The sequence below is a fragment of the Dendropsophus ebraccatus genome, chromosome 14, assembly GCF_027789765.1.
Source record: "Dendropsophus ebraccatus isolate aDenEbr1 chromosome 14, aDenEbr1.pat, whole genome shotgun sequence".
NCBI lineage: Eukaryota > Metazoa > Chordata > Amphibia > Anura > Hylidae > Dendropsophus > Dendropsophus ebraccatus.
This window is the reverse complement of record NC_091467.1, coordinates 56,763,154-56,829,102: the sequence shown is the minus strand read 5'-3', so window position 1 is coordinate 56,829,102 and position 65,949 is coordinate 56,763,154. Positions and strand designations below refer to the sequence as shown.

Sequence of the window (65,949 nt, the reverse complement as noted above, 5' to 3'; positions counted from 1 at the left end):
TCCCTGCCTACTTGGACAAGCTGCCCTAAATGGCAGCCCCCAACTGGGCGATGTTTCCTAATCTCACTAGGTGTAGGACCCAACAGGGATAGCAATGATCAATCTGTGTCAAACCAAGAAAGCATGTCTAAGACAGAACTATTATTAAGTAATTCCAGACTACTATACAAACCATACTATAGAAACATTTCAAAATCATGTTACATGAATATGGTAAATGGCAGAATGGCACATAGGGATAGAGGACTCTGCCCACGAGGGCTTACAATCTACAAGGTAAGGGGAAGAAGACAGAAGATAAAGGGTAGCTACTCAAAGTGTGGTGCAGAATTATTATAGGTTGTAATCTTGTCTAAATAGGTGGGTTTTCAGGTTTCTTGTGAAGGTCTTCTTGGTGTATGAGAACTGGATGTGTCAGCGTAGTGACTTCCAGAGTATGGGGGAGGCTTGGGCAAAATCTTGGAGGCAGTTGAGTGAGGTGTGAACAAGAGGAGAGCCTAAAAGGAGGTTGTTGAAGGATCAGAGGTTGCATGAGGGGTGGTAGTGGGATATCAGGTCAGAGATGTATGGAGGGGAATCATTGTGGATGGCTTTGTACGTCATGGTCAACAGTTCAAAATGAATTTGTTAGGCAATGGGGAGCCAGTGAAGGGATTGGCAGAGGGGAGAGGCAGAGCGAGGGGAGAGGGGGATTAGTCTGGCGAGTTAAAGACAGAGTGGAGGGTAGCAAGGGTGTTAGATGGAAGGCCAGAGAGGAGGATGTTGCAGTAGTTCCAAGTAGGAGATAATGAGGGCATGTACCAGCAGGTTTGAGGAAAGAGCAGATTCTGGAAATGTTTTTGAGGTGGAAGCGGCAGGAGGTGGTCAGGGTCTGAATGTGTAATTTAAAAGATGGGGTAGAATTAAAAGTGGCCCCATTGACACACATCGAAGAGAATACTAAAATACAAGCCAAAATACAGGGGTCAAAAACCAGAAGGGAATGTCGAAAGCAGCCGGTGGTGCAGCCATAGCAACCACCTCCCACCTCTATTGCCGATCTTTTTAGAAACCCATAGTGGCACAGTTAGTTTGGCCCAAATCTGTCAACCCTCTTGGGTGCAACCTGACCCCCTAGCCGACTTGTGGAGCTGTATATGATACTATGGGCCCTGCTCTCCGGTATATAACGACTAAGTACGATATAAATCAACAAGTGAATAGTACCACTTAAAATTATAATAGTAATTATAAAGCTTCCATGCTTCCTAATAAAAAGGTTTAAGCATAAAGCTGTTGTTTCAGGTGACTTTTCAGGATAAGCTGTAGGCTGTAAGAGAAGCTCTGGGGTCATCATCTGCACCCTTCTCCCCCCCCCCCCCCCCTTCCCGACATGAATTACTAGAAGAACCTGCTGCAAATATCTAATGTCTATGGAAAGTTGATGTATCCTTTGCTTCTAAAAAGCCAACCTACTGGAAACAAGCTAAATCCCAGAGGTAATGTGTATGCAGGGAGAAACATAATATTACCTGGTGTCTGTTCAGTTAGGAGGCGCTCCCTCTTTGATATATAGAAAGTAGATGTCCAGATAAGCACAAGTATCCCTTATACAAAGCATGCTCCTTAAGAAATCAGACCACTTTATCCACTTGAGTATATTTACCAATGCTTGAAATATTTTTAAACCACGCCTTACTAAGGAACGCACTAACATATCTGTGTACATTCCAAGGATTTTCCCCACAATGAAATGTATATTGAGTTCTTCTGAGATAACACATACAAATTGCAGTTCTGAGGCCCAACAAGATATCTTGCAGCTGTTTAAACAATTTCTACGTCTTATAGTCAATATAATCCAACAACATGCCAAGCCTGACAACCATCCAACAGTCCACAGAACACAGGCGTTTTTTTTTTCGTTGCTGTTCATAGTGGCCAGTAGCAAAAAAAAACCTCCAATGTGCGCGCGTGCGTTTTGAGCTGGGGTTGGATACTGGGGTAGCTTCTGGCAATGTTGTGGCAGCTGGGTGGGTGTAGGGTCACTTGGGCACTTGTCACGGTAGCCTGGAGTGGCGTTGTTACCCACCCCCGGTACGACGTACACTGCGCCTGCAGGTTTAGATAGCCCAAGTATACACTGGTGTGTTTGTGCAAATGAATAGACAGAGTCCAATGACTTAACCAGAAATAACGTCAGTTTACTTAGATCTTTAATGCAATACACAAAAATAGGTTTCCACTTCAATAACAACTGGTGTAGAGAGGAGAGCGGAAAAGTGTTAGTCTTTGAATCAGAAGAGAGTGGAGTAGTGGAGCGTCTTGAGGGCCATGGCCAATGCAGTACTGTACTCTGCCAGGATATTGTAGCTTGGAGTAATAGAGAAAAAGAGAAGATACCCATACTCACGTTTACTGAACCACCTTATACCTTACAGTGTCGAGGTACCCGTCCTGTGAGGGTAGTACAAGGTCACAGGTCCCTGCGCTGTGTTGACCAGACTTCCCGAAGCTTTCCAGGATAGCCACGCGTTACGCAGTGGAATACATAGGCTAACTGCAGCTTTGTTCCATTGGGGTCAGTGCCTTACTGGATCCGGGTCACTGCCCTGCACTGTGTGGCTAGTATCCCTGGCGATGGCAAGGTGATCCTTAGAGGAGGGTCTAGCACTGCATGCTAGCGGTTACTTGCTTGGAGCACTAGTTAAACTCTCCCCACTGACTAGGAACTAAGACTGACCAAGACTTCCTTCCACAGGAACTAACCTCTTTTTTCTAGGGGCATACTAAGCTTCCCTGTGATTGGTGGAGTCTGTGTGTGTGTGAGCGACAAAGGATAGGATAGGTTAAAAAAAGGAGGGAAAACAAACTACATTTGTAACTGGACAGGAGAACAACATGTGACAATGACAGTTAACCCAATGCTTTCCTCAGCTGTGTATAGAATAAATCGCAGAGAAATACGGTAGTGACACCTAGTGGGGAAAACACAGAATACACTTACCCGTCTGTTGTGACCTTTTATTATAATTGTGGGTAAGAGTCTGTTGTGACCCTGTTAAAAATTGTGGATAAGAGCTTTTTATGAACCTAAATATTATTGTAAGAGCTGTTGTGACCCTTATTATAATTGTGGGCAAGATCCTGTTGTGAACAGGTTTACTAACTTTTGTTTGTGTGATGTGTGAAAAGTGTTTACAAATGAGAGTGTAGTGTCCCAGCACAGGTGTGCCACTAAGTTTCTATGCACCTGGGCAAAGTAACTTACTTGCACAAAGGGGATGAAGGAAAAGTGTATTTTGCGTTTTTCCCCACTAGGTGTCGATATTGTATTTCTTGTATGTATTGTATTCTGCACAGCTGAAGGAAGCGTTGGGTTAACTGTTATTGTCACATGTTTGTTCTTCTCCTATCACAGGTGCAGGCCTGTTTCCCTTACTTTTCTGTCACCTTTATTCTCTCTTTTACACACACACAACCCCACCAATCCCACATTAGCTAAGGTAACCCTATAAAAAAGAGCTAGTTCCTGGTGGGAGGACTTTAGTCATCTTTCTAGTTGAATCAGTAGACAAGACAGACAGAGAGCAGTTCCTGCTGCGGTGAAGCCAGGGCCTGGTTCCGGGACTTGTCAGGGGCCAAGAGAATAAAACATATTTCTTTATAAAGATAACTGTCGCTAGCATGCAGTGTTAGACCCCTCAGGTGGGAGGACGTCCTCCTTGTCCACACCAGGGAGTCTTGAAAAGTCCGCTCAACCCAGCGCAGGGACCTTGTACTACCCTAGCAGGATGGGTAACCCGACACTATAGGGCATAAGATGGTCAGATCACAGATATCTATATGTGAGTACAAGTATTTTCTTCTTCTCAACTACGCTATCCCGGCAGAGTACATTGCTACATTGCACAGGGCCCTCAAGACGCTCCTCTATTCCACTCGGATCCTGGTGTAGTGCACGGCAGCACTGATTGGCTGATGGGGAGCGAGGGGAGTCGGGAGCCTAACTCAGCCGCGGCGCCGAGCAGGGGGCCTGGTCACGTATCTGCAGCGGAATGAAAATTTCAATGCAAACTCGCATCGTGAAATCCGCTGCGGATCCGGTATGTGTGAAGCTACCCTAAAACAATCCACAGGATCGATGGTAGGTGTGTGATTGGCCTGACCACTGGGCCAATCATTGCAGCAGGGATGGATGAGTACTACTCAAAGCTGAGTATGCAGGTACCTTGTTCGGTAAACACACTGAAGACTTTGATTACACAGTACCTTGTACCTAAATAACATGCACTATGTTGGCGGCACAATTTATTAAATACCTGACTTTAACTATACAGAATTATGCAATCTAGATGATCTATAACCATCATTTACTCATTGCACATTCACAACCCTTGCATAGCGGACCAACAGTAACTATGTCCAAACCCAAACCTCACGACTCTGCAGATGATTGCTTTAGTCTGCATAAATAACTGAGCACCTCGATAGGACAGAGAAGAGTATATGTGAACGTGGAGAAACTAGTAACCTGAATGAATGATTCTTTCTCACATGATCAGAGGGATTCCAGTGAGCTGATGAGTCTTAAGCCGGCAACACGTAAAATAGCTATCTACCCTTATAGAGATTATATCTCAATTGGAAGAGGAAGATGAGCTGGCACATGAAAGGATCAGATATATTTAAATCCAATATGTGTAATCCTCGTCTGTTGTCAGGAGATAGTCAGAAGCTTCTGAACATGTTAGGTTGTTGGCAGATATCACCAATATTGGTGGGAACCACTGCAAGTAATCTAATGTATATGGAAGCAATAGATGTTTCTCTGATTGTGACAAACAGATCTAATTATGAAGACATTTTCCCTGCAACCATAGGGTCTATTCAAATCCATGGAGCTATAATTTCATCAGCAATAAAGGAAAACTGCATTAAATGTAAAGATAGACAGGTGTATACACAATTCTATATCAAAACAAGACACACACACAAAACGTATAATAAATTATCTAAAAAAAAGCTGCTGCTAACATTGACCATAGGCCCTTAAATTATGCACATTGCATAGATTATGCATACACTACTCTGTTCAAAAGCAAAAGGAATGCTGGAGGAATTAAACTCAACTGACAACAGATGGCGCTGTGTTAACTGTTAGGCTGGGTTCACACTACGTAAGCTTCCGGCCGTAGCGTGTTCCGTGAATAAGTGGCCGGAAACTTACGTAGTTTGCGTACAATGTAAAGTATACGATCTACGGCCGCACAGTTCACACTACGTACGAACTTACGCCCGGATCATATGCGGCGCCGTAAAAAATGAACCAGACCATTATTTTGGGACGGAAATGCCGTAACTTACACCCGTAGCGTAACATGCGGTCCCGTACGTAGTGGTGATTTCTTCATTTTTCCAGCTTTTTGTGCCGATCCAAAAGGTTCTGTGGGGTGTCCGGGGCTAGGCGAAGATTTCCATGTAAAAGACCGCTGTCAGATCGCTACGAAGAGCGCTCAGGAAGCGTAAGTACACTACGAGTGTAAGTTTGCGTTTCGTACATATCCGGCCGCAACTTGCGTAAATTCCCGGCCGGAGTTTCATACGTATATGTCCGGCCACGGAAAATATGCGGCCGGACATATACGTAGTGTGAACATAACACCTATAAAGAAACAACTGAACCTCCATAACTTATTACCATACAAAAAATACTTTATTACATAAAAAAACATACATAGAAAATCGTACTGTACAGTGAACTGCGACTGAGAAAATACATTAAAAACCAACAAAGAAAACATACAAAAGAGGGGTGCTACTGTCAGGCAATGTGTGGAGAGATGGTCAGGGATAAAATACAATTCATAGGTATACTACCATACACCCACCCTAAACCAACTCCATCATAAAAATAATCATACAAAATGTATTATCTTACCCAAATGGAGGTGATGTACCAGCCGGACAGTTGCCCCCACCCCAACGCACGTTTCGGTGAACAACCTTTATCAAGGGGTGAACATAGCCTTAATATGTATAATTGGGTACAGTGGTTCTGTGGTGACGCAGTACTCGGCCAGTGATGGTATTGTCGTGACGCCAGTGCTAGTCCAGCACAGAGGTGTGATGTTGGTACCTGTTTTATATACAGACAGCTTGTACTGTTCCCTAATGGTCGGAGACCTGCCGGGCTGTGATAGGTCCCTTGGGCTCGTCACAGTAGTCCAGAGTGGCAAATGACCCACCCACTGAAAGGGGAAAATGACTTAAGGTATGTAGCAGATGTGTATAGGTGTTGGTGCAGGTGCATTGATGACTGAGTCCCAGTAGAATAAATATAATGGCTTTACTGAACAGTTTTTTTGAAAATACAGAATACTTTGGTAGTAGATAGCTTATCTTGATACAGACTTGTGTTCACTGAATCTGTGCTGGGAGATACTTGTAAGTGCTGATATAAGAGGTAGATGTAACGGTACTTGCAGAGTTTAGCATTCAACAGTGAAAAGAAGAGGAGAGGACTTTGTTAAGGGGGTCCCAACCCAAGGTAATTATGTGCTCTGCCGGAACTTTTAGAGATAAAAATACTTGAAACTTGAAAGAAAGAGAGATACTTGTGCCTGTGTTTAGACTATGTCTAACCACCTTCTGCCCTACAGTGTCGGGGGACCCGTCCTTCTAGGGTGACACAGTCATGGTTACCTGGGTGAAGCTAAGTGTCCCAAGTTTTCCAGTGTCACCTGCGCTGCAAGATAGAATACGTAGACCTTTGTTACGGTTGCTTTTCTCTATCCGGGTCAGTTCCTCTGTACTAGGATACTGCCCTGCACTGCGTAAAGTGGTTCTTGGCGTGGGCTGGGATGATACCTGACTTGTCCTCCTTGTAGCATCTAGCACTGCATAGTGGATAAAGTTAGACAAGAAGAACTAAGTGTCTTTAGCTGCTTCATACACGTGAGTACTGGCTCTCCAACACAACTGAACTGTCCCGGACAGCGGTCCTGGCACATCCAGGCCCTGGCTTAACTACAGCAGGAATGCCTACTCTGTGTGTCTTCCTCCCACGAGAAACAGTGTAAGACTTCTCAACACTTCCTCCCAGTGTGACTACTTCCTACAGGGGGGTGTACAGAGCCCTGTGAGTGAGGGAGGAGAATGTGTACAATAAGAGAAGGAAAGCGATAGGTTAGATAGAAAGAGTATCTCTATTGGACAACAGAATACACAAAACAGAAAGGAGCAATAACTCTTTGTTCACTACAGCTGTGCAACAAGTAAAGAGCTCACATACAAAACACTGACATCTAGTGGTGAAGCCAATAAATACCTTCATCACCACCTGCCTTAGAGTAAAGGGCTTGTGACAGGTGTATTACAAGAAACACCCCTAGTGGGATACCACAGTCCCCCTTGTGTAATGTACTGTTCTCTCTGGTTATGAGCCCATTCTTCCACCTTGATGTGAAGCAACTGATGGTTTCTATATGTCTTAAGTAAACTGGTAAATGGTTATCAAGCGCTAAAAACTATGGCCACTTTCTTCCATAGACAGCACCACTCTTGTCTCCAGTTTGGGTGTAGGGTTTAAAACTGTTCCATTGCAGTGAATGGAGCTTAAAGGGGTAGTTCGGTGAAAAACATTTCCCCTCATTCCCTCCCCACATGCAAAGTTATATAACTTCATAATATACATTGGTAGCCAATTCCAGGTCCTTACCCCACTTTCCCTGGTCCCGCTGGTCACCGGAAGTGGCTTACTTCCGGGTTCGTCAGGACCATCTTACAGCCCCAGGAACCATCTGGGGGTCGACATGTAGGCCGGCACGTCATGATCTGGGGCGTTTCTTGGGCTCCCAGGCACACTCCCTGCTTGGCACACCTCTTCTACCTCCCCAAGCTCTGCGATTGGGTCCTGCTTCACTCTGCCTCTCTCTCTGTACAGCTGTCAGTACTATTAGAACTGCAAGTCCCAGCGCACCCAATGGTGATACACATATCAGGCCAGTGTGTATGACCATCGGGTCTGCTGGGACTTGCAGTTCTAACAGTACTGACAGCTGTACAGAGAGCGACAGGGTAAAGCAGGTCATACACATACAGTCAAGCCCAAGGAACGCCCCAGATCATGACGTGCCGGCCTTCGTGTCGACCCCCAGATGACGCCCGGGGCTGTAAGATGGTCCTGACGAACCCGGAAGTAAGCCACTTCCGGTGGCCAGCAGGACCAGGGAAAGTGGGGTAAGGACCTGGAATTGGCTACCAATGTATATTATGAAGTTATATAACTTTGCATGTGGGGAGGGAATGAGGGGAAATGCTTTTCACCGCACTACCCCTTTAATTGCAAGCCATTCCTGAACTGGAGACAAGAGTCGTGTTGTCCCTGAAAGTAGGGGGGGGGGGCCATGTTTTTGTAGCTCTTTAATTTTCCCACAATATATGAATGCTGGTGCTTTTGCTGTAAGCTGACACATTTGTAACACACGGGGTCCAAGGCTCTGACACAGTAATGGGCCCCAATAATCCAGTGGAAAACAAGGACCTTTGCAGTTGATTTTGGAGCTAGTCACTTTTCACTGGGGTGTGTTTCTTATGAGATGATTCAGAAATAACACATTGAACGTAATAAATCGTGTCCTGTTTGTACAACGACAATAACAAGGATTACATGCTAGTACAAGTGGACATGACATGTCATATAAAAATGGCGGGGCCCCTTGGGTTGATCTCTATTCTCCATGGGTGGTCCTCAGGAACATCAGCTAACAGCTGTCTCTCTCTCTCATATATATCTCATCTATTTGCATAAATGGAGGAAGCCAAATTGATGAATCCCGAGCTTGGCAATGTTCAGAAGCTTGAGCATACTTGCACACCTCGGAATTGCGAGGGAAAACCCATTGCGGATTCGACAGCTCACACCCGCTTGCGGACTCTGGTAGCCGCACGCGTCTCCGCTCGTGTATAGAATGGAGCCATAGACTCTATTCTATGCATAGGCGGATTCCGCCATCCGTTCCAAAGAATGAACAGGTTCATACTTTGGACAGACGGGGGAAACTGCCCGTCCATAGAATGGAGTCTTTGGTATGAGCAGAAATGCGTGTGGCCGCCAGAATCCGCGAGCAGGTGCGAGCTGCGGAAACCGCAATGGTTTTTCCATTGCGATTCCGTAGCGTGCACATACCCAAAGAAAAAATGAAAGGACTGCTGGCATTACACTCATTCCATATGGCAGCATACTAGTGATCGGTTGGTGTCCCATCAGTTGCACTCCCACCAATTTTTTTTATCCCCTATCTTGTGAATAAAAGGTAACCTTTAGAGATGAAGTTCCCCTTTAAGTTGATAAAGAGCTGCTGTATACCAACCAAACTACACTTTCAGGCTATGTTCACACTACATATATTTCAGTTAGTATTGCAACCAAAACCAGGAGTGGATTAAAAACACAGAAAGGCTATTATCACACAATGTTGAAATTGAGTGGATGGCCGCCATATAACAGTAAATAACTGCCATTATTTCAATATAACGGCCGTTGTTCTAAAATAACAGCAAATATTTGCCATTAAATGGCGGCCATCCACTCAATTTCAACATTGTGTGAATAGAGTCTTTCCGTGTTTTTAATCCACTCCTGGTTTTGGTTGCAATACTGACTGAAATATACGTAGTGTGAACGCAGCCTCAGTGTGTTTTGCATGTTGTGTTGCCTGGACTAAAATTCTGGTTTTCTTCTGGCTGGTTTTTACTGTTTTCTGTAGATATTTAAAGGGGTACTCCAGCGAAAATCTTTTTCTTCAAATTAACCTGTTTCAGAAAGTTATATAGATTTGTAATTTACTTCTATTTAAAAAGTCTTCCTATATTTATCAGCTGCTGTATGTCCTGGATGAAATGTTGTTTTCTTTTCAGTCTGACACAGTGCTCTCTGCTGCCACCTCTGTCTAAGTCAGGAACTGTCCACAGCAGCGGGAAATCCCCATAGAAAAGACAAAAAGTCATGGCACTGCCTGGCTCTCCACTAGATGGCACTCTATCTCAGGCTGGTTCCGGTATGTGATGGTGCTTAATCCAAAATAAACATGTTGTATGAACAATGAATAAAGGATGAAAGGAGGCACTCACCAGCAGTGTATTCAGACCATCCGGCTTTTATTGCTGTGCTCCTCCTGCGCACAGCAATAAAAGCCGGATGGTCTGATTATACTGCTGGTGAGTGCCTCCTTTCATCCTTTATTCATTGTTCCCCATAGAAAACCTCTCCTGCTCTGGACAGTTCCTGTCTCGGACAGAGGTGGCAGCAGAGAGCACTGTGTCAGACTGAAAAAAATACTCCGCTTCCTGCAGGACATACAGCAGCTGATAAGTACTGGAAGACCTGAGATTTTCAAATAAAAGGAAATTAAAAATCTATATAACTTTCTGAAACCAGTTGATTTTTCCGCTCGATTACCCCTTTAACAGCTTGGCAGCAATAAAAGACTTTGCCACTATAGAATATCAGCAGCTTTAGCGCCAAAAACATCAGACTCACCATGAATGCGGCTACCTGACATTAAGGTGACAGCCTTTACATATCCTGTGGTTTTCCATCGTTTGGCGTAACATAAGCTGTTATGGGTCTGGTTGAGGCTTCTTGAGCCACAGACAAGTTTTCCTGACTACTGTGGTATATTGGATTTGACTTACTATACACACAGTAATGTGTTCATAGCCAGCATATAATGTTTTGGCTAATTTAATTATTATATTTCATTCACTAGGATATGAAGAGAAGCTGGAGTATGTATATCTAGGACAGTGGAGGCTGTAATAAGCTGCTGCGCACGTCCCTTGCTTGCCTCCCAGGCAGGTACAGCCTCTGATCTGAGCCTCATCTCCCCCTCTTGAGATTGTGTCTCTGTGTCAACAGCGAGCTGAGAGGCCGGTAATTAATCCCTTGCTGGCAGAGCGGCGTCGTGCCAGTGTCACCTTCACGTCCCCTTCTCAAAGCATGATTAGAGGCAGGAAGAGGTACGCGGGGGGGGGGGGGGGGGGGGGGGGGGGAGTGACAGGGACACATCTTCAAGGGCAAAATAGAGCACCGATACATCTAAGATGACATCTCTACAGAGGCAATGACATAGATACGGACAAGAAGAGAAAATAGCGTTGCACCTCACACCTATGGCTGATACTAATGCTTCTCAGCTACATATAAAAACCAACTCCAGGATGTTGGTATATAATTTGATCTAACCATATTGCCCCATGTACCAGCGTGCAGGTCTCCTGGCTCACATGAGTCCCTACACTAACTCACCACCGTGTCAGTCAGCGACCGCCATCCCCGCAAGGCGTGCACAAACAGGGAAGGGAGGCGATAGAACGGCCCTGCAACACCACTGTCACAGGACCATAATGACATAGTGACAATGACATAGATACGTTATCATTAGAGATGCGCAAACCGGGTTCAGGTTCAAGTCGATCCGAACCCGAACGTTCAGTATTTGATTAGCTGGGTCTGCTGAACTTGGATAAAGCTCTAAGGTTGTCTGGAAAACATGGATACAGCCAATGACAATATCCATGATTTCCACATAGCCTTAGGGCTTTATCCAACTTCAGCAGCCACCGCTAATCAAATGCCGAACGATCGGGTTCGGATCCACTCGAGCATGCTCCAGGTTCGCTCATCTCTAGTTATCATATAGTATCCTGTGTAAATCTAGAATTATAATTAAAATTCTGATATAGTCACCCATTCACTTGCTATATTGTAGTGAATGGAATATTTCCCTGGAAAAAAAAAATTCTAATCCGCTTTTCTTTCACACCCAGATGCTCACTAATAGGTCACTTAGTTTCCTGTGAAATTTTTGCTATAATACTTGTAAGTGTTTATCTCCCGGGAAGGATAATAACATTGTGAGCCCAACTAGGGGGAACGTCTCGTGAGTGAATTCTCATTGCAAAGGAATCTTAGCAGGCAAAATACCCCGGCCATAATCATCCTATTTATATTCCCATGTCACACTTCTATTATCAGGATTGCAGGTTTACAGTTTGGAGTGTTTCGGTAATAGAATAGAGGAGCCACCGGGTAAAAGAAATTCCTTGTGGTTGTCAGATACGAACTGTTTTACGATAGCAGTTCCTACGTAACAGCTCTCGGCTCCGGAACATAGATAGGGGTGGTGATCTGTGGACACTCCTCTTTGATGGCTATATGTGCTGGAAGGGCAAATATGGGGAGGTAGCTATAGGGCAGGGATGGGGAACCTTTGGCCCTCTAGCTGTTGCAAAACTACAATTCCCATCATGCCTAGACATGCCTACAGCTGGAGGGTCGAAGGTTCCCCTTCCCTGCTATAGGGGGTGCAGAGGGTGCGGTTGCACCTGGACCCATATAGTCTTCTTCCCCATATGATGCAAGAGAGTGTCAGATCCTCGGAACTCACTGAAGACAATGTGAAAACTTTGACCACTCGCTGAGTGGCATGAAGTAACAGAGGTTCCATGGTTCATTCTCTCTTAAAAGCAATGTGCTTCACGGTACAGGCCCCTTTCTCAAGTCAGAACAGACTTGACTTGAGAAAAGAGCATGGACCCCGAAATTTTGTTTTTATGAGTCAATAAACCCTTTTCGATTTTATTTAGTCTTGCGACTTCTGATACTTTATGTCACTTATTGCCTGGTCAAAGTTTCTTCAGGGAAACAGATCGCTGATCTCAGGGAGACCAGCCAAACGCGGCCGGTTAAAGCGCTCAATGCATTGAAATCCTAGGTGCATTGCCCCCTGGGAAACATGAATATGCAGAAGAAGAGCTTGTAGAGCCTCATTTAAGAAAACACAGGACTAGCCTGATATCCCTCTGGGAAGGACCCAGCCAAGGGGTGGCTCCTGTAGGGAAACCACCAAAACCACCATATTAAGTGGATCTATAAGTCAATGTAATGACAAGGGAAAACCAAGGCCAGGTATCCCCAGACAGCTGTTTTAGGGTGTTACCCCCTGAGATAAGCGATCTTTTTCCCTTATGGCTTTACTAGGCATTGCTCCCGTCTAGACAGAATCCTGCTCCACACTGATGAGGGGCAACCCCCTGAAACAGCTGTCTGTGGATGGATACCTGGCCTTGGTTTTCCCTTGTCATTACATTGACTTATGGGCCACTTAATTTGGTGGTTTCCTTACAGGAGTCACCCCTCGGCTGGGTCCTTCCCTGAGGGATATCTGGCTAGTCCTGTGTTTCAAGACTCTTAAATGAGGCTCCATGGGCTCTTCTTCTGCATATTCATGTTTCCCAGGGAGCACTGCACCTAGGATTTCACTGCATTGAGAGCTTTAACCAGCAGCATTATGGTTTGGCTGGTCTCCCTGAGATCAGCGATCTGTTTCTCTTATGGCTTTACTAGGCATTGCTTTTACCTAGCCAGAATCCTGCTCCACACTGATGAGGGGAAACACCCGAAACAGCTGTCTGAGGATTAATACCTGGCCTTGGTTTTTCCCTTGTCATTACATTGACTTATAGGGCCACTTAATTTGGTGGTTTTGGTGGTTTTCCTACAGGAGCCACCCCTTGACTGGGTACTTCCCGGGGGATATCTGGCTAGTGCTGTGTTTCGAGACTCTTAAATAAGGCTCCATGAGCTCTTCTGATAATTAAAGTTTCTACATGTCTTTAGTAATTTCCGAAGTTCAGACACTGTTTTGCATTGCATCTTCCCAGGATCCACTGGCTCCAGGTCAAGGTAATGTTGGAAACTTCAGCTGCTCCAGCTCCATCTCTATCTCCCCTGATAGCGCTATGCAGTAGTGGATTATAACAGGTCCTTTTCAGGCGGTAGCCCGGGGCCCTGAGCTCCTGGGGGGCCCATGGTTGCCCAAACAGACCTATACTTTCAGTGGTGTATTGTCCCTGGCTACAGATCGGCCATGATTTGCAAAAAATTGCTTTTTTTACCGCAATTTTGCACAAATCAGGGCAGCATGACATTATCTATCCTGTACTACAAACACTACGCTAGTGCCGCCATAGTTACAGTGGGTTGGGAGTGCCCAGGCTTGGTGAACAGCCCTGGGCCTATGGTAAAGTTAATCCGCCCCTGGCGCTATGTGCTGTTGTGCTCTTAGTACACCATGAGGTGAGAGGATTCTTCGCTATTCTTTTAAAAGGTTTTTCCCTATGCACCTTTCACTTCTCTCTAGTCTTCCATATATGAGGAGGCTAGTACTATAAAATTACCCTATAAGAGGGTCCAGAAGAGAGAGGTGTGAAGATGAATTTAGGTGAGGGGAGCATTTACCAGCCTACAGCCTACTATCTTGGTGTGTGAGAATCACTATTGCATTTAAAAAAAACAAAAAAAAAAAACACCTGCAAGGGTTCAACTCCCTGACCCAGAAGTTAACTGAAATGCCCTCATCTCATTAATTTCCTGCGTGACATAACAGTGAAATGAGACCCAAATGAGAACCACTGTATAAATGAAGAAAAACAGGAAAAGCTCTGTAATTGAGGAAGTAATAAAATGGAGGTAAAACTTTGTGAGCCGTATCTCCTGGAAGCAAAGCCTCAAGGTGTGATGATGGCGCCAAGACGTCTGCGTAGCGTATTTAACGCTTTATAGACTGCAGCCGGTAACTAAGTACATAACCATAGCATGTAACTTTGCAGGACCTACGTAGGTTTATATATACATGCGATGCCCTGGCCCCTGGGGGCCACTTCCGCAGTGCTGGTGTTATGAGCGGGCAATGACCGGGGCAGGTGCAGGGGTTATACTTGTCACGGTATAGGCCTGAGGGCAGCACAGCTGTAGGGACGGTCTGTGGAATCTGCGGGTGATGATGGGCATGCGATTCTTCGCTGCACCTAGTCAGGGCACCAGTTAGTGGACACCAATGCCAGGGTTCAGTAACAGCGGTTTTATTATAGATGAGGTAACTAGTAGCAACAGTTCTGTCCGGATGCAACCGGGTATATAGCAGGCTTTGACAAATAAAGCAGGAGTGGTGCTGCATAGGCTGCGAGAATACGTGCCGGATGATGGGAGTAGGAGTATGAGAGAAATAGCGTTGCTGGGTGGATTAGCTAGAGAATAATACTTGCTGTGAATCCTTGCAGCGATGAGGAGAGATAACGGAATGACACCCAGATGAGAGAGAAGACTGCGGACACTTGAGCAGGCAGATACAGCCGAAGACTTGAATATAGCAGAGCACCTGATCCACACTTCTAGTGATGAAGTGGGAGCTGCAGAGAAGAAGCCCAACTCCTCTGAGGTAGGAGAGGGACGACACACAACCTCCTTGCTTGGAAGCAGGGGGAAGACTCACTTGTTAGGAGGAAGTGGGAGGTCACATGGTTGCTCCTGGCCAGAGCTAGTCGGCCATTGGAGGAACTGGCATGGTCACGTGATCAACAGCCTTGCATACCACTGTACAATGCAATAATACACAGGAATACATGAGAATACACATGAGAATGCACATTACCAGAGAATACTAGGGGAAAACCAGCAGCAGTTGCAGTGCAAACACTTACCAGAACAGGCATTGACACAGCAATAGAAATGGCCATAATAGGAGTAGTAGTCTGCATGTTCTGGGACACTGCATACCTCCCTAGCAAAATTGAGCCGACCTCGGCGAATCTAGAAGGCAGCAAACATAAATAGACTGGACAATCAAACAACAGGAATGAATGATGAGAGTGAGTGTGATGAGGTGTGTGTTTCCCACGCCCAAGGCACAGGTGAGAAGAGAGAGAGAATGAGAAACCCTAGTGGCAGGACTTCACCTAGGGGTGCCTAACGTACTCTGGCGACCAGGTAGCTAGTGCATGAACCATCTGACGTGTAAGCCAGGACAACTTAACTGCTGGCGGGTGACCCTCCATATTCCAGCCAGTTAGACAGTAGGTTTTCTGTTAAATGTGTTACACTACTGGAGGAGAATGTGAAGACCTGTGTACTACCTTGGCGTGTCTGAGTAGTGTCTTGGATACCTGGAAGAGAAAAGAACAAAATAATAAAAGCAAACATACATGGGGAGCTCCCTTTCATACCACTCAATCACACACACAAGCACTCCACAGGCCAAACACACGAAAAGGTATCCAAGGTGCGATATGTATGGACAAGTGTGAAGGTTAGGCATGACTATGTGTGATAACTACTGTGTTGGGACAAGACAGAGGCGAACAAATACTGGAAACAAAAGGAAAGGAAACACAAGGGACAACAAATACTGCGAGGTCTTGAGGAGAACTGGCTCACATGAATCTGAATGAAACCTGAGAGAAATCTGAATGAAAATCTGAGAAAAATCTGCATACGAACTGGCTCAACTAAATCTTTCCAGCTATAGATATGATAATAATACACAATACTGAGACTGGATGAGAAAATACACTCCTACATAAACTGGACTTTCTCTGAGGTATATGTAAACTGACTTCTCTTACTCAGAGGAGGAGCTATCTGTCTTAGACACTGGAAAATATACTGTTTTACAAAAGAGGCACTCTACTCTGAGGCAATCTATGTAACCTTGTGCTTACTCAGAGGAGGAAATACAAATGACTCTGATAACACTGGAATGCAATAGTACAATAAGTGCAATAATAAAATAAGTGCAATAATACCCTGTGTGGAACACACAATCACAGGAAAGTGCATTAGGAAGGAATGGGTTAAGTGTCTCCTGTGAGGTAGAGTCTCTTTTAGGCAATTAGAACATCGTCCATGTAAAAGGCTCTGGGACAGGCACTAGAGAACCTTTTGTTATTGTAAGTGTCCATCAGCTCATGGCTGGTTAGTACAGGGAACTTGGTCAGGAGGACCAGGCACGAACCTTAAACGTTGCATAGCAGGAACCTGAAACAAAACAGTTAGACAACAAAAACAGTTTAAGGGCTCTGGTCTCTGTAAGGATACTTAGCAGAAATGTCCTGGAGGACCCTGAGTAGGCTTCTTCTTTTTCTTCTTCCACGGATAACGATAGCGTGAAGGGCCTGGAGCAGAAGCATCACTGGATGCCGTAGTGACTACAATGCTGGGCGTCACCATGGTGATAGGAGAGATGATGGGGGCCACATGATAGGTGACGGTCGTGGTAGAAGAGGCAGCCTTAGCCACAGCAGTGGGGGCAGTAGAGGGGACTGCGGTAGTAGACGGGCCCGCTGTAGTGGAAGCTGCAGGAGTAGCGCTAGGTATAGCGGTGGCAGCTGTAGTGGCAGGCAACAGGGCAGCGAGGGCCTGCTGAATGTCCTCGATCAGCTGCATAATCTTAGGCCCCGGCCCGAGCATCCATTGCGGCAGGGGTGGCGAATCACGCCCTGGAGGTTGCCACAGACCCGGGGATATGAAGGCCTTAGCAGAGATTTCCCCTTTAGGGCCAGGGACTGAGGACAACAGAGTCGGTCCACTTACAATCTGTTCGCTGTCCGGTGATGAGGACCCTCTGGTACAAGAAGCGAGATCAGCGGTGCTGGAGTGACCGGGTCCCGGAGAAATGCTGGTCTCAGGTATGGGCCCCTCATTCTGATCAGCAGAGGCCGGGATGAAGGCCCGGCGAAGACTTCCGTCGTCCGACGGGGCAGCGGCCCAGCTGGTGTCGCTGTAGGATGGGAGCGGTGCTAGCAGGCAGGCAGGATTGCTCTCCAGCAGCTCCGGCATCACTGGTGCTGCAGCTGCAGGCAAACGTTTCTCGGGGGCCGCCATCTTGTCACGCTCTGGCCGGAACTTGTAGCAGGAACGGGAGGAGCGCCAGGCTGGAGGATCAGGTTCCAGAATCTGCCCAGCAACAGTGACGTCATCCGGCCCAGGCAGCCAATCAGGAGCAGTCAATGGAAAGTCTATGGCGCCGGGCGATTCCCGCGCTTCGGCAGCATGGCGGTTAACCCCTTCTGGCCCAGAGTATGGCGTAGCAAGGAATAAGAGGAGACAGCGGCCATCTTGGATACAGTTTAGGGCCTGGGGCACTTCAATTACGCCCATGATGATTCGGGCACAGTCTCTGCAGATAATAAAATGTAAATCTTACACACCGCGTGATGTAAGGATCCTGTTCGTGACGCCAAAAATGCGATGCCCTGGCCCCTGGGGGCCACTTCCGCAGTGCTGGTGTTATGAGCGGGCAATGACCGGGGCAGGTGCAGGGGTTATACTTGTCACGGTATAGGCCTGAGGGCAGCACAGCTGTAGGGACGGTCTGTGGAATCTGCGGGTGATGATGGGCATGCGATTCTTCGCTGCACTTAGTCAGGGCACCAGTTAGTGGACACCAATGCCAGGGTTCAGTAACAGCGGTTTTATTATAGATGAGGTAACTAGTAGCAACAGTTCTGTCCGGATGCAACCGGTTATATAGCAGGCTTTGACAAATAAAGCAGGAGTGGTGCTGCATAGGCTGCGAGAATACGTGCCGGATGATGGGAGTAGGAGTATGAGAGAAATAGCGTTGCTGGGTGGATTAGCTAGAGAATAATACTTGCTGTGAATCCTTGCAGCGATGAGGAGAGATAACGGAATGACACCCAGATGAGAGAGAAGACTGCGGACACTTGAGCAGGCAGATACAGCCGAAGACTTGAATACAGCAGCAGAATCAGTCACTCTTCTTATGGTGAAGAGGCTGCAGAGAAGAAGCCCAACTCCTCTGAGGCAGGAGAGGGACGACACACATCCTCCTTGCTTGGAAGCAGGGGGAAGACTCACTTGTTAGGAGGAAGTGGGAGGTCACATGGTTGCTCCTGGCCAGAGCTAGTCGGCCATTGGAGGAACCATGGTTACAGGGCACTGGCATGGTCACGTGATCAACAGCCTTGCATACCACTGTACAATGCAATAATACACAGGAATACATGAGAATACACATGAGAATGCACATTACCAGAGAATACTAGGGGAAAACCAGCAGCAGTTGCAGTGCAAACACTTACCAGAACAGGCATTGACACAGCAATAGAAATGGCCATAATAGGAGTAGTAGTCTGCATGTTCTGGGACACTGCATACATGCTGTATACTACAGGCTGCTGTACTATCTCAGCAACCACTTGCCTTCTTGTCTGTGTGACCACTGTATTTGCATAAATCATGTGTCAGGATGGTATCTCTGCAGAGCATTATGCGCCCCTCGGCTCGTGCTGATTTTCTTGTATCCTGTTTCTGTGTTTTGTTTTGCTGTGTGTGAACTCTGGTTTATTGCTCACCTGGGTTGGGAGACACACCCGACTTCACCTGCTGAGTTCTGTCTGGCCATGTCAGGGTTAATCTGTGTTTTGGCTCTGCTGTGGCTGACAGGTCTTCCTGCCAGTGGATCTGTTTTGTTCTCAGCTGTCTGTGCTTGGAGATCAGGGGGGTGGTCCAATTATGTTCTGGATCAGAACCCTGGCCTCCTATATAACTACCTCAGTCTTGAATATCATTGCTGGTTATTGACTTAGTCTCTGCCTGCTTGTATCTTCTGTGTATTTGCTATTCCTGATCTTTGCCTTATTCCTTGACTTCCCTTGCTTGCCGCCTGCCCTTGACCATATTGCCTGGACTTTGACTACGTTTATTGGATTGTGATTTTGTACTTTTGCTGCCCGATTGTTGTGACCCGGACTGTTGACTATTCTTCATTGTGTCTGTCTGTCTGTTTGTCTTGTCTTTGTGTCCCACCTAGCCAGTGCAGGGACCGCTGCCAAGTTGCTCGCGCCATCTTAGGGCGGATTGTGGCAAGTAGGTAGAGGACAGTGGGCGGGGCTGAGCTTAGGGCTCACTGTCTTGTCTTGTCCTGCTGTCCGGATCCTAACATCATGTTTTGGATATCACCCAAGAACCATGAGAAGATGATAAAATAACTCAAGCAGCTTCAGGATGAAAACATAGAAGAAAAGAGTAGAGTTTAAAGCAAATAAATGAATTTAGGATTTAAAGTGAATATGTCACCTAGATTTTTAGAGCCAGATACTGAAACGTGTTCTTTGTTTTGTAATATCTTAATATTTTCTGATTATTATTTCTTACTATTTTTTGTACATCATTATAATAAAGTAATAACTCACCTTACGACATTCCCTGGTGTCCTCGGGCCTTATCCGGTGTCCTCGGGGGCCTTCCCTGGTATCTGCAGCTCTGCTTGATTTAAGGGCAGGACCTTAAGAAACGATCAGCCAATTAGCGTTTCATCAGCTGGTCGTTCTCTCTATTAAACAAAGCGATAATTAGCTGAATCAGCCTGATTTGGCCAATTATCGCTCCATGTTATAGGGACCTTACACCCAATTAAGCATCTGTAGGACCAATTCAATCATTATATTCTCTCTATGGATTCTATGGCTCCAGATACCTATGATAACTACCAGGTCATTCTCAGCCCACCTAGCTGCTGTCCACGCTGCACACACCAGTTACTCTGGATATTAGCTGGTGGTTATAATAATGGGACTCAACTGTGTATTTTAGCACTTAGCCTTCATATCATCTTTGGTGGAACCCACTGTCACTCACTATTCACTATGGCCGTGCAATATGTAAGCAAGCCATATGGGTGAAGCGCCCTTCAATTTGTTAGGCAGTTTTATCCATGCATCTTTATTTCAGCGACCGACTGAAGAAAATGAAATGTCAACCTTAAAGTATACCAAATATGTTAGGAGAATAGAACCTATGCATCGGGTGTCAATCATTCGAGAGCATAAATTGGATGGAGGCCTCATGTGTCATCCAATGAATGTGTACAGTGAGAAGGAAATTTCACAGGTGTTTAATATTCCTATGGCATCTGCAACGGGGCACTTATGTGAAAGAAAAAAAAATTGCTCCCCCCATGAACAAATGATCAGATATCACGTAGACCAGGCAACAATCCACTCAGGCTTACAGGGATATTTAAATTTGCCAGATTTACGTCACAGTCAAATTAGTGACCCTAAACCCATTACCCCAGCACTGCAGGGCATCTCTGCTTCCCATGGATCACTACTCCCAAGACCATGTCCACTGCATTCACATACATTACTGTAAACACGGAGCGGGGTAACGCAGTGAGTGTGTCTATAGTTATATATAGATATATATTTTCTATATGTCTGTGCTTGGGGAGATCCTTGCACTTCTCAGAATAGCAGCTGAAGGAGGATGTGCGACTTCCTGGTATGTGGGTGCAGACAGAAGGAACCATCAAACCCTCCCTCCCACCCCACCACCACAATTTCACAGGCAGGTGCCAAGATTTTCAGAGAGGCTGCACACGATGAATTAGAAACACAGCCCGTGTCCCTGATACATGAGAATTGTCGTGTCTACGTCCTCAGAAGGGTTAACAGAATCGAGCCCGCTTCATTTCTCGGAATTCCATTAGCCCTGTAATCCCCCCCCCCCAAACCCCATGCGGACTGACAATATTGCTCATTTCAAAAGCAATTTCTATTCTGAAGATGGATAACACGGACAGAGATGATAGGATGGTGTCAGGGGGGGCACGGGAGTGAAATCCATATAATGCCTACTCCTTTCGATGGATAGATACGTAGATGAATGGTGTAAAAATAACGCACACAAAAGGTGGCTGTATGGCTGCTAGTGTTATTTTCTGCTCATATAGTAAATCATTGATCCATCATTTCCACAATTGCGCCATGATTTTAATCATCCCCTCTATCGCTCAGTTCCATTGCAATTCACACTCCTGGAGAAAGCCTCCGCAAACACATTTTACACTCATTTACTCAGTGTTTACTTCCCTGTCTCCCCTGCCAACATCCCCCGATGCCAAGATAACACCCGACAATCACCGAGCGACTGTGAGGACCTCATTGTTTACTCCTTTTCCTTCCACTCCTATAAACAGAAGCCTATTGGCACCTCGTCTAAAAATGTTTGTGCACCTCCCCCCCCCCAGAACACACGAACACTTTGTTGTCAATCTTCCCGCTCCCCACTTTTAACTCCATCCTCCCCCCCATCACTTCTTCTTCATCATAACTGTATCTTCACCACTTGCCCACCCTTTCCGTGCTGTGTGGTAACCCCGCAGCCCCCTCACTTCTTCATGCCTATAGCGGGAGAGAGGATGGTATGGCTCCCTGCGGATTTATTCTACAATTCCTTGTGCCTTTCCACTTCAGAAGAACAAACTGCTCTTAGCTAATTAGATGTGAAATGAACTTTCTAATGGCGTTCGCCACCAGTTTAACCTTTCCACCACTCATTATTTTAACCCCAAGATGCTTTGCTCCAGTTCGCCACTTTCTGGCAGGCAGGGATTTTGCAGCAGAGACTTGGAAATAGACATTTTATAGACTATATATTTTGCACGCTTCAATAAGACGTCAATTCCTGTAGGTAGATGGACGACCCATTCTATAATGTATTGGAATTTATTGAGGTATTCATCTTAACAGAGAGGGATTTTACTAGAATGATAATCCATTATGATGGAACCAGTCATATTATTGCCATACCTAGTCCCAGGGCCACCATTTGTAGCATGTGGCCACTTTGGAGTAAAATAATCCATCTGTTGGTAAGTTATTATATACATCTGGTGAGCCATTAAGGGAGAATGTTTTGGGGAAGCTGGTGGTATTGTAGTGTCCCAGTACAGGGGTCACTAACTTGTTTACCGCCCGTCAGAAAGTAAAAGAGCAGAGTTGGGAGCTGTGATTTTCCACTCCTGCCACTAGGTGTCTCCCTCTCTTCTGTGCACAGCCTCAGTATTAAAGGGGTTATCCAGCACTACAAAAACATGGCCACTTTCTTCCAGAGACAGCCCCATTCTTGTCTCCAGCTTGGGTGGGGTTTTGCTGCTCAGTTCCACTGAAGTGAATGGAGCTTAATTGCAAACCGCACCTGAACTGGAGACGAGAGTCGTTTTGTCTCTGAAAAAAAGTGGCCATGTTTTTGTAGCACTGGATAACCCCTTTAAGGTTTAGCCTGTGTTATGTTGTCCAATAACAAGTGCAACACATTACGCTCTTTTTTTCACACCAACCTATATAGGATAGGGGTTTCCTGACTGTTCCTAGTCAGTTTAGGTCCAGTCAGGAGGGTGAGAGACGACCTGTTTCCCTTGAGAGTGCTGAAGACTGCTAGTATGCAGTGCTGAGCCCCTAAAGGTTGGGTAACACCTTAGGACACCCTTGCCTACATCGTGGATCTTCTAAAATGTCAGGAAAGTCACCCCCTATAAGAGAGGAAGAGGCATTGATCCCTACGCTAAGTGCCGATGTATCTTACTGACAATGCTCGTCCACTTGGGGGAATCTTCAAGGGAAACTCGACCTAGAGTCAGAGACCTAGGACCTTTACTACCCTACCTGGCGGTCTTTGAGCTGGTGGGGCAGTAGGTGGTTATATATGCACGGTCCATATATATATGTTAGTATGAGAAGTTCTTCTTTCAAGTATATACACTACAATCCTGGCAGAGTACTGCACTTATTAGACAAGAGCCCCTACACGACCCCCGCTACACCAAGTTTTTCTCTATTCCTTCACCTCTACCTAAAGTCTCACTCCAAAGTTGTATTATTTTTGCCCTAGCACCTGTAAGCAGTACCTTTTTTGTATCTTTTGTATTGTACTTGTTTTTATCTTTTCATTCTCCTTCCCCCAGTTCTGAGCTGCTGCTTTCTGCTAAACACACAGAAAACTTTGTGTGAGCTTTTCACCCCTCCTCCACTTTGAACTCCCTCTTTCCCCCTTTCAAGATAGTTTATGTAAACAAGGTCTCTGCCCTCTGTAATGCCGGGAGAGTTCATTACAGTAAGGTCACTAGCAAGTTGACCTCAAATAAACTCTCCCGGCATTATAGAGTGCAGAGACAGCCGGCCAGGGACGCTGTTTATATAAACTGGCTCAGAAGGGAGGGCAGAGAAAGGAGTTAAGAGACAGAGAGAACAGCTCACGCACAGTTTTCTGTGTCCTCAGCAGTAAGCAGCAGCTCAGAACTGGGGGAAGGAGATTAAATAGATAATAACAAGTATGTAACAAATTATTAATCTCCAGGAGGGTTCAACATGTATTTTACCTGAGCTGAATACCCCTTTAAGCACTAAATGCAGGGATTCTTTGGCTAGAGATTTGAACCTTTACCACCATAGTTTGACTTTTTAGCTATTGACTGTTTAAAAAAAGAAAGTTGTACCCCTCCGCAATGTCTTTCCCATGTGGCTTTATTGACCTTTATCTGTAGTTTCCAGGAAAGCAAGAAAACCTAAAGGTAAAGCGTTTTAGAAGGTCATGTAATATTTCATTCCTCTTTCTCGTACAGCCGCCAGCTGCCAATAATGAGATGTCTTTTCCTCAGGCATCTTCCTACGAGAGTTTGGCACGGTATCGAACGCTTCTGCACAAGTTGATGCAGGTCATTGTAAAAGGCATTTTAGCTTCACTAAGAAAGTGTTTACTGCCAGGGAGTAAGTAAGACAACATTATGTGGTTAAGGCATGGTGAGACAAAGCATTTTGGCATTCACAGACCTTCTCGAATAGCGCTAATCCTAAACAAGCAAACACAACATTGCATTAATCATACTACATTTAAAGTACAGTGGTCCCCTAACTTACAATGGCCTCAAGATACAATATTTTCAACATACAATGCTACAGATAGTCAGGATCTGACATGTAAAAAAACTTACATGTAAAAGACATGTAAAAAACTAGATGATCAACCAATGAATGTGGCCATTTTACTAGTAAAATCCCCAAATTAGTGAAGTGCATGCAGTGATAGCCTGTCTAGTATCTCCTCTCTTCACTACAGTGTGATACTACATGTCCTGTACTGTGGTGTGTCTAGTATCTCTTCTTTACTGTATAGTGTGATACTACGTGTCCTGTACTGCTGTGTGTGTCTGGTATCTCCTCTCTACAGTACAGTGTGATACTACATGTCCTGTACTGCTGTGTGTGTCCAGTATCTCCTCTCTACAGTATAGTGTGATACTACATGTCCTGTACTGCTGTGTGTGTCTGGTATCTCCTCTCTACAGTACAGTGTGATACTACATGTCCTGTACTGCTGTGTGTGTCTAGTATCTCCTCTCTACAGTACAGTGTGATACTACATGTCCTGTACTGCTGTGTGTGTCCAGTATCTCCTCTCTACAATTCAGTGTGATACTATATGTCCTGTACTGCTGTGTGTGCCTAGTATCTCCTCTCTACAGTTCAGTGTGATACTACAAGTCCTGTACTGCTGTGTGTCTAGTATCTCTTCTCTACAGTATAGTGTGATACTACATGTCCTGCACTGCTGTGTGTGTCCAGTATCTCTTCTCTACAGTTCAATGTGGACTACATGTCCTGTACTGCTGTGTGTGTCCAGTATCTTCTCTCTACAGTTCAGTGTGATACTACATGTCCAGCACTGCTGTGTGTGTGTCCAGTATCTCTTCTCTACAGTTCAGTGTGGACTACATGTCCTGTACTGCTCTCTCCCTGTGCCAGGATGAGCTGCTCCGTTGGGCACCAGGTGAGGGAGGACGGCTTCATTTTATATTTCTGGGACCCTGCATGAGCTGTACAGGACCCTGAAAACACTCCAGTCATCTACATAGAAAATAACTTACCGCTTCCAGTAGCTCTTTCTGACTGTTGTATGTAAGGACTTGCTTTATCCATGTTAGCTAGCTTCTTATTTTCCTTTAAATTTAATTTTTTTTCTCATTTGGGGATGACATTTTAGGGGTTTCGAACCAATTACCAGTTTTTCATAGAGTTATGGTCTCAAGATACAATGGTTTCAACATACAATATGGATATCCACCATTACTGCAACAGGTCATTATCTTAAAGGAGTATTCGGGGGAAAATTCACTTATCCACAGGATTGGGGAAAGTAGGAGATTGCGGGGGCGGTCCGATCCAGAACCCCTTGGCAATCTCTGTATTGGACCCCAGCCAGCTCTGTTATGAATATAGGCTCTAATTATTCCTATGAAGTTTCAGAAAGAGCCGAGTGCACCATAAGAGCACTGTACTCAGCTCTTTCCGACGCTCCATAGAAATGAATAGAGCCACGGGTCATGTGCCGGACCCGCGGCTCTATTCATAACAGAGTCGGCTGGGGTCAGATGCGGAGATCCCAGGAAGATTGAGGGGTTCCCCCCCCCCCTCCATCTCCTACTTTTCCCCTATCCTGTGGATAGTGGAAAAGTGAATTTTCTACGGAATACCCCTTTAAGTTGATTAGTACTCCAATGAGGTTGTTTAGGTTAGGACCAGTGAGGTTATGGAGAGAGATGACTCCTCTGGAGTAGAATGCCACTCTTGAGGCTGATATATGACAAAGGATGGGAGACCCCATTCTTCTCCTTGTTTTCTTTTTAGGGTCCATTGATACTGCTTTGGTACATTTTTTCTTACTAAGGTCCCATTCATTTCTATGGTACCATGCACATACCTGTAGGTGTTACAGGTCCATGAGCTATGCCATTCCAATGAATGGGTCAATGCTAATTCGGACGGCTATGGATGTACATCTGTAATGAGTTGGGACAGCTCTATGGCTATATAAATCAAGTGAAAGGGTAAAGTTTCTACCATGCTGGACTCAGCCTGAAATAATTTCTTATCTATAACCATGAGAAGTAATCTTTTATCTTCTCTCGCAGATGCAAGTGTGTTGTCATGATTTATTGTATTATACGCTGTTAATCCAGAGATGTCGTCCCTGGGCTGGAGAGTGTTCATGTTATCTTGTTGGACATGCTGCCGCTTACTATTGCTCAGCTTCTCTTTCACCCAATAATGGTGGATTGCTGGCTTAGCAAAGTATTGCTTGTGGCTATGTGGCTAAGGTTCATAGGTATGTATGGGGTTGGATAGGCGTTTAGCCCATGAGCTGATTTAAATTACATATAAAAAGATATATCAGAAAACCAACCTCCCTTATGGAAGGAAATGAAACTCACTGACCAGTGTAAATAATCCTGGTGCAGCAGCTGCAAGACAGTCAAAGTGCAATCTACACAAACAAACAGGGGTGAAGGTCCAGCATCCGGATAAAACTTTTACTTTCTTGTCTAGCCAAACATGCATCTGGAATTATGTCATTTGGAGACTTGCTGGCATATTAGCTTGCACTTGCGTACAGTGACTGATTAAATTTATCCTGGGTCCCGAGCTGTCCCCCTATAGCAGATGGCCTGCCACGTAGCTCCCCTAATGTAGATGGCTCCTGCGTTATCCACCTTTAGTAGATAGCCCCCAGTGCAGCTCCTTCCTTTAGTAGTGGCCCATTGATGACAAATCATTTAAAAAAATGCTCCCCTGTTGCAGCTCTCCTCTTCTGCCTTCCAACACAAATGTGTGGTGTCCTACTTTTAGTGTTCTATGCACCTGTTACAAAGTTCTCACTTCAGCTTAAAGGGATGCTCCAGCGTGGGGGCACTTTTTTTGGGGGGGGGAGGAGGTGGCTGAAATAAAAGACGTCCACTTACCTCCCCGGTTCCAGCGGCGGGTCCCACATCACGGCACTCCAGTGCCCTGTTCCCGACCGCTTCCTGGTGTCTGACGCCGCCCGAGATGCTACGTCTCAGGACCGCTCAGCCACTCAGTGAAGGAGGCGGGATCCGAGCGGACTTCAAACGGATCCCGCCTCCTTCACTGAGTGGCTGAGCGGCCCTGAGACATAGCGTATCGGGCGGCGTCAGACACCAGGAAGCGGCCGGGAACCGAGCACCGGCGGGCCGTGATGCGGGACCCGCCGCTGGAACCGGGAAGGTAAGTGGACATCTTTTATTTCAGCCACCTCCTCCCCTGTCCCCCCAAAAAAAGTGCCCCCACCCTGGAGTACCCCTTTAAGGTGGTGATAAGGTATTTTAAAGTTTCACCATTAGGTGTCAGTGCTTCTTATATTAGTATGTTCTTATATGCACAGCAAAGGAAAGTTATGGGTTAATGTTTGTTGTACCATGTGGTTATTACTGACCAACAGGAGATGCTTTATCTGTTTCTACCTATCCATGCTCTCTACACACTCACCCCCTGTAGGAGGAGTTAGCTAGCTCCGTGTGGGAGGAAGTTAGTTGAGCCTAGACAAACAAGTTCATAGATGCAGCTAGAGACCAACAGTTCTATTGCTATTACCACTACATTCAGCATGCAGTGCTAGGCACCTTAAAGGAAGAGGTCACCAAGGAACACCCTAACCCACGCCAGGAAAACGTCAGAACAGAGCAGGGCATCATCCTAAAACAAAAGGAACTAGCCTCGATAGGACAAAGGTACCGTAAAGAAGGTCTACTCCTCTACTCTACCTCACAAGCACCACTGCAACTACCCCTCTCACTCTTTCTTGGGCACCTCCTCGAGCACAAAGGTCAAGCACTAAAGTCTGTGTAACGATTTATCTTTTCTGCATGTATTGTTACATTGAAGAACCTGACAGTAAAGCTGTTCTATTTTTCTACTACTGGGACTCTGTCATCTTCTATACCCACCAGCACCTATACACACAGGACCGTACACCTTGGGTTATTTTTCCCCTTTCTGTTGGTGGTGGTACCAATATTCCGGGTGGGTCAGTTGTCACTCAGGACTGCCTTGACAAGAGCCCAGGGACCCCCGACAACCTGGCAGGTTACTGACCACTGGGGAACACCACCAGCCACAAAAACAAGTGTGGTATAGCCGCTTTGCAGCAACCGGTGAACTGTTGAGTTGTTCCAGGTGACGCCACTTCTATGGTTGTTATTCAGTGGAATATAGCTTAGCCGGTTATGAGGTTGTCATGATGCCAGTGCTGACTCAGCACACAGGTGTGATGGTACACCTGCTTTTAGTTTTTTGTGGCTGGCTATTGTAACGCCTGGAGTAGTGGATCCACTGGACCGACAGCAGCGATGGCACTAACCTCACCAGGGGGCGGAGTCTAAGGGGCCGCTGGTTTTCATCAGAGCCCGCCACAAGGCGGGATGGACTTGCTGCGGCAGACGACCCCCAGGCGAGGCGTGGCAGGAGATGGCACAGGCAATGGTCTGCAGGTGAGAGCGCACGTGACAGGCTGAACACGGGAACCGATGGAGTGACAGGGGAACAGGAACCAGGAACAGGGACTTGGGACCAGGTAACGGATAGGACTCAGAAACAGGGACTTGGGACCAGGTAACGGATAGGACTCAGGAACAGGGACTTGGGACCAGGTAGCGGAATAGGACACAGGAACAACAGGGGGCTGGGCCAACGCTATGGGAAGCATGTAGAGGCTCCAACACTAAGGACAGGGCATGCTGGGATTTATAGGGGAGTGATTGGTGCCACTAACCAATTAGGAGCGCACTGCCCCTTTAAATCTGAGACAGCCGGCGCGCGCGCGCCCTAGGAGGCGGGGACGCGCGCGCCGGCCGGCACAGACCGCGACATGCACGGAGGAGAGGTGAGGCGCCCCAGGGGCCGAAGCAGCAGCAGCGCCGGGTCCCTACACAAGGACCCCGGCGGCTGCACGGGACAGGAGGCGGTCGCGGCGGCCACCCGGGACGCGGGAAGCCGCCGCGGCCGTGACAGTACCCCCCCCCTTTGGCCTCCCCCTCTTTCTTGCCTGCAAATGGCACAGGAAGCCACAAAGTCTTTGACATCTTGGGATAGACTGGGCCACCAGTAGTGGCGAGCGATCCGTTGGCTGGTCTTACGGACTCCAGGGTGCCCGGCCTCCAACGAGGAATGTCCCCACTTCAAAATACCTCTTCGAAGCGCAGGGTGAACAGGAGTCTTTCCGGGGGGTACTCTCCGAAGAGTGGAGGTGACGACTGGTACTAGGCGATCAGGCGGTAAAACGTGGCAAGGGAATGTGGGTCTGTGGACGAGGTCCTTCTGTAAGTTCTCCCGGTGGTGAGAGGACATGACCTCAGTCTTGGGTACGGAGAGAGGGTACACCTCGGCAGAGAAGGCATCCGCCGAGTCTTGGTCTTCTGCCGGTAGGCCGGATAGAGGCTTGGCAGGGACAGAAAACGACATAGTACACTTGGTCTGAGGTGACTTGAGACACTGGTTGGAACAGTCCTGACCCCAACTGAGAATCTCCCCGGTTCTCCAGTCCAGCTGAGGGGCATGTTCTTGCAGCCACGGGAGTCCCAGGAGGACCGCGGGGGAAGAATGGGGCAGGACGTAGAAGGATATCTCTTCTTGATGTAAAGGACCCACCTGGAGGACTAAAGGTGCGGTCTGGTAGTACACACGGTCGGTAAGAATTTCGCCCGTGACCGAGGAGATAGTCAGGGGCCTGGCTAGTCGGGTCACGGGTAGCCGCCATCTTTGGACCAATGTTGCCGCAATAAAACTGCCTGCTGACCCAGAATCGAGGAAGGCAGTAGTCTGATGATTTTGTCCTGAGGGAGTCCGGATGGAAACTGGCATAGACAGACTTGGAAAGGTGGCATTCACACCTAGGGACACCTGTCCCACCGGACCTAGGTGCGAGCATTTTCCGGATGTTTGGGGACGTAGGGGACATCCCAGCCGGAAGTGATCGGAACCACCGCAATAGAGACAGAGATTCCGCTCCAGGCGCCGGATTCTTTCATCAGGCGTCAGGTGAGCCCGTTCCACCTGCATAGGAATCTCAGGAGAGGGCTGGGACATCGAAAGGTCAGGATTCTGGAAAACCGGCGCCAGCTGGGGATGGCGACGGGAACGGCTTAGTAAATGTTCATGCCGAACCTCCTCCTCCCTCTCCGAAAAACGAGTATCAACTCGGGTGGCCAGTAGAATGAGTTCGTTCAGGGAGGTAGGCAGGTCTCGGGCAGCGAGCACGTCTCTCACTCGACTAGACAGACCCTTCTTGAAGGTGGCCAATAGGGCGGCCTCGTTCCAGTCCAATTCAGCTGCCAGGGTGCGGAACTGGATGGCGTAGTCACCAACAGAGGAGCTGCCTTGAGAGAGGTTGAGGAGAGCAGTCTCGGCTGAAGAAGCACGGGCAGGTTCCTCAAAGACGGAGCGAAACTCGAATAGGAAGGCCCGGAGGTTGGCAGCAACAGGATCATCACGGTCCCACAGTGGCGTGGCCCAGGCCAGGGCTCTACCTTCCAATAGGCTGATGATGAAAGCCACTTTAGAGCGCTCGATGGAAAACTGACTACTCAAAAGTTCAATGTGCATGGTGCACTGAGTCAAGAATCCTCTGCACAACTTAGAGTCCCCAGAGTACTTGCTTGGGAGAGCCAGTCGGAGTGAAGAAGAAGCATCAGGAGGTGGTGTGCGCTGGGCAGTAGTCTGCTGCTGTAAGGCGGCAGTGAGTTGCTGGATCTGCTGCGACTGTTTCTGGATTTGTTGCGCCTGCTGAGTGACCACTCTGGCGACGTCACGGAGATCAGGCACCTCGCCGGGATCCATGGTTGGAGCCTACTGTAACGCCTGGAGTAGTGGACCCACTGGACCGACAGCAGCGATGGCACTAACCTCACCAGGGGGCGGAGTCTAAGGGGCCACTGGTTTTCACCAGAGCCCGCCGCAAGGCGGGATGGACTTGCTGCGGCAGACGACCCCCAGGTCGCTTCCCCTGGCTTGGTTGCTGGTGTCGGCAGGCGAGGCGTGGCAGGAGATGGCACAGGCAATGGTCTGCAGGTGAGAGCGCACGTGACAGGCTGAACACGGGAACCGATGGAGTGACAGGGGAACAGGAACCAGGAACAGGGACTTGGGACCAGGTAACGGATAGGACTCAGGAACAGGGACTTGGGACCAGGTAACGGATAGGACTCAGGAACAGGGACTTGGGACCAGGTAGCGGAATAGGACACAGGAACAACAGGGGGCTGGGCCAACGCTATGGGAAGCATGTAGAGGCTCCAACACTAAGGACAGGGCATGCTGGGATTTATAGGGGAGTGATTGGTGCCACTAACCAATTAGGAGCGCACTGCCCCTTTAAATCTGAGACAGCCGGCGCGCGCGCGCCCTAGGAGGCGGGGACGCGCGCGCCGGCCGGCACAGACCGCGACATGCACGGAGGAGAGGTGAGGCGCCCCAGGGGCCGAAGCAGCAGCAGCGCCGGGTCCCTACACAAGGACCCCCGGCGGCTGCACGGGACAGGAGGCGGTCGCGGCGGCCACCCGGGACGCGGGAAGCCGCCGCGGCCGTGACAGCTATATTTTTCCCCAATGGTCGGTGACCTGCCGGGTTGTGATGGGTCCCTTGGGCGCTTATCACGGTAGTCCGGAGTGGAGATATGACCCACCTGGACTGTCGGTACCGCCACCCACAGAAAGGGGAAATGACCCAATGACAGTGTAGCTTGTGTGTAGCTGCTGGTGCAATGATCACTGAGTCCCAGTAGAATGAATAAACTTTTCTTTACTAGCAAGTTGTCTGTGGTACAAGATAAATGGTGACTGTTGAGATACAGACTAGCATTCACTAGATCTGTACGGAGAGATACCGAGGTAGAAAGTAAGATAGCAGTGCTGACATGGTTGGTGCTGAGAAGAGTAGAGAGTTGAGAGTAGCGGAGAGGAGTTTGTCTTGAGAGCCCCAACCCAATGTAGTCTGATGGAACTTTAGAAGAAGAAGAATACTTCAGAAGAAAACTTAAAAGAAGAAGAATACTTGTGCCTGTGTTTCGACTTTTGTCGCTATACCACCTTTTGCCCTGCAGTGTCGAGTTACCCATCCTATCAGAGTGACACAAGCCCCAGTCCTAGTTACCTGTATTGAGCTAAGCGTTCCACTCCAAAGGAGTGGGCCAGTGTGCGGCCCTTTTTCACCCGTGAAGTGCAGACAAGGCAGAAAGTCGATAGGCTTCCATAAAACAGATGTGCATTGGCCGGGCATCAAAGGACTGCGCTGGGCCCAGGTATTTTCCGAGTCATTAAAATTGCATGCACCTCAAACAATGTTCCAGTGGTCATTCACACAGGAGGAAACAATTTATTTTTCCTGCGACTCACTGACTTGATTACGCTTATTAGGACAGACATGGAGCGCATACAAGGGTTTTTTTCCAAGATAGTCCTAGTCTGGTTGGAGATAGTGCCAGGCCCGGATTGGTAATCTGGCGGAGCGGGCGAATGCCCGCTGGGCCGCCAGGATTACCAATCAGAGGGGCTGCTGGTCCCCTTGCAAACTAATATCGGCCCCTGCAGTGGTTGAGAGAACAGCGCTGCCGGCCACCGCGCTGTTCCCTCAGCCTCTGCTAATGGGGCTGAGCCGGCATACTCCCTCCTCCCCCTCCCCTCCAGAACACTCAAGGGCCGCTCTGCCTCTTAGTTATTTCTCTATGTGTAGCAGAGGTGCCGCACAGGCACGTCTGCTACCGTCGGCTGACGTTATTTCCTGCCGCAGGGGAGCTGATTAATGGAGGACAGGGGAGAAGGAGCTGCTGCCCCCTGCAGCATAGAGTGGCTGCTGCCGACTGAGGAATCACACAGAGGGGGCCCTTGCTGCTATGAACAAACAGCACTGCTTGGTGAGAAGAAAGAAGGACTCTTAAAGACCTTTTCTCACCAAGCTACAGCCAAAGCCTGCCCTCCCCCCCCTGTGTAAGGACGCAACCAACTTTCCCTCCCCCCACTCAGTGACGTCATCATCTCCTTCCTGCTCTGCTGTCGGAGGGGCAGGGGAGCACCATGCTGGCTGTGAGGGAGGAGGACCTGTCAGCAGCTGGGATGGAAGGAGCTTGTCTATGAACAGTAAGTGATTGTTTCTTGTCTTATAGTGTGAGTGCAAAGTGAAACTGTGTATCTATATAGTAGTGTGTACAGTATGTGTATTGTGTGTGTAAAGGATTTCTATATGTATGTATAGTGTGTATTTATTTATGATATATGTATTTACAGTATATATATATATACATATATATATATATATATATATGTGTGTGTGTGTGTGTGTTTGTGTGTGTGTGTATATATAGTGTATGCATTCCTCTGTAGTATGCTTATGATAAATGCATGTATGAATGTGCAGTAGGCATGTAGAGGCATGTAGACACATATAGAGGCCATGTTCACATGGCGTAACATACCGGCCGTTCTGTGGACGGTGTTAGAGAAGATCATTCTAGTCGGTACTGCAGTACCAGACGGATAATCTTCACTGCCGCTGAATTCGGATGCAGGCGCATCAGTGTGTGTCTGCATCCGAATTCCCTCTGCTCACAATGGAGCGTGCGTCCAGAGTCGCACGCGCCATTGTGTGAACTGACTCGGTTTTCTGTGGCCGCAGAAAACTGACATGTCAGTTTCATGCGGCGCCGCTAGGGATCCCGGCCGGAGTGTATACTATGTGTATACACTCCAGTCAAGATTCCTTAGAAAGTACCATTACGTAAGTTCCATAGTAATCATGGCCGTTGTTACAACAGCCATGATTGTTACGTAACCTACGCAGTGGGAACATGGCTTTATAATGTATATTTGTACAGATTGTGTTCATATGTGCATGTATTAAACAAAATACAAAGGACCACATCTACTTCATGCAAAAATTGTGTCTTTTTATTCTTACAGTATTATATATATTTTGTATATGCAATGTGGTAGAATATGAAAACACATGTTTTGCATGGAGGAGATGCTGTCCTAGTTTATAGTCTACTTTGTGAGAGGGATGCCAGGGGTTGGTTGTAGTGCGCCCAGCCCAAGGGAATCTGCAGTACACAGCGCGACACAAAGTGTATACTGCCTGTGGTAGACAAATTGTGCCGACATGTGACCATACACAAACTGTAGCATCAGCACAATCTGTTTAATGCCGGCTACATGTGTACATATGTATGCATGCACAGTGTGTGTTTATGATGTATGTATGTATGTATGTATGTATGTATGTATGCACAATGTGTGTCTGTATGTATACATGTATGTATGCACAGTGTGTATGTATGTATGTATTTATGTATATATATATGTATGTATGCACAGTGTGTATGTATGTATGTATTTATGTATATATATATGTATGTATGCACAGTGTGTATGTATGTGTATATGTATGTATGCACAGTGTGTGTGTATCTATGTATGCATGCATCGTATGTATGTGTGCACAGTATGCGTCTGTATGCATATATGTATGTATGCACAGTGTGTATGTATGTATGTATGTGTGCACAGTGTGTGTTTATGTATGTATGTATGTATGCACAGTGTGTATGTATGTGTGCAGTGTGTATGTATATTTGTGTGCATGCACAGTATGTATGTGTGCACAGTGTTTGTGTGTGTGTATGTATGAATGTATGTATGTATGCATGCACAGTGTGTGTGTGTTTGTCTTTATGTATATATGCACAGTATGTATGTATGTGTGCACAGTGTGTGTTGAGTGTTTGTGATGTATGTATAGCATATGTGGTGTGTGGATGCGGGTAAGAAATACAGAGGGGACCTGATACTATAATACTATATAGAGGTGCAGAAGGGCTGGACTACTATATAGTAACACAGACTTCTTATAAGGGGGCACAGAGGGAGAAAGGTTACTGTGTTAAGCAATACACTTGAAGATGATGCTGGAGCAAGGATCCTAAATTGTTTGTCTGGTAGATCTTGCAGGGAGGTGTCATGGCTGGAGAAGTCTTCATGATAGCCAAGCAAGAAAAAGAGAACAACTTCATCAAAAACGTCACTTGCTATTCATGCACAGAAAACACCTCCTGTGAGTCACTGGATGTAACTGCACTATAATTACTCCTTTTTAAATCATCCTTTTTATTACCAGCTGAAGTGTAAATCAGTCAGAGCAGGCCGGGGCAGGAGGTGCAGCTGGGGCTCTGCTCTACCTCTCACACTTCAGATGGTAATGATTATAAAAGTTTATGTAGGACTAAAGGTCCTGTCACTTATATCTCCCTCGCACCTGTATGCCGGGATCTACAACACTGTACGTGGTATGGACCACTCTTATTCCCTTTAAGAGCACAGACATACCTAATCCATTGTGGATTTGGTGCATCTGAAATACATAAATATGCAACATCAAATCCACAGCAGATTATGTTGTTTTTTATGTGTTGATGGTAGGGTTCATGTATTTAATGAAGTAGTGAGTAATGAGCAGAATTTGCTACAGCCTGTATAGCACACTGCTGTCTATAATATATTGGGGAGCATATATTATGTGGGCTGCTGAGGTTTGAGTGCCAGGGCTGATTTTAAGTCCCAGTCCGGCCCTGGATAGTGCCCACGGTGGTGTGACAAAGGGCCAGAGACGCCAAGGCAGTAGAGAAGGCTCGGCCCGAGCTGAAGTAGTAATGCAGCACCATCAGCTGGAGGGGGACAATAGGAGGCTGATGGCGCATGACGGTGTCCACTTAAATGATATAGACCTGGACATATTTATATCTGGCCTGCAGGACAGAATAGAACAGGCTCTCTTTCTTTTGAGTGGGGATGAGAGTCCCATGTAGCTGTTCACAGGCTCCTCCTTGGAGGTCGGTTGACTATGTCTGGAGGAACTCAATTTGACATACCTGCTGGTGTCAGTGGCCGGCATACCTTGAGGAATATCTCTGTCCGTTTGGTTGCCAAAATACGAGTTACATGTTTGAAAAAAATTGAATTGAATAAATAGCTGTGGCCGACCACTGTCCAATAGGAAAGAAGCCTGTGTCTGTGTGTTTTCGCTAATGTCATGCTGGTGGTTAGTTTGTAAGGGGGTACAGTCATTTCTGCAGTCTTCCATTCCTGACTATACTACTAGTGCATGAAAACTACTGCCAACAATTTGTGACTAGTCTGGGGACCAGGGACCAAAACTTGGGGTCCATAGCTTCTAGTGGAATTTAAGAGCAGGAAATCTCCTAGACTCAGCACCACAAATTATGGTTCAAAAAAAATTCACATCTAGTAAGTAATAGGGAATGTGCAGCCAACAGCTGATTGCCAGAAACGGATGCATGAATAAAATCTAATGGTAAATCTGTTTAGGTTTGGGACATACCAGTCACCTCGGACTTTGATAATGTCCAATTGAAATGGAAGTTGGTAAAAATCATAATTTTCCAGAAGGCAGGGGGAACATAATAAACAAGCGCTACTTACCTCTCCCCGTGCCTTCAAAGAGCCATGTCACAGGCTCCGGGACCCCTGCCGGAAGTCATTTTCTGCCAAGTTGCGATGTCATCATGTCAACTCGGGAGAAAATACTCGACCTAGCTGATGGATTGCCCACTCAGCCAGCCAATCAGTGAATGCATAGGTGCCCTACCCCAGTCAATTACTGACTGAGCCGGCAATCCATCAGCCAGGTCGTGACATCCCTTCAGAAGGAGATCCAGGAGTCCCAGAGTGGTAAGGCAGCTTAATTATCATGTTCCTCCCTGCCTTCTGGAAAATCATGATTTTCTCCAGACTTTTCCTATAATTTGGGCTCCCCAGATCTGCTAAAATGGATCACTTACAATCAGATCATTGGGGACCCTCTTTGGGATTCAAGACTTACATTCCCTTACATTAAGGGTCAGTTCACACATACAGACTCGCAGCGAGTCTGTCAGGTCCTGGCAGTTCACTGTCACTACATACTCGCAGCTGTCTGAACGACCGCTGCATGTATGTAATTCTGCCGGCCCCTTAACCCCTTCTGCTGCCACCCGGCTTCTGCTCAGTATACATTACCTCTCCTCGCTGCACGGGGTCCTGGCGTACTGCTCTTCCGCCCGGCCAATCAGTGTGTTGCGCAGCCGCAGCCACTGATTGGCCGGGCGGGAGAGCAGTACGTCGGGACCCCGTGCAGCGAGGAGAGGTAATGTATACAGAGCGGGAGCGGAGCGGGAGCTGGGTGGCAGAAGAAGGGGTTAAGGGGCCGGCAGAATTATTTTCACGCAGCGGTCGTTCAGACAGCTGCGAGTTGTAGTGACAGTGAACTGCCAGGACCTGACAGACTTGCAGCCAGATTTACATGTGAACTGACCCTAAACATACTTGTCGTATTATACTATGTAGTATACATGTGTGGTGCACTACGACGACCGGTCACTTGCCAGAGTGTGACGCCACTACTGTGGTGGTTGGTCAAAATATAGCTCAGTCAGATGATATACTGTCGTGATGCCAGTGCCAGTGGGGCACACAGGTATGGAGGCACACCTACTTTTATTTTATGATGACGAGCTATATCCACAGAGCTATATCCTTTCCCTTGTGGTCGACCTGTTGGGCTGTGAGGGGGTCCCTTGGGTACTTATCACGGTGGTCCGGGGTGGAGTCGTGACCCACTCGGATTATCAGTACCACCATCCACAGAAAGGGAAGATGACCCAAGGATGGAGTAGTGACAGAGTAGTGACTGTGTAGGTGCTGGAACAATAATCACTGAGTTCAGTTATCTTTACTGTGAGAATACTTTCTACAATAGCCGATCATAGACTGTAGACGTGACAGAACAGAATCGGTGCTAAGAGCTTCAGAGTAGAAGACTTGAGCTGATTTGGTTGCCTGCTGAGAAGTAGAGTGAGCTGAGAACAGTAGAGACAAGTTTTTACTGCAAGTTCAGAGTCGTGAAGAGGAGTTTGTGCTGAGAGTCCCAACCCAGGGTAGAAGTCTGCCCTGCCGAAACTTTGGAAGAAGAAGAAGTAGAATACTGAAGAATACTTGAAATAGAAGTATACTTGTGCCCATGTTTTGACCTTTGTTTTTGTCGTACAACCTGTTGCCCTACAGTGTGGGGTAACCCATCCTAACAGAGTGACACATGCCCCAGACCTTGTTACCCGAGTTGAGCAGGGTGGCCAAATTACCTGGTTACACCTGCACTGTGAGATAGAGTACGTAGGCTTGTAGCAACTTTGCTCTATCCGGATGGAGTGAGTTGGGGTGTTCTCTGACTTGTCCTCTCTTAAGTAGTTGGATCAAAAATAGCGTCTAGAAGAAAAGTCTCCCATGTGCGTCCGTCCACTACCACACTCTTGACTAGACTAGACTACACTGGACACTGACTAAGTGTGGGTGTGTACTTCCTCTCCCTATGTGACAAAATCCTACAGGATGTATTATGTCCCCTGTGAGCGGTGGAGAAGGAAGTGTAAAGAGAGAAAGGAGAATAGAGATAGGTGAAGAAGAGAAGAGAGCTCTTTTTGGTGCGTGAGTTCTAACAAACAATAACCCCTTGTTTACTAGAGCTGTGCAACATACAAGTGCATATACAGATAATAGCGACATCTAGTGGTAAAACTTAAATACGACTTCATTACCACGTTTACTTGACGTACAGGCTATTGCGAGGGGTGTATAAAGTAGCAACACCCGTGGTGGGGCACCACACATGTATAGCAATAACTCTGTATTTTCACACTGATGATGTACCAGTCTGGTACATGAAATCTTACTCTGTGGAAATTAGCGGATAGTAGATGTAAGAATATAAATATGACTTCATTACCACGTTTACTTGAAGTACAGGCTATTGCAAGGGGTGTATAAAGTAGCAAGACCTGTGGTGGGGCACCACACATGTATAGCAATAACTCTGTATTTTCACACTGATGTATCAGTCTGGTACATGGAATCTTACTCTGTGGAAATTAGACATAAGAATATAAATAACGTCCATTATGGTGCTGTTGACACTTGTCACAAGTTTTTTGTCCAGATCTTTCCCAAATATTTTGCTTTCAGCTTCTTTCCATGTTTTTAAGCTTCAGTTATATGTTGTTTAGTTCATTAACAAACAATGTGACGGTCCAGGTGCACCCTCTGCTGGTAGTTCAGAATAATACAATAAACTAAGTACCCTGACTTTAGACTGGAATTAATAGGTATTTTACATATATGAAATATATTCCATTTACAAGTATATAACAGTTTGCCCAACTTTTACATACCATATATCTAACCAAAACAAAACATGTTATTTAGTTCTATGTGAGAAAATCTCATTAACAATCGGTGGACAGATTTGATGCTCCCCTTTACAGTGCAGTGTAAACTGTATGCACACGTATCTTATGATGGGAATCCACCAATAGGAACATAGAAACAGATTATTCTTCAGAAACTGACCAAAGACTGACACAAAGAAAACAAAGGGCGGAAAAGGGAGGGGATTTTTAAAGGGCAAAGGAAGAGGTAAAACACTGGGAATTCTCAGTAGATTCTCTCCCAGGGGACTACAAAATAACGCATCATGTGAAGTGGTACCTCATCTGTACCCTCATTGCAAACCTTTTTTTTTTTTTAGAACCCGAGGCTTCTCAGGAACCCCAAGCCCAGCGGCAAAAAATAATTAGCCCTCCCAAAACACGCTACAGTTTATTATACCTTTACAAAAAGTGTCCTTAGGCTATGTGACCTCTAGATGCTGTATATGTTTTTTTTGTGGTAATTTATATGCTTAATGGCATTTATTGTTTACATAGCCCGAAGACTTATATATTATATAGCCCCCCTCAGCCAGGTTAGTTGGGGTGTGGTTAGTGGGGTGGGGGCAGGGCTAGAGGGGCGTGGTTAGCAAGGGGCCCACAATTTCTGAACCGCTCGGGGCCAATGGTATCCTTAATCCGCCCCTGTCTAAGCTCCATCATCAATGTAAGAGGATAAATAAAAGTAACATGAAAACACTTCATCACATGGTCAGGGACAAGTGTACATGCAGCTTTTTAGTAGAGATGATCGAAAATCGGAAATTGTCAGGTTCAATCGAACTCGAACCTTCGTCATTTGATTCCCGATGCCTTCCCGTTCCGTGGGGAAGGCGGAGACAGCCAGAGTACCTCCTGGAAAACAGGGATACAGCCTATTACCTAGGCTGTATCCCTGTTTTCCAGGCGGTACTCGGGCTGGCTCCGCCTTCCCCACGGAACGGGAAGGCATTGGGAATCAAATAATGAAGGTTTAAGTAGGTTCTTCTTCGATCGAACCTGATAATCCCTGATGTTCGATCATCTCTACTTTTCAGCTGGAGACAAGTATACAGTACCACTGTACCTCCCAAGTGTCCCTCTTTTGGAGGGACAGTCCCTAGCCATGTCCCTCTTTGCCCCTTACATGTCCCTCTTTTTGACCTTAGAATTAGATTTGAATGAATAGACTGTTTATCTTGCTCTAGAAAGTGTCTGGTTTCTTCCTGTATAATAGACCCAGACCTGCATATTATACCGTCATGTGGTGCACGATGGATCCTAAACATTGTTATATTCACATGAATCATGGGACATTATGGCCCCTTTAACAAATCTTGTCACACATGCAGATCATATTAACCCATTGTGCATCTATGTCACCTATTTGAGAGCGGGTCCCTGCAAACGTGAAAAGTTACTGAAACACATTCACAATCCTGTCTGTGGTTACTATGTGTGAATGGGACTTAAAGCAAATGTACCATCAGGTATTTTCGCTTTAAAGGAGAAGTCCGTCGAAAAGTGCTTTTTTCCCTGCACTCACCACTGCATCAAGGCAATATGTAATCACTGTATGGTGGAAATAGTGTGATAAGATAACTACCGTATGTATTGGGGCTCTTAACACAGTGTGGGGGCACCTTCAGGGCAGTATACGATTCTTCGGATAAAACGTATGCTATATCAGTCGTCTCAAACTACACACTGCCTCAGAAATGGTTTCTAGAATGAATGCTAGAATTAGGTAAGAGAGAGAAGTCCATGTCCTCGCAAATCTGAGCTCATGAGGGAACGTCGCCTGATACACAAAATACTGTGGGAGATGCCCCGGGGACTCAGATAACCTATATGTATCAAGACATAAATGGTTTGCTAAGAAAAATATTGTTAGTTTGATGATGTGTTCCTTTGTATTTGCTGACTGAATATTCTTACTCTCAGTTTTGTCTTTATTGGGACTTGTTGCTTTCCTGTTACAGAAGAGTGAAGCAAGGAAGAAAAAGGAACAAAGAATACAACTAAGAACGGCTCTATGATTCAAAGGACTTAGTTTATTGTCTTGTTTTTATGCAAATATACATTGTTTTTCCAGGCCCCACATGGCACATGTTTCTGATTACAATTGCTGTTCATATGAAACTATAACAATAATAAAAAATGATTTGATTAAAAAAAAAAACATCCAGTAGGTGGCGCTGCTGTGTAGCAGGTGATGTATTACAGCTGGAAGTGTTCAGGAAGCAGTTGCAGGTGGAGAAGAAGCAGAGCTGGAGATCTCCCTGTAGCGGTCAACAGTCCTTGAGACTTCTGTAGTTATTGAGGCTTCTCCACTTTTTCCTATTATTTCTATTTCTGGTAGATGTTATAGGTGACTCCTCATTCTGATGCCCTAACAACCCCTATCACCCTGACGCTCTGACAACCCCCCTCCCTTCTCCCTAAGCCCCCCTCCCCCCATCATCATCCTTTTCAATAATATCCTGACGCTCTGACAACCGTAACCCCCCCACCTTTTCCCTAAGCCCCCATCCCCCCATCATCATCATCATCCTCGTCAATCATATCCTGATGCTCTGAAAACCCCAACCTCCCCTCCCTTCTCCCCAAACCCCCCTCCCCCCCAATCATTACATCATCGTCAATCATATCCTAACACTCTGACAAACCTTCTGCCCCCTCCCCCAATCATCATTCTCGTCAATCCTATCCTGACGCTCTAACAACCCCAACCCCCCTCCCTTCTCCCTTAGCCCCCCTCCCCCATCATCATCCTCGTCAATCATATCTTGACGCTCTGACAACCCCAACCCCCCCCCCTCCCTTCTCCCTTAGCCCCCCTCCCCCCCATCATCATCCTTGTCAATCATATCCGAACGCTCTGACAACCCCAACCCCCCTCCCTTCTCCCTAAGCCCCCCCTCCCTTCTCCCTTAGCCCCCCTCCCCCCATCATTATCCTCGTTAATCATATAAGGTAAATGATACCTCCGGATGGTATTGCTTTCTGATTTGCCCTTAGACATTATTTTTGACTTCTTCTTTTAAAACTTTTGAAGGTTTTCAGTCCTCTCTTTCACCTTTTCCATATTGAAGGGGAATCCGAGTCCTGTATATGAGGGTAATATATTCTGCAGATGATATTAGCTCCTCATTTGCCTCTAAATGACTTTGCAGCCTCCTCTTCTTCATGAGACTTGTATTGGTTTCTTCTTCTCTTCTTCAGGATCCACAGACTGATCGCTCCTCCTCTGTGACATGCTCCATCATCTTCCTCATCAATCATATCCTGACGCTCTGACAACCCCAACTCCCCTCCCTTCTCCCTAAGCCCCCCTCCCCCCATCATCATCCTTTTCAATTATATCCTGACGCTCTGACAACCCCAACCCCCCTCCCTTCTCCCTTAGCCCCCCTCCCTTCTCCCTAAGCCCCCCTCCCCCCATCCTTGTCAATCATATCCTGAAACTCTGACAACCCCCCTCCCTTCTCCCTAAGCCCCCCTCCCCCATCATCATCCTCGTCAATTATATCCTGACACTCTGACAACCCCCCTCCCTTCTCCCTTAGCCCCCCTCCCCCCATCCTTGTCAATCAATTCCTGAGGCTCTGACAACCCCAACCCCCCTCCCTTCTCCCTAAGCCCCCCTCCCCCCATCATTATCCTTTTCAATTATATCCTGACGCTCTGACAACCCCCCTCCCTTCTCCCTTAACCCCCCTCCCTTCTCCCTAAGCCCCCCTCCCCCCATTCTTGTCAATCAAATCCTGAGGCTCTGACAACCCCAACCCCCCTCCCTTCTCCCTAAGCCCCCCTCCCCCCCATCATCATCCTTTTCAATTATATCCTGACGCTCTGACAACCCCCCTCCCTTCTCCCTTAGCCCCCCTCCCCCATCCTTGTCAATCAATTCCTGAGGCTCTGACAACCCCAACCCCCCTCCCTTCTCCCTAAGCCCCCCTCCCCCCATCATCATCCTTTTCAATTATATCCTGACGCTCTGACAACCCCCCTCCCTTCTCCCTTAGCCCCCCTCCCTTCTCCCTAAGCCCCCCTCCCCCCATTCTTGTCAATCAAATCCTGAGGCTCTGACAACCCCAACCCCCCTCCCTTCTCCCTAAGCCCCCCTCCCCCCATCATCATCCTTTTCAATTATATCCTGACGCTCTGACAACCCCAACCCCCCTCCTTTCTCCCTAAGCCCCCCTCCCCCCATCCTTGTCAATCATATCCTGAAACTCTGACAACCCCCCTCCCTTCTCCCTAAGCCCCCCTCCCCCATCATCATCCTCGTCAATTATATCCTGACACTCTGACAACCCCCCTCCCTTCTCCCTTAGCCCCCCTCCCTTCTCCCTAAGCCCCCCTCCCCCCATCCTTGTCAATCAATTCCTGAGGCTCTGACAACCCCAACCCCCCTCCCTTCTCCCTAAGCCCCCCTCCCCCCATCATCATCCTTTTCAATTATATCCTGACGCTCTGACAACCCCCCTCCCTTCTCCCTTAGCCCCCCTCCCTTCTCCCTAAGCCCCCCTCCCCCCATCCTTGTCAATCAATTCCTGAGGCTCTGACAACCCCAACCCCCCTCCCTTCTCCCTTAGCCCCCCTCCGCCCATCATTATCCTCGTTAATCATATAAGGTAAATGATACCTCCGGATGGTATTGCTTTCTGATTTGCCCTTAGACATTAGTTGTGACTTCTTCTTTAAAAACTTCTGAAGGTTTTCAGTCCTCTCTTTCACTTTTTCCATATTGAAGGGGAATCCGAGTCCTGTATATGAGGGTAATATATTCTGCAGATGATATTAGCTCCTCATTTGCCTCTAAATGTCTTTGCAGCCTCCTCTTCTTCATGAGACTTGTACATTTGTTGAGTCTTCTCTTCCTAGTATTAAATACAGCATCCTCCTCATTTGCCTCTAGATGTTATGGGCGCCTCCTCCAATCCATGTGACTCTTGTTGGTGTTAAGTTTATCATTTCAATGGATGTGGACCCACTGTGTTACCTTACCGGATTGACTTTGGGCCAAACTCGGGAGCGGGGTCTAAGTATCCACTAGGTTTTCACCCTTTATCCCGCTCCAGGATGCGGAAGCTGGACTTAGGTACCAGGTCGCTTCACGAGAGTGGTCCCGGTTAAGGTAACGGCTGGCCAGGTAGGTCAGACAGCGCCGGTGCCAAGTATTGGGGAGACAGGCAGAGGTGAGGGGATTAGACAGCTGGAAGCCCTGCCAATTCCGAGAACCTAGTAAGACTGACACTGATCCTACTCTTTCTCTTCTTGCCATCTGTGCTGGTTTCTTCTTCTCTTCTTCAGGATCCACAGACTGACCGCTCCTCCTCTGTGACATGCTCCTCCCAGGAATAACATCTATTGGGTGGAAAAAAACACAAACATAAATATTATAAATATCTCCCTCTCCCCCAACCAATGTATTAAGCATCCCCACTGTTACTTAGGCCCCCTCCTCCCCACATTTTGACTTCCCCCTTGGTAGTTTGCCCCCCTCCCCCCATGTAGGCAACCCCTTGTTACTTAGCACCTCTTCATCAGGTAGTGATGGTATTTACCCCCCCTCCCCATGTAGGCATCACGCTGTTACTTAGCTCCTCTTCCCCCCTATGTAGTGGGCACCTCCACTTTTAGTTAGGCCCCCTCTAAAGGGCAGCACACATGCGGCGTATCTTCTCCATGCTCTGAGCACATTCATGTGCCTGAGAGTGCTGCCTGCAGCCACAAGGATAGTTGGCAGCCCGGGGAGCCTATAGCTCCTCTCTCTCTCAGTGATGCTCAGTGCTCCATTTATCTGTGAGCACTCGTAATGGCCCTAGTGGCACCTGGTGCTGATGCCAGCACGGGGGGAGCGGGACACACATAACAGGATATTACCCCAAAATTGTGAATGTCCCACCAGACCCAGGACGGTTGGGAGGTATGGAACAGCTATGTATATCTCTGGTCTCCTTAAACCATCCCTAGGCCCAGACAGTTGGGATCAGTAAACTTATACAAAGATGGGATGGCAAAGTAGTACTTTTCTAGTGACAATCTTACATAACTGTGGGCTGGTGACCAATATAAATAGAATTTAATTACCCACAAAGGTTTATGAGCCCACAACAATTCCTGTGTCACTGCTCACTAAAACATTACAAAATATGAAATACAGTAGTTTACCAATATCAGAAAATTATGTGAATTTAAAACCACATCCACTAGATGGCGCTGGTGTATCGGTAAAGTGCACATGACTTGTATGACTACACATTGGATTTCCAGCATACATTCCCAGACTGTGCTTGTAAGTCTGTCTTCCTGCTGCTACTGCTTGTCCCCGCTGCCCCCAGCAAGCGACCGATGCCGACTGAGCCATCAACCACTCGCTTCTCCCTGCACAAATAACATGGTGTGATGCTGGTGTGAGAGAGCTGCCATACTACACAGCGGCCACTAGATGGAGCCCCTACAATCTATACCTGAAAGCCGAGCTTCTCGCTGATCCCTGCAGATCTGCCTCTGGCTGCTGTAATTCCGGAGCCCTCATCCTGGAAACTGACTTCTGACCTCTCTTATTTTGGCTTCTCATCCATCAGATGGGCTTCAGGGCTGTTGGACCTCCTCCCCCTCCAGGGTTAGTGGCCGTTGTAGAACTCTGATGACATCACGAACAGTCAGTGATACATATATAGGAAATTTGCATATAGTCATGTGACAGGGGAGAAAGGGGAGGAGCTTACAGGCGCAGAGGCGGTGCTTATACATAGTGTCACTGGGCGGGGGAGGGCTGTTCCAGTATAGTCATGGCTATGTACAGTATAAGGGATATGGCCTGAACGTCATTGTGTGCTCAGTATAAGTGTTGTGCACTCACCTTTTCAGCTAGAGACAAGTATACACTACCACCGTACCTCCCAAGTGTCCCTCTTTTGGAGGGACAGTCCCTACTTTTGAGCCAAGTCCCTCCTTTTGACCTAAGAATAACAGCGATTTGGTTCTTATAAGGATCAGCGTTTAGACAAATAAATCGTTAGAAAAATCGTTTGAAAGTCCGTAAGAAAAATCGTTATTGCGATCGTTTTTAAGATTGCTTAAGCCCATCTTTTACATAGGGTAAATCGGTTTAAGACTGTTTACACGAAGCGATCTGCGAACAACGAACAATGATTTAAGAACATATTGAAAGATCAAAATGAACGATTTCTCGCTCGTCGTTTGCTGTGTTTACACGGTACGATTATCGCTCAAATGTGATCGTTTATGCGAAAATAATCGTTCCGTGTAAACACAGCATAAGTCTATGGAAGCAGCACAGGTGCATGGAGATGATGCAGATAATGTCTCCTGGGGGTCAGGTTACCAAGTCTATGGACAGCTATCCCGAGATTACATGTCCTGTGTCTACAAAGAGGGGGAAAGAGGGAGCTGAGCGTGGTCAGAGAGAACACAGAGAAGATGAATTTATATCTCCAGAGCGGATAAGTATGAGAAAAAAAACAGGGAAAGGGTACAAGATATTAGACATAGGGTGGTATTGGGATGGGGGATTGTTTAGAATATTATTTTTGTTACCCAGATAATCCCTTTAAAATGGCCCACAGGACGTTGCAGTAAATTATAACATGGGCGGTCCAAACGGACGCCCGAACCAACCATAATATAATCTTTAGGACACAGGCAGCGTGATGACATGATCACACACGTCCTGCGACCAATGGAGCACGTCCCGGCCCAGTCTCCTGGCAGCAGAGGGGCTGGAGGAGGGTAATATGTGGCACAATTGGTAGAATTATTGGGGAAATTAGGCCCAGTAATTGTGTCATGGAAAGGCACTTGCACAGGAGCGCCCTCCTTAGGCCCAAGGCAGCTGCCCACTCCCTTCCTCCCTCCCTCCTTGCCCCCCTGCCCAGAGCAAACTACTGCCTAGCCCCCCTAACCCCAGTGAGACCACCCTGAGCAGTAGGTGATTCCAGGACGTTACACTTTCCTATACAATGCCTGTGTTCTCTAGCGCCTCTAGTGGCCGCAATGGATACTACGGTTGGCAGCCGGATTCGCTTCCTGTGCCGGAGGCTGAGGGGTACACGGGGTCACACGGATGGAGTCGCAGGGAGCGGTACAAAGCAGCGCAGGTGAGAATGACAGGTGACATCCCCCGGGGTGACAGCCATGGTCTGTGATGAGGCGGTAACACCCCGCTCCCCTGATCACATGACCGCCGGGCTCCGGTAACGGGTGTCCCCGCTCTCTCTCTCCTGCAGTACGGGCGGATTTCGGAGCGTATTCTCCCCCGGGCTCCACTCGGAAGCGGCACATCCGTTTCGCGGCTCACCATGACATTCTGCTGCTGCGGGAGGTCATCCACCACAACCCGTTCTGGGTGCGGGAGTTCGGGCAGGTGTGGGCGGCGGTGGCCGAGAGGATGAGCAGCGCCCTGCAGAGTGAGGGCTTCGAGGTGGACGGGAGGAGGTGCCGGGAGAGGACGGCGCTGCTGCTGGACTACTACAAGCGGCACAACTACGGCATGCTGCGCAGGTATCTACTACTACTACTACTACTCCCATCATCACTGCTACTACTACTCCCATCATCACTGCTACTACTCCCATCACTACTACAAGCGGCACAACTACGGCATGCTGCGCAGGTATCTACTACTACTACTACTCCCATCATCACTGCTACTACTACTCCCATCACTACTACAAGCGGCACAACTACGGCATGCTGCGCAGGTATCTACTACTACTACTACTACTCCCATCATCATTACTACTACCCCCATCACTACTACAAGCGGCACAACTACGGCATGCTGCGCAGGTATCTACTACTACTACTACTACTCCCATCATCATTACTGCTACTACTACCCCCATCACTACTACAAGCGGCACAACTACGGCATGCTGCGCAGGTATCTACTACTACTACTCCCATCATCACTACTACTACTACTACTCCCATCACTACTACAAGCGGCACAACTACGGCATGCTGCGCAGGTATCTACTACTACTACTACTCCCATCATCATTACTACTACCCCCATCACTACTACAAGCGGCACAACTACGGCATGCTGCGCAGGTATCTACTACTACTACTCCCATCATCACTACTACTACTACTACTCCCATCACTACTACAAGCGGCACAACTACGACATGCTGCGCAGGTATCTACTACTACTACTACTCCCATCATCATTACTACTACCCCCATCATCACTACTACTACTACTACTCCCATCACTACTACAAGCGGCACAACTACGGCATGCTGCGCAGGTATCTACTACTACTACTACTCCCATCATCATTACTACTACCCCCATCACTACTACAAGCGGCACAACTACGGCATGCTGCGCAGGTATCTACTACTACTACTCCCATCATCACTACTACTACTACTACTCCCATCACTACTACAAGCGGCACAACTACGGCATGCTGCGCAGGTATCTACTACTACTACTACCACCATCATCACTACTACTACTACTCCCATCATCACTGCTACTACTACTCCCATCACTACTACTACTATTCCCATCATCACTGCTACTACTCCCATCACTACTACAAGCGGCACAACTACGGCATGCTGCGCAGGTATCTACTACTACTCCCATCATCATCACTGCTACTACTACTACTCCCATCACTACTACAAGCGGCACAACTACGGCATGCTGCGCAGGTATCTACTACTACTCCCATCATCATTACTACTACTACTCCCATCATCACTACTACTCCTCCTCCCATCATCACTGCTACTACTCCCATCACACTACAAGCGGCACAACTACGGCATGCTGCGCAGGTATCTACTACTACTCCCATCATCATCACTACTACTACTCCCATCACTACTACAAGCGGCACAACTACGGCATGCTGCGCAGGTATCTACTACTACTACTACTACCCCCATCATCACTGCTACTACTACTACCCCCATCATCACTACTACTACTCCCATCACTACTACAAGCGGCACAACTTCGGCATGCTGCGCAGGTATCTACTACTACTACTCCCATCATCACTACTACTACTCCCATCACTACTACAAGCGGCACAACTACGGCATGCTGCGCAGGTATCTACTACTACTCCCATCATCATCACTACTACTACTACTCCCATCACTACTACAAGCGGCACAACTACGGCATGCTGCGCAGGTATCTACTACTACTCCCATCATCATCACTACTACTACTCCCATCACTACTACAAGCGGCACAACTACGGCATGCTGCGCAGGTATCTACTACTACTACTACTACTACCCCCATCATCACTGCTACTACTACTACCCCCATCATCACTACTACTACTCCCATCACTACTACAAGCGGCACAACTTCGGCATGCTGCGCAGGTATCTACTACTACTACTCCCATCATCACTACTACTACTCCCATCACTACTACAAGCGGCACAACTACGGCATGCTGCGCAGGTATCTACTACTACTACCACCCCCATCATCACTACTACTACTACTACTCCCGTAATCACTGCTACTACTACTCCCATCATCACTACTACTACTCCCATCATCACTGCTGCTACTATTCCCATCATCACTGCTACTACTACCCCCATCACTACTACAAGCAGCACAACTACAGCATGCTGCGCAGGTATCTACTACTACCCCCATCATCACTGCTACTACTACTACTCCCATCACTACTACAAGCGGCACTACTAAAGCATCCTGCGCAGGTATCTACAACTACTACTCCCATCATCACTGCTACTACTACTACTCCCATCATCACTACTACTACTCCCATCATCACTGCTACTACTACTCCCATCATCACTACTACTACTCCCATCATCATCACTGCTACTACTATTCCCATCATCACTGCTACTACTACTCCCATCATCACTGCTGCTACTACTACTCCCATCACTACTACAAGCGGCACAACTACGGCATGCTGTGCAGGTATCTACTACTACTACCCCCATCATTACTGCTACTACTACTCCTCCCATCACTACTACAAGCGGCACTACTACAGCATCCTGCGCAGGTATCACTACTACTACTCCAATCACTGCTACTACTACTCCCATCACTACTACAAGCAGCACAACTACAGCATGCTGCGCAGGTATCTACTACTACCCCCATCATCACTGCTACTACTACTACTCCCATCACTACTACAAGCGGCACTACTAAAGCATCCTGCGCAGGTATCTACAACTACTACTCCCATCATCACTGCTACTACTACTACTCCCATCATCACTACTACTACTCCCATCATCACTGCTACTACTACTCCCATCATCACTACTACTACTCCCATCATCATCACTGCTACTACTATTCCCATCATCACTGCTACTACTACTCCCATCATCACTGCTGCTACTACTACTCCCATCACTACTACAAGCGGCACAACTACGGCATGCTGTGCAGGTATCTACTACTACTACCCCCATCATTACTGCTACTACTACTCCTCCCATCACTACTACAAGCGGCACTACTACAGCATCCTGCGCAGGTATCACTACTACTACTCCAATCACTGCTACTACTACTCCCATCACTACTACAAGTGGCACAACTACAGCATGCTGCGCGGGTATCACTACTACTACCCCCATCATCCCTACTACTACTACAAGCAGCACAACTACAGCATGCTGCACAGGTATCACTACTACTACTACCCCCATCATCACTGCTACTACTACCCCCATCACTACTACAAGCGGCACAACTACAGTATGCTGCACAGGTGTCACTACTACTCCCATCACGGCTACTACTACTCCCATCACTACTACAAGCGGCACAACTACAGCATGCTGCGCAGGTATCACTATTACTACCCCATCATTCCTACTACTACTCCCATCACTACTACAAGCGGCAGAACTTTACCATGCTGCGCAGGTATCACTACTACTACCCCCATAATCACTGCTACTACTACTCCCATCACTACTACAAGCGGCAGAACTTTACCATGCTGCGCAGGTATCACTACTACTACCCCCATCATCACTGCTACTACTACTCCCATCACTACTACAAGCGGCACAACTACAGCATGCTGCGCAGGTATCACTACTACTACTCCCATCATCACTGCTACTACTACTCCCATCACTACTACAAGCGGCACAACTACAGCATGCTGCGCAGGTATCACTACTACTACCCCCATCATCACTGCTACTACTACTCCCATCACTACTACAAGCGGCACAACTACAGCATGCTGCGCAGGTATCACTACTACTACCCCCATCATCACTGCTACTACTAACCCCATCACTACTACTACTACATTCACTGCTACTACTACTCCCATCACTACTACAAGCGGCACAACTACAGCATGCTGCGCAGGTATCACTACTACTACCCCCATCATTACTGCTACTACTACTCCCATCACTACTACAAGCAGCACAACTACAGCATGCTGTGCCCGTATCTACTACTACTACTACTACTACCCCCATCACTACTACAAGCGGCACAACTACTCAATGCCGCGCAGGTATCACTACTACCTTAATCACTGCTACTACTACTCCTATCACTACTACAAGCGGCACAACTACAGCATGCTGCGCAGAAATCACTACTACTACTCCCATCACTGCTACTACTACCCCCATCTCTACTACTACTCCCATCACTACTACAAGCGGAACAACTACTCAATGCTGCGCAGGTATCACTACTACTACCCTAATCACTGCTACTACTACTCCTATCACTACTACAAGCGGCACAACTACACCATGCTGCGCAGGTGGTGCCTCCCACTACTACTCCCATCACTGCTACTACTACTCCCATCTAGGGATGTCACAATACCAGAATTTTGAGTTCGATACCGATACCAGCTTTTTTATTTCGATACTCAATACCAATTCGATACTAAATAAAGTTAAAAAAAAATAAGTAACAATACAAATATAAGCGATATACTCATTTATGTGATTTTTGATAACTTTGTTACATTTTATAGTTCGGACAATTACGCATGCAATGGATGTCAAACATGTATGTTCCTTTTCTTCCACTTTTTTTTTTTAAAAAAAAAAAAGCAAAAGGGATTATTAGAACCTTTTATTGTGATTTTTTAAATTTTTTAATAACACTTTTTAATTCCCCTCAACCCTGCAGCATAACTCCCTGTGCACAACAGCGTACCTCCTTGTGCACTACAACTCCCATCATACCTTCTTATGCACTACAACTCCCATCATACCTTCTTATGGGGATTTGTAGTGCACACGGAGGTATGCTGGAAGTAGTAGTGCATAAGAAGATATGCTGGGAGTTGTAGTGCCCAAGGAGGCATGCTGGGAGTTGTAGTGCCCAAGGAGGCATGCTGGGATGTTGTGTCGGGAGGCTTCTGCTCCACAACTGCAACTCTCAGCATACCTTCTTGTGCACTACAACTCCCAGAATACCCCCTTTGTGCACTACAAATCACCATAAGAAGGTATGCTGGGAGTTGTAGTGGACACTGAGGTATGCTGGGAGTTGTAGTGCACAAGAAGGTATGCCGTGATTTGTTGTATCAGGAGGCTGCTAATGCAAAACTGAAACTCCCAGCATACCTCCTTGTGCACTACAACCCCCAGCATACCTCTTTATGCACAAAAAGGTATGCTGGGGGTTGTAGTGCACAAGGAGGTATGCTGCTGGGAGTTGTAGTGCGTTAGCAGCCTCCTGACACGACTCTCAGCAGCATGCCTTCTTGTGCACTACAACTCCCAGCATACCTCCCTGTTCACAAAGAGGTATGCTGGGGGGTTGTAGTGAACAAGGAGGTATGCTGCTGGGAGTTGTAGTGCGTTAGCAGCCTCCTGACACAACAACTCCCAGCATACCTCCTTGTGCACAACAACTCCCCAGAAGAAGCTATGCTGGGAGTTGTTGTGTCACTGTACCCGGGGGAAGGGTGGTGGTGGGGGATCGGGCAGGTGCGGGGGACCATGCTGCACGGGCGGGTGCGGGGGACCATGCTGCACAGGCGGGTGCGGGGGACCATGCTGCACGGGCGGGTGTGGGGGACCATGCTGCACGGGCGGGTGCGGGGGACCATGCTGCACGGGCGGGTGCGGGGGACCATGCTGCAAGGGCGGGTGCGGGGGACCATGCTGCACGGGCGGGTGCGGGGGACCATGCTGCTCGGGGCGGGTGCGGAACTGGCAGGTGCTGGATGGTGGGGAACTGCCGGGTGGGAATGGAATAGTTAGATGACTGCCGCCCGAACACGCTCGCGGGCCGCAGTCATTAGCAGTGGGGGCCGCTCCATATGCAGCAGACTCCTGCTGCATATGGAGCGGCTCGGGAAGGGTTAAATGCTGCTGTCAGTTGTGACAGCGGCATTTACCCTGAATAGCCAGCACTAGCGCTCGCTATGTGCCGGCTATTTGAATTTGCCGCCGCCGGGAGCGGAGACCACGTGGGCGGAGGAGGGGACACCAGGGGGCCGGGGGTGGCACACAGAGAACACGTCCGGCGCTCAACTAGCCGCTGCCCGTGTTCTCTGCTCTATACTTTATATTAAGCTGCTCTATTATGCAGCTTAACATAAAGTATCGATACCAGGAAATCCTGGTACCGAACCGTTTTTATGCCCGAAATATCGATAGTAGTATCGATATTTCGGTGCATCGTGCATCACTACTCCCATCACTACTACAAGCGGCACAACTACAGGATGCTGCGCAGGTATCACTACTACTACTCCAATCACTGCTACTACTACCCCCATCACCACTAGTACTACTCCCATCACTGCTATTACTACCCCCATCACTACTACTACTACTACCCCCATCACTACTACAAGCGGCACAACTACACCATGCTGCGCAGGTATCACTACTACTACTCCAATCACTGCTACTACTACTCCCATCACTACTTCAAGCGGCAGAACTACACCATGATGTGCAGGTGACACACCTTACTGCTACTACTACTCCCATCACTGTTACTACTACTCCCATCATTACTACTACTCCCATCATCATTATTCCTACCCCAATCATTACTTCTACTACCCCCATCACTGCTACTAGCACTCCCATCATTACTAGAAGCGGCAGAACTGCACCATGCTGCGCAGGTGACACCTCTTTTTACTACTCCCATCATTACTAGTAGTACTCCCATCTTTACTACTGGTACTCCTACAGTTACCACTAGTACTCCCATCACTGCTACTGATACTCCCATCACTACTACAGTGCCGCTCCCGGAGTGATACTGATACATCATTCTGGGTGGGGAAACCCTCCACTACAGGGCTTCCCCCTCCATAATACAGGGGATGTGGGAATAAGCCCTTAGAGCAATCGCTCCTTGTACTCCCTAGCACATGTGTTCATTCCAGTGCTTTTAGTTCTGTTCCTCCTGGTGCTTTTTTCCACTGATACATCACAGCTAATACTCTCATCATCCACTGGTGTCTGCTTCCTGGTGTTTACAACCTTCTCTACCATTCCCCCTGGTCTTAGTCCTCTGCTTTGCTGGGACACTGATCATACTCCCATGGTGGCTGGTAATAAGGGAGTAGTACTTTCTGTGCTATTACTCCCTTTCCTGCTGGTAACAGCACAGGGGCCTCTGATGCTTTTATCACTACTAATATTCCTATCATTGCAAATCCTCACTCCAACTCTAATATTTCCACTACTAGCATGTCCACAGAGTGCATATTGCACTGGCATTGCTGTGATCATTGTCTGTAGCATCAGGCATGGGGGCTATGAGACCATGCAGGACAGAGCATTTCAGTGTTTACTGACAGCTTTTTAGGAAATTTCACATAATTCACAGCAAAACGGAAACAAGCTGAGAAGTACTGTAGCTCTCTTTCCTTTTAGAGGAGCTTGTTCCTTGCTGCCACCTAGTAGGGGTGGCATTCAATGCTTTATCCCTTTAACCTTGGAACAGTCACATTTGGGTTGCGTTCACACGTACAGGATCTGCAGCAGATTTTAAAGGCCCAGATGTGCTTTGCATTGAATCTGCAACTTCAAATCTGCGCCATCAAATCTGCTGTAGATATTGTACGTGTGAACACACCCTAAGGGCCATATTCCACAGGAACAAATCGGCCCGGTTTGGCCGATTATCGCTCGGTGGAATAGAGAGAACGATCAGCCGATTGTTCATTTAGGGCCAGACTTCAAATCATCGTTCCCCCACCGCGCATCGCTATGGTGGAATAGCGGTGCGCGGCGGGCGACCGACGATTTGAGAAGCGCAGCATACATTACCTGTCAGGTCTTCTCCTCTGCTCTGTCTTCCGCCCCAAGTCCCGTGCGCTCTAGCTTCAGAGTGGCCTGTTAGCTGACGGAGCACTCAGCCAATCACAGGTCGGGACCGCCGCGGCCTGTGATTGGCTGAGTGACCTGTAAGCTGACGGGCCATTCTGAAGCCAGAGCGCGCGGGACCCAGGGCGGAAGACAGAGCGGAGGAGAAGACCTGAGAGGTAATGTATGCTGCAAGGGCTGCAAGGACATCGGTAACGATGTCCCTGCAGCCCTCGCTTAACGATCATCGGCCGTGGAATAGGCCCAGTAAACGAGCGGCGATCTAGCAGATCGCCGCTCGTTTACATCATTGATCGGGCCCGTGAAGAGTGCCTTCACACGTAACGAATCCGCAGCAGATTTCTCCCTGCCCTGTACACTGTATGGGCAGACAAACTCGCAGTGGGATGGAAATCCCGCTGTGAGTATGTCAGCAGCCCACCACCTTAGCGTATAGTTCACCTGCTCCCTGCTTCGGCTTGCTTCAGAGCTCCCCGTGTTTTTATGTCCCACCCAGCCAATCAGTGCGGAGGATGGCGGCATTTCGCGGTGGACAATTCCGCCACTCTTGCTCTGTGTGAACGGCCCTTAAGCTGGGAATTTTTTTTTGTAAAAGCCTAGGAGTGCAATAAAAATGAGAGCATTCTCACCTGTCCCCAATCCATCACATCTTCACTGCTCTTCTCTCCTTCCCGATTCCTTCGAAGTTTCATTCTGGAAGGTGCTCCTGCGCAGCCAATAGCTGAACTTCTAAATCACTTCAGTTCATGGCCCCACAAAAAAGGGTGCCTTCCATCTAAACTGTGCACCATGTGATAAGAGGGTAAATAGGGGTTATCTGAAATACAGCTTCTTTCTTGCAAAAACTGCGCTACGCCTGTCCTCAGGTTGTGCGTGATATTACAGTTTAGCTCCATTTACTTTTAAAGCGACTCTGTACCCACAATCTGACCCCCCCCCCCCCCCCCAAACCACTTGTACCTTCAGATGCTTTTAATCCAAGATCTGTCCTGGGGTCCGTTCAGCAGGTGATGCAGTTATTGTCCTAAAAAAAATACTTTTAAACTTGAAGCCCATGCCAAATGGGAGTATCTGGGCCCTAATCTAGCACCGCCCAGCTGCCCCAATGTACTAATATCCCCTCCATTGATTAGAATCAATGGGGCTGCATCACAGAGGGGAGATCGTCACACTGGGCCCCCCCCCAGTTATCTGTGCCAGGCCAGTGCTTGGTAATAGAGCGGTGCCGTGTTCTCGAACCGGGCGTCAGTTAAAAAAAAAGAAAAGGACAGCGCCACCGGCATCCCCTGATGGTACATTTTATTTAAAGTTTCTTGATTCAGACCAAAAAATAACAAAGTATTAGGGGTCAAAGGGGATAACTGAGGGTTTATTTTTGCGCCATAATTAGTCGTTTTTATTGATACCTTACTTTTTGCAATCAGCAATTTTGCAAGTTGATGGGGTTTTTTTTGCACTTAAACTTTTTACCGTGTGAGATCAGGAATGTGATCATTTAATAGATCCTTTTTTTTTTCTATTTTATAAGGGCGATTTACAAATTATTATGGAATGGATTTCTTTAAATTAAAAAAAAAAACTTTTTTTTTAAACACTTTTGTAGTTGCCCTTCTATGAGCAGTAACATGATTGTTCATAGAAATCCAGATCAGCACTTGATGCTGCCGAGCCTCATTCATAAGTCTGTAGTGCAGGACCGTAATTTCAGACCCAATTACGGAGGTACATCCATAGTGCCTCATAATTCATGGACCACTACATAGAAGATAGTGGGCCATGCCGCAATTGCGGGGCTGTGCTAGACCTGTCCTTTTTTTTACGGCTCTGATATATCCACACATAGGAACCTGTTTACAGGGCCATTGAAATGTATTGGTCCTTAATTCTGTCCGCAATTGTGGACATGTGAATAGGGCCTACAGATGCCTTCGATCCGGCCACTACACTATCTATGACTGGCTTTCAAACAGTCAAAATAGCCAGGTCACTCTTCGCTGGCTATTAGCCACGGCCCTCGCCTGCTGATAACAGTCAGGAGCTGCAGGGTATAGAAAGGGTTTAAGTCGTGAGCCCTCTCTATACCTCTTGACTAACACTATGGCATACCAGTACATCATGTGCGATTAATGGAACTGAGCTGCAAAAACCACCCCCAAACTGAAGCCAGTAGGGGAGCTGTTTATGTATACATGCCATATACATGGATACATGCTGTTCATACCCCAGTAGTTCTGTCCTGTTTCTTTGTCTTGTGCTGTTCTGTCTGCATTCTGTTACATGCCCCACATAACTATTGCATTGTATAAGGCAGCCATGAACTTCTTTGCCTGATACAGAACCCTCTACGCAGGGGTGGCACAGAGGCCATGTATATGGAGAAAGAAGACTTGCTGCAGAAAATTCTGGAACTGGAGTCCGAGAAACGGGAAGTCGGCTCTGATCCACGGCATAGGGACCATATAAGAGACACCCTGTCTGTCACCGTCACTGAGGAGACACAGCGTAGAGCACAGGAGGAGGCTTCTATCCCACCCGGTGCGTACATCGTATTGTAAAGAAATTTTATGTATTCTTATTCAGTTATTTATTGTTAAAGGAAAATTTGCATAGTTCTCGAAACAAACAAATCTATACTTACATGTCCACGCTCCCACTGTGTCCTTTTCCGTGTCTTCAGCCGCCCCGAGCCCGCTGATTGAGGAACAGCGCCACAGTCAGTGATTGGCTGCGCGGGCTGTCACTCTTGTATGACAAGAGAGGGACAGCCTGCTCAGCCAATCACTGGGCGCGGTGCTGTTCCTCAGTCAGTAATTGCCTGAGCAGGCTGGAGGTGGCTCACAGAAGAGGACACCGGGGGAGTGTGGACAAGTGAATACAAGGATTACATTTCAGAAGTACTAAAATATAAATCTTTGCTTTTTGAACAATAGGGTCTACCCCTTTATGTGTTCCAACAAAACTTATTTTTAACTGACTAGTAATGTGTTGGCATATAAAGTTATGTTACTACTATTCTATTCTCTTTGGTGCTTTTCTATTGAGTCTTATGTAAAGTGTCTTCTCTGTTGTCATACTGCTCTGCCTATATATACATCCTATAAGAGAAACTGATCTCAGGGAGACCAGCCAAACGATAACACTGCCGGCTGCCGGTTAAAGCTCTCAATGCAGTGTAATCCTAGGTGCATTGCCCCCTGGAAAACATGAATATGGAAAAGAATAGCCTGTGGAGCCTCATTTAGGGTCAGTTCACACGTACAGACTCGCAGCGTAAATCTCGCTGCGAGTCTGTCGGGTCCTGGCAGTTCCCTGTCACTTGCTTTCAAAACGACCGCTGCGTGTATGTAATTCTGCCGGCTCCTTAACCCCTTTTGCTTCCGCCCGGCTCCCGCTCTGTATACGTTACCTCTCCTCACTGCACGGGGTCCCAGCGTACTGCTCTCCCGCCCGGCCAATCAGTGTGTTGCCCAGCAGTCGTTCAGACAGCTGCGAGTATGTAGTGACAGTGAACCGCCAGGACCTGACAGACTCGCAGCAAGATTTACGCTGCGAGTCTGTACGTGTGACCTGCCCCTTAAGAGTGTCAAAACACAGGACTAGCCAGATATCCCTCGGGAAGGACCCAGCCAAGGGGCGGCTACTGTAGGGAAACCATCAAAACCACCATATTAAGTGGCCCTATAAGTCATTGTAATGACAAGGGAAAAACCAAGGCCAGGTATCCATCCACAGACAACTGTTTTGGGATGTTGCCCCTCATCAGTGTGGAGCAGGATTCTGGCTAGGTGGGAGCAATGCCTAGTAGAGCCATAAGAGAAACAGATCGCTGATCTCAGGAAGACCAGCCAAACCTGCTCCACACTGATAGGGGGCAACACCCCGAAACAGCTGTCTGTGGTTTGATACCTCGCCTTTGTTTTTCCCTTGTCATTACACTGATTTATAGGGCAACTTAATATGGTGGTTTCCATACAGGAGCCACCCCTTGGCTTGGGTCCTTCCCGGAGGGATATCTGGCTAGTCCTGTGTTTTGAGACTCTTAAATGAGGCTCCACAGGCTATTCTTTAGTTTACATCCTGACTTGGTACTTCTGGACACTCTAGCTCTCTCTGTCCTTCTATGTGGGAGGAGCTACAGTGGATGTAGTGGGTGGGGTTATCGTCAGGGTGTAGTGGGAGGGAGATGGAGGTGACTGACTTCACAACTAGTGTACAGCAGGACCAGGAAGCATGTAACAGTATGTACACTACACTAGTAAGGAAGTGCGGCAACAAAGACAACTGAGCAGATAATTTGCATCAGAATTAGAAAGAAGGCATAAAAACCCACAGAAAGCTTGGAGAACCCTGTTAAGGGCTTATACAGTGGTACTTTGGTTCTTGAACACCTCTGAACTCAAACTATTTGATGTTTGAACAACCATTTCCCAGAAGTTATGTTTAGTACATAAACACTTGCTCAGTATCCAAACAAACCCTCCCCTCCCCTTAGTGCGACTCCATTAGTGCTGCGAGGCAGGCCGGTGTTTGAGAAAAGACTGGCCCCTAGCATGGCTACAGTAAAAAATTAAATTGATGTACCTGATGGTACATATGCTTTCAGACTCTGGACACAGGCAGCTGCAAATGAGTGCTGATCAGCTGATCAGCAGTGTTTTTACATGGCATGAGAAATCAACTTTGCAGGGCTGCACAAACAAACCTTGTATTGTTTGTGCAGCCATGGAAACTGACAGCACTGATATACATATATCTGCAGCAGTACATACTTAGTGCACTGCTGCTATGATTCGTCATCCTGTTCTCCAGCTCTCCCGTCCAGCCGCTGTGTCATCAGGCCCCGCCTCATCCGGGTGTCAATTCGGCTGTTTATACAGGGAGATGTGCAGCTGATAATGATAAATTTTGAAGCATGTCCTTTGGACATTGATTCACTGCAATTCACAATACCATGAGTGTTCTCATGGATGGCCACAGGTTTCCTTTTACTAGAGAGTGTTTGTGTGTGTGTGTTTTGTTTTGCTTTTTTTGCAATTTTCTGGATTATAATATCCCTTTTTTTCCTATTTTTCTGTTTGTACACCATCTGTATTACAGTGCTGAAGCTCAAAGTCTATTTGGAAACAGATTTATATACAGCCTTTTCTGACCTAATGAGCATCAACAATTAATCTCTATAACTGAGGCTATGTGAAAAGTCAGGTTCATGGTTTCTATTAATAACATACTGTTCACTAAAATGACCTTATAATTTCCCATTGCACTGATTTCTTACTAGGGCCCATGCAATGTTCTTTGCTGAGAGTTCCAAAACAGCTAAACTTCTCTACTGCAGAACTGACATGGCGGCGTCAATGTAGGAGCACCAAGTTTAAACTGTTTTGCTCTTTAGCTCCCAGCATCATAAAAAATTATAATGCTGAGATTTAAGAGGTCCAAAGCTCCGTCCATTGTATATAGTCAGCTCCTAGACCGTATGGATGTGTGCATAGGTTGCTGCTTGGGCAGACTTTATAGGGGTAGTGCGGCGTTTCAAAATTATTGACTAAATAACACACATTACAAAGTTATACAACTTTGTAATGTGTGTTATGTTAGTGAATGGCCCCCTTCCCCGTGTTCCCCACCCACCCACGCTAGACCCGGAAGTGTGGTGCACTATACTCACCTGATTCGTGTCGACCCCCGTCCGCCATCTTGGGACAGTGATGTCATCTTCGGGAGGCTGACCAAACCGCTCCATCCGTCCCTCATGCCGGCCCCCCTCTGCCGCGTCATCAGCTGCTCAGCCGCAGTTAGCTGAGCACAGTTATGCTCAGCTAATCGCAACTGAGCAGCTGATGACCCCTACCCCTTTAAGCATGTGACCATGCCGGGTCTTCAGTGTCCTCCACAGGAGTATACAAGATCAGTGGAGGACACTGAAGGCGGGGCATGGTCTTATGCTCCTCCATGTCGGCCATGTTATGGACAGAATCACCACAGAGTAGGACAGCACAGCCTGGAGGAGGGGAGTCTGATTTTAGCTCTATGAGGTACACAGGGAGCTGCTGTCAGTATACACAGTGGGGGAGATTTATCAAACATGGTGTAAAGTGAAACTGGCTCAGTTGCCTCTAGCAACCAATCAGATTCCACCTTTCTTTTTCCAAAGAGTCTGTGAGGAATGAAAGGTGGAATCTGATTGGTTGCTAGGGGCAACTGGGCCAAATCTACTTTACACCATGTTTGATAAATCTCCCCCAATGAGTACAGTTACTAATACTGTACACTGAACTATTTTACTATAAAGTGGCCAGTCCCTTTAAGTCAGTGGTTCCCAACCGGGGTGCTGTAAGTATGTGCCAGGGGTGCAGCGGCATTCTAATGGGCATGTTCCATTTAAACATCCCTAGAAGCTCCAGCCGTGTTGTTTCTAGGGATTCCCGCCAGCTGTAATGTTCAGCCTGACCACTTTAGTGCAGATGTAGTGTAGGGTGAGCAGGCTGAACATCAAAAGGAATTGAACAGCAGGACCCATCAGCATCTCGCCTGTCCAATTATTCTCTTATGGTGCGTTTACACAGAGAGATTTATCTGACAGATTTTGGAAGCCAAACCCCGGAATGGATTTAAAAAACAGAGAAATCTCAGTTTTTTCTTTATGACCTCTTCCCTGTTTATGGTCTGTTCCTGGCTTTGGCTTCAAAAATCTGCCAGATAAATCTGCCATTAGGCTGTGGGTCCTTCATGCCCACAGTCTATGAGCTGTGAATGTGATCAGTCCAGCAGGCACAATGATATGATGTCATCACGACTTTTGGGGGATCTCGTCCCCACAGCTCACAGGTTGGAGACCAGAAGATGGAAGGACCCGCTCCATGCATAGATTAGGTGAGTATTATGTTGTCATTCTGTTGTTAGGCCATTATTATATCGGTGGGTGTACAGAAGGGGGCATTGTTATTTGGGGGTGCACAACAGGAAGCATTATTACTATATGGGGTTACACATCAGGGGGCATTATTACTATATGGGGCACAGTAGGGGGCATTATTACTGTATGGGGGGCACAGCAGGGGACATTATTACTATATGGGGGGTACAGCAAAGAATCCTACATTGAGGGAGCCACCCACATACCTACTCGCTTTACTGCATGTGACACCAAACAGCAGATTTACTACTGTTTGGGACCCATATAGGTGGGGGAAAAACAAAAGGAAGTTGCTGTAAGAGTGCAGAGGCTAAGATGTTTGTCTGGCAGGTTCTGAAGTGATAAATTAGCTGAAAGTGAATGTTAAAGATCAAAGAAGACGTCACCTGTGAGTCACTGAATTACATTTTTTGTATTTTGTATGACGTTTGGTGCCCTGAGGTGGAATAGGTTGGGAACCACTGCATTGAGCACTGAGCTGCTAAAGACAGGTCTATGGACTAAAGAGAGCAGGAGCATAGATACAGGAGGTAGCACTGTGCACATGCAGCAGCAGCACAGCACAGCATATGGTACACTAAGCTGGGATACTGAGATAAAAGCCTTAATTTACCTTTCAGGGACATTGCAGATATTTTAGAGGCTTACAGCCCTTAAGTACACAGACTTTCTTTTTTTTCCCCCTCTCTCCTGTACAGAAAAGATGTTAAAGTGGTTATCCAGCGCTACAAGCGCTCGCTGGCCACTTTTCCCCCTACTGTTGTCTCCAGTTCAGGTGCGTTTTGCAATTAAGCTCCATTTACTTCAATGGAACTGAGTTTCAAAACCCCACCCAAACTGGAGACAACAGTAGGGGGAAAGTGGCCATGTTTTTGTAGCGCTGGATATCCCCTTTAAGCCCCACCCCCACTTCCTGTTTTCATTTTTGCTGTCTCTATTAGTAGCGATAGAATTTTCCTGACAACAGGCAGTGAAACAAAAGTCATTATTGGTATTTGAAGTGATTTACAAAAATGTTAGGAACCACAAGGTGGTCAGTTGGAGGGACGTTGTTTGAAATAACAGTGACCATTTAAATTAAGGAACCCCTTTAATGTGACCTTTTTATTAACAGAATACTTCATTTCCTTTCAGTTGTGGAGTCCAAGCAAGAAGATAACAATGCGGGAGACAGAGTACTCAAAAAGCAGGAATGTGAGGGATGCTGCAGCGTGTACGCCCGCATCCTGCAGCACCTAGAGAGGAGAGCAGAAGCAGAGCAGCGTCTGCGGGAGGAGGAACTGGCGCTACGGCGTGAGGAACTACAACTGCAAAGAGAGCGCGCCGCCCTGGAGAGGGAGAGACAGGAGGCCGAGCGCAAGGAGAGGGAAAGACGGTTTGAGCTGGAAAGAGAGGAGAGGCAGGTTATATTGGAGATACTACGAGAGAAGATGATTAAGTGACGGAGCCTGCAGGGCACGCAGCAGACATTCACATGAAGAGCAGAAGTAAACAAAGAGAGTGAATGTAAGCTCTGCTGAGACAGACAGGACAGATGTTTGTAAGGTCACACATAGGGAAGGCAATTCTCTGGGCTTGGTAAAAGGGGAATGAGTGGGGGGGAAGGGGGGAGTGACATAATGAATAATGGCAAAGGAAAGTGTCAAGACCCTGCATACACACAAGAGGGACAAGAAGGCAGGGAGGTGAAACCCAGGTGCCCACAGAAATGCCAAGTTAAGAGAGACTTTGATCCCTGTTATCAGTGGTTGTGCCAGGAACAGCAGAAGTATAACTCATTGGCACAAGCGATGAATTACAAAACACCACCAAGAATGAATAGTCCCTCTACTTCTTGGCACAGACATTCTACTAGTCTTGGCCCAGTGTTTGAGATGACTACTCAATGGGAGTATACTACAGTATGGGAGATGTATATAGTGTACAGACTGAATATTACGTGTCACTGCGTATTAAGCATTTATTTTTGGAACATGTTTATCCATAATAATAAAGTAGTGAGTTATCATTTCTTGCTCTTTTCTTTCTTAAAGGGGTACTCCAGCAAAAATCTTTTTCTTTCAAATCAACTGGTTTCAGAAAGTTATATAGATTTGTAATTTACTTTAAAAATCTCAAGTCTTTCCATGCTTATCAGCTGCTGTATGTTTTGCACGAAGTGGTGTATTCTTTTCCGTCTGACACAGTGCTCTCTGCTGCCACCTCTGTCCAAGACAGAGATGGCAGCAGAGAGCACTGCGAAAACATTTCCTGCAGGACATACAGCAGCTGATAAGTTTGGGAAGACTTAAGATTTGTAAATAGAAATAAATTACAAATCTACAGTTTCTGAAATTAGTTGATTTGAAAGGAAAAAAAAAAAAAAAAAAAAAAAAATCGCTGGAGTACCCCTTTAAAGGAGAAGTCCCACAAACTCTAAAATCGGTGCTGGGGGGGGGGGGATAAAAAACTCACCCCTTCTCGTTGTAGCGCAGATCCCTGGTCCCTTCATAGCACCCTGGGTCTTGCAGGCCTGCTAGCTGCAACGTCAGGACACCGCCCCACTCACTGGCTGGCTGAGCAGGCAATCGCTCAGCCGGTCCGGGATGTTGCTGCTGGAAGACCGTCGCACAAGGGGATAAGTGAGTTCCCTTGTTTGTTTGTTTTTGCTCACCCACCCCCACCCGCCTGTCAGTTTTTTATGTTTGTGGGACTTCCCCTTTAAGCATATCTGGTCACTGTGTAGGGAATGTCCCCAGTATGCCAAACTACCTAATTTACATAGTTAGATTTTGCCATATAATAGAAAACCGGCAGAACTTGCCGCAAACGTTAACAGTTTTATCAGCGTGCAAAGGACACAAGGTACATACCAGTACCAACCTGCTGTTAATCTTCCTTTCCTAAGTATATTTCTGGCACATATATTGGG

General features: G+C 47.2%; 1 protein-coding gene and 1 long non-coding RNA gene across 2 annotated transcripts; one reads left to right on the top strand and one right to left on the bottom strand.

Annotated features, from left to right (window-relative positions):
* Nucleotides 1-44,382: 44,382 nt before the first annotated feature.
* Nucleotides 44,383-48,199, bottom strand: LOC138772622 (uncharacterized). Its single transcript, XR_011359786.1, has 3 exons — nucleotides 48,087-48,199; nucleotides 46,234-46,409; nucleotides 44,383-45,127 (listed from the first exon to the last, which is right to left on the bottom strand). It is a non-coding gene; the product is annotated as an uncharacterized lncRNA (long non-coding RNA).
* On the top strand, nucleotides 47,791-65,046 carry LOC138772621 (uncharacterized). Its single transcript, XM_069953143.1, has 4 exons — nucleotides 47,791-47,886; nucleotides 48,016-48,289; nucleotides 58,473-58,657; nucleotides 64,173-65,046. Exons 1-4 carry the CDS (start codon nucleotides 47,853-47,855, stop codon nucleotides 64,478-64,480), a joined length of 801 nt encoding a protein of 266 aa, XP_069809244.1. The 5' UTR covers nucleotides 47,791-47,852; the 3' UTR covers nucleotides 64,481-65,046.
* Nucleotides 65,047-65,949: the final 903 nt, after the last annotated feature.

Excerpts from the sequence above, each read along its gene's own strand:
- LOC138772621 (XM_069953143.1), top strand. The coding sequence starts at position 47,853 with ATGGAGTCGCAGGGAGCGGTACAAAGCAGCGCAG. Across the intron at positions 47,887-48,015 it reads AGCGGTACAAAGCAGCGCAG|TACGGGCGGATTTCGGAGCG; the intron begins GTGAGAATGACA and ends TCTCTCCTGCAG. Across the intron at positions 48,290-58,472 it reads AACTACGGCATGCTGCGCAG|GGGTGGCACAGAGGCCATGT; the intron begins GTATCTACTACT and ends CCCTCTACGCAG.